The sequence below is a fragment of the Dermochelys coriacea genome, chromosome 6 (assembly GCF_009764565.3).
Source record: "Dermochelys coriacea isolate rDerCor1 chromosome 6, rDerCor1.pri.v4, whole genome shotgun sequence".
NCBI classification, from domain to species: Eukaryota; Metazoa; Chordata; order Testudines; family Dermochelyidae; genus Dermochelys; species Dermochelys coriacea.
Genome location: NC_050073.1, coordinates 44,301,130 through 44,373,218, shown reverse-complemented (window position 1 = coordinate 44,373,218; position 72,089 = coordinate 44,301,130). Strand labels below are relative to the sequence as shown.

Sequence of the window (72,089 nt, the reverse complement as noted above, 5' to 3'; positions counted from 1 at the left end):
TCCTGAGGATCAACAGTGATGGCAAGGTGGATGGCACCAGCATTCAGAGCCCCCGCAGTAAGTATAAGGGAAAGCTGCGGTCTTGCTCATTAACAGGATCTCGGCTAAAGGAATGGAGCCCCACGCCCTGGATTCCCTTAGTGAGCTTCTAAGGCTGCATTCTCCCATAGCACTGGAAACAGGCAAGCGTGCGCTTGGCTACCTGCCAGTAAGGGCTCCTTTGTGAAGGGAACAGGACGAGTTTCACCTCCGATTACCTGCGAAATGTAGCCCAGAGAGGCGGTGGGGTGAGGGGGTGTGTGGCTTGCAGATGGCGATCCTCTCCCCCCTCATCTGAACGCTGTTTTGGTTTTGGTGCATAGGTCTGCTGGAAATCAGGGCTGTGGCAGTTCGCACGGTGGCGATCAAGGGCGTCCACAGTTCCCGGTACCTCTGCATGGAAGAAGACGGGAAGCTGCATGGACTTGTAAGTTACAGGCAAGGGAGGTTGAACAGGTCGGGGGGCCGGCACTGAATCGGCATGGGAAAGGCCATAGCAAATAGGGGGATGGTTGCATCCGCTCGCAAGGCTTGTTATGGTTTTATCTGGAAGCGTCCAGATAAAACAACTTGAGCCGATCACATCTTTGCTCTACCACCAAGCAGCTCGTGAAGAGTCTGAGTTCCGCGAAGGAGCAAGGAAATCAAAATGTATAACGAGGCAGTTAGTGGATATGACAATGGGCAATAACACAAATAACACCGGGCAATAGATAAATAGTGCGCGTTTGCTGTAAGCTTTCATTTTAATAGGTCTCAGAGCCCCCTACCTAAAGTAATGTGTAAGATTCAATGGTTGAGTTCTCTTACTATAGAGAGTTGATAACATGTAGACAGAACTATGAGCTGTTTACTTTTTGTCATTACTCTCTAATTACTTTTGTCACTATTAGTGTCTAATGAAACTGTAATGTTTATTAGTAGAAATTTAAGTTTAGTGTCAAATGAGAAAGCAACTTTCCAGAATTTCTAATACAAATAAAAATAAGGAGGGCAATCAACCATTTTCATTCTTTGTTGCATTTCCCCTCTTACAATTTTCTATCCACTTTTAGTTAACATAGAAGAGAGGACCCAATAATGTCTACTATAAACAGCCTATTTGAGATGTGGCTATTTATCTGCAATCAAACTAAAACATGTTCATTGCATTGGAATGTAAATGATACAGGCATATTTGTAATTATCTTCTTACTGTTCAGCTTAGGTATTCTGCAGAAGATTGCTCCTTCGAAGAGGAGATACTCCCAGATGGCTACCATATGTATAGATCAAAGAAATATGGGGTTGCTATCTCTTTAAGTCATGCCAAACAGAAACAAGAATTCAAAGGAAAGGACTCTCTCCCACTGTCTCACTTCTTACTTGTGATCAACAATGCACCTGTAGGGTTATGGGAGCCTGAGGACTATAGTGATTCTCTGACATGGTGTTGTTAACTCATGCCTTTTTGAATAGGTTTTTCAGCATATCAGCTAGATACGTCAGAAATACAGTCCTGCTCTTGTGAGACTCCTGCAATACCTACTCAAAGGCATGAGTTAATGAGAAAGGTCCAAATTCATTGCCATGTAACTCCATTGTAGCTACCTGAGTTGCATGGGTGGGAGGTGCATTTTCCCCAGAATGCAAATGTAAGGCTTGATCCTACTTTCCTTAGCAAAACTCCCGCTGATTTCAACAGGAGAAGAAGTGGGCCCAATGGCAAAACATCCATGAGCTTTAATGAAAAAAGAATCAGGCCAAATAGGATTTTTACTTGAGTATCTAGGGCAGAATTTGCCTTTCAAGTCTGAATTTCCTTGCTTTTATTATCTAAAGTCAGACCTTCAATAAACTGAAAAGGTGAGGGAGGTGATCTGGTTTGGGGCTCAGACCACCATATATGGAAAATGTCAGTTTGAAGTTTTTATTGCATGTCCAAACTGAAATACTCAGTGACTGATAACTATAGATAGGATCCTCCTTCCACTGAAATCAGTGGGAGATTTTCCATTGATTTCCCTAGCAGCAGGCTCTTAGTAGTTGCACTGTGCATTATTGTAATAATCTTTGAGGAAAAAATGAACAGCCCTTAATTTGTAACTGTTTATTGAACTATAGCAATACTGCATTATATTAATTAATATTCTGAATAGGTACATGTTTGACAGTTAGTAGCATATAGCCATTCCAACTCCTGTATATGTACTGGGCCAAATCCTGTATGTCTTACTCTCATGAGAAGTCCCACTGACTTCACTAATAATACTCACATAAGTAAGGTGAGCAGAATTTGGCCCACATAGAAAATTTGTCTTCTGAGATGCACTATCCTTTCCCTGTTTCCACTCTGCTCCAAATGCCTTGTGTGTGTATGTGTATATTGAGAGATGGAAGAGGAAGTCATTTACTACTGGCCTATGCTAACAGCAAATTATGGACTCCCACACTGGTTAAAATGTGCTGGCCACTCCTAACCCACCTGCTTCAGAGTGATGCAGGGAAGGAATTGATGCATAATGTCTTCTGACTCCTCTGCACCTAGACCCACCATCCTAGTAGCCTGTGCAGGACCCAAGGGGATATTTGTACTCTTCCCCTTACTTATTTTGGTTAGTACCTTACTCTGAAAGTGAATGGGGAAATGTACTACTCAGCATGAGTTGGGAGGTGGTGTGCTGGGATGGACCGGAAGGTATAAAAGCAGGATCTACTGTGGGTTACAAGGTGATACCTTAATTCAGGCATTGACTAGTAGTACCTTACTCCATGAGTAGTTCCATTAACTTCAGTGAGACTACTTGTGTGACTAATTTGGTCACCTGTGGAAGTAAAGTGTTCACAATCTGGCCCTGATATACATTCATTCAAAATGTGTAATGTCCAGATTGATAAATATTGCAAGTCTTAATCTGAGAGAAAAGCAAGTTTTTTTTAAAAAAAATTATTCCTTCAACATTAAAAGTACTTTTAAAAGGTGACCATAGCACACACAACAGTCTATTCTACATTGTTGATGGTATTTGACAAAGTTTGATTTTTTTACAACTGAAAAAAAAAGAAGTCAAATGTGCTCTGGGTTATATTTTGACAGGTAGAGAGTTCATTCGGGAACACTGTGGTTTTTTTGTTTGTTTGTTTGTTTGTTTTTATCATCAAAGACCTAGACATAATCAGCAATTCTTCTTTATTGGCCCAGAGTTCAGTCACCTCGAATGACTGAGCCAGAAATAACACCAGAGTTGTAAGGAAAATAGTGATTACTTAAAGGATCTGGAAAAGTCTGAGATAACACAAAATCTCAACATACCATATCTACATTATAAACTATGTCTAAGATAAATTCTACAAATTGCTAGGCAGGTTATAAAATATATTATCCTATATAGAATCTTTATTGGTGTCACAGTAGAACTGTTTGATACATTTAATGCCTGATGAGAAAGAGATACTGTACTAATACATTTTTAGAAACTTTAATAAAATGACAAGCAAAAACTTGCAGTTTGCCCTTTTTTATTGTTGTTTTTATTTATTAATTTTCTTTATTTTAACACCAGTTTATTATAAAAATGCCTTTCTGCAGACCTGATCTTTGCAGTCCTTACACAGGCAAATCTCCTGTGGGATTCAAATTGAGGTTTGTATGCATTAGGACTGCTGGATTGGGCCCTTAGCTATCGTGGTTGTAATTAAAACATCAGCATTAATCAAAATTTATAAAACTGAGGTTTCTACCAGAGATTACCAACATTTCCCCCTAAAATCATAATAGGGCAATCTGTAGCAGCTGTGTGGTAATAGTTGGAATAAAGATCACTGAGGATAATGGAAAGACTCCCAGTGACTTCAAGGGAGTGTGGATCAGGCCTATGTTGATTTTTTAATGACCTCATAGATTGTTATGAATTCTGTGTATAATACGGAGGGCTTGAATCTCTCTCACATCAAGGAGAGTAGGGTCAAGCACATACAAGATTTATATCATATCTGATAAGTGTCATAGACATATCTGTAATTGTCTTCACTCCTTACTGTTCAGCTCAGGTATTCTACAGAAGATTGCTCCTTTGAAGAGGAGATACGCCCAGACGGCTACAATGTATATAAATCAAAGAAATATGGAGTTTCTGTGTCTTTAAGTAGTGCCAAACAAAGACAACAATTCAAAGGGAAAGACTTTCTTCCATTGTCTCACTTCTTACCTATGATCAACACCGTGCCTGTAGAGTCAATGGATTTTGTGGAATATGGTGATTACAGTCATACTTTTGAATCAGATCTATTCTCTTCACCTCTTGAAACTGACAGCATGGACCCCTTTGGAATCACCTCTAAAATATCTCCAGTGAAGAGCCCCAGCTTTCAGAAATAACTAATGCTCCTGACTTTAAATATGGCTTTTAAGAAACATTACCAGAACCAGGATATTATTTAGCTTTTCCAGTAGTAATATGTAGAATATGTAAACTTTTAAGGTATGGTGCTAGCATTGTTCTTGCAATGTACTAAACTTGTAAGGTAGTAGCACCATTCTAAGGCTACATTCTAAGAACCACCTATTCATGTTTTCACATCACATGGGGGGGGGGAATCTAAATAGCTACTTAACTGGTTCACCTCTGACAAAAATACACAACATGCAGAAATTCCTTCCGTCTGGTGATGGCTGGGGTGATAAGATCACTAACATTTTTCTCCACCACTTTATTACTACTTATGCTCACCTCGGATTCCTGCTGATAGGAGCAAATGCAGGAAAAGCTTTTCATTCACAGGGAGGTTAATGACCTCTTCAGTTCATAGCTTTTCAAAGACAAACATTTGTAATAAAACATGATTACAAAACCTAACAAACATTACCCTGTGAACTAGGGTTAAAACTATCTCTTAAAATACTGTTGCTGGTGCTCTGGGACAAATTTCCATTTTAAACATTGCATTGAGAAATAATTCTGCTTGTATATTATGCATTTTCTTCCCTTCTTTGATTATTGCTTATGGCTCATGCTGGAAAACTGGATCTTTGATTATTTATGGGCTCACCTATGTTTGCTGATGAATTCTCTGGGACCTGTATTAATATCCTTGGTCTGAGGTAGAATTCTCATTAATGTTAGTGGGAATTCTATGTATGGATTGAGGATTGTTCAGAATCCATAATTATGTTCATCAGGTAGGGAACAAGCAGTAGAAACAGATTAACTTTCAGGTCATAAAGGTCCTGTTATATGTAAATATCCATAGCAATTGAAGGAAAAGACAGAAAATAAACGTTGTATAGGTCAAATGGCTTCCAAGTATGTTTTTATATTTTTCCTTAAAGTATCAGCAGTTCTTTCGAGGCCATATAAGCCTGATCCTTCACCCATTGACTTCAATGTTGCAGAATTGGACAAATACTGCCTTTGATATGTGGTGGAGTGATTCTCGGTAGTATATGACCCATAATGTATATTCGATGCTTTCAGTCCTGTTCTCCTGTGCTAGCATTCGAGCAAGAGAATAAAAACAAAAGGAATGTGAGACAAGGGGTCCAGGAAAATTACCCATTTCCAAAGTTTCATTTACAATAGGTATTTCTATACAGAAAACTGTACTGGAAATGTTAGTATTTTCTTGACCTAGCACTTCACTACCAATGCAATATTTATAATTAATTTATTGAATACATACATCTGTTTATTTTGTTACTGTTATTTATACTCAAAATTATATTTATGTACTCATGAAGGTTTTTTTAGTTTTAACAAATTTTGTGAAGTTTTGTAATCATGAAATCGTAAGGAAAATATAACTTTTTTTTTTAAATTTTCTGTGATGTCAGTAATTTAGTGTGTAAATTTGTAATTAAAAAAATCATCTCCAACATAAAATCTACCTGACTCTGTTTCAATAATTATGTGGCATCTTTTACTCAAAGACTTCAAAGAGCTTTACAAATGTTATTGGATTAAGTTTCACTGCAGCCTTGTAAGGTAGGTAAATGTTATTATCCCCATTTTGTAGATGAAGAAACTGAGGGACAGAGAAACGAAGCAACTTGGCCAAACTCATGCAGTGAGTGACAGAGTTAGAAATGGCATCTGTTCAGGCAGGATTAGAGTGCTGCTTTCAGGATGTCAACAATGTCTCTGTTGCAAATTAAATGTAATCTGATTAACACAGTTTACAGAAGCAAGGCAAGCCAGATACAATTTTAAAACAAGGGTAAATTCTGTACTTTGTGGGAAAAGTCCAGGAGATTGTTCACTAAGTGGCTGACCCTGGGATACACTGAGCTCTCTCTATCCCCATAATTCCCGTTGACTTCAGTGGTCAGGCCCCAAGTTCTGGTTCTCTGGCATAACATCTTACTGAAGTTCTAATTTAAACTCTGTATCCCTTTTATGAGAAAAGAAAGAAAAATGCCCATGAGCATGGATTCAGGGGCATTTTATAAAGCTCTGTCTGCTTTAATTTTGTAATAGTGTCCTTAAATCCTTTCTAAACTGTTGAAAAGTGTGCAGTAGCTTTCCATAAATAATTTAGGGACCTGTGTACACTGATAATTTGCCTTTCTTCCAGCAGCCACATACTGGAGCAATTGCCATGCTGGAAATCCTTATTGTAGACAGTCAAAACTGGTATAAGTTGTGATTTGAATCACTTGGTTTCAAGCAGGGGTAAACTGCACAGGTTCAAATAGAAGATATGCACAAAGGAGTTGCACAGATGCAGCTGCTGTGGTTTCTGGCCACTGAGGGCTGTCATTTGACAAAACTCCCAGCATGGATAAAGGCTATTCTAGTCTGTGTGCACTATAGCATCTATGCCCTTAAAACAGACATGAAATGACAGTGAATAAAATGTATGTAGTGATATTCATCCAAAGACCCCCAAACCATTCTATAAACTTTACCAATAGATTTATGTATTAACATATAAAGAATACTTCATCCACCTGTGAAATGCAGTCACCTCTGGGGAGGAGTGTTCTGCCTTTTATAGGAAAACTACAACACTACCCAACAACAGAGCAAGGCAGAAAAGGGGTTATTTTTCTGGAGAAATTTTTAACTTTCCAGCAAGAAATTAAAAACTGAACATTTCAATTTGGAAAAGCTGTCCATGTGAATTGTAGTTCAGATTCCTCAGGTCCCCACTCTTCTCTGTGAACTGCATTTCTGGGGTGAACTACAACTCCATGATGCCCCATGGTCTCCTCTCTTACTGAGCCACTGTAGTTCATCCTGTGAGTCCCCTGGCCATAGTGCATCATGGAAGATATTATCCAGCTTTTCATGTTTAATTTAGCACAATTTGGGGGGGGGGGGATTTTGAGTGGTCAGTTTCTCAACAAAAATTCAAAATTTTCTGTGGAAAGCAGATACTTCACAAAAAATTGTTTAGTCAAAAACCAAAATTTTTATCAAAAAACAATTTTGATGGAAAATTTTTGACCAGCCCTACGCAACAGTTTAGGAGAGGTGTTACAGCTATTAGAAAGCTGACAATTGTCAAGAAATATAGTGACCCTTCAGAGAGGGGTTCAAAAAATGGATCCAAGAGCACATTTAATGTAAGGAAATATCTCATGGGCTACACCATGAATAAAAGGAGTTCTGATTAGGACTGTAACTTTGAGAATAAATGTGTGGGTGATGGGATCAGATAGGTGACTCCTTGGCTGCCAGAACTAAGGCTATAAACAACACTTGAGAGCTGACTGAATTGGATACATTATCTAATTAAAACTACACTTGGAATTTCAGGTAGACAGAATGTAACTACTCAGATGATATTTGGCTAGCGCACAGAGGTTAGCATCCTTACATTTGTGAAGAGTATTCTGAGATCTTACTGACTCCATGTGCTGACAGCTTTGGTTTTACATCTCAACACCGGCAGTACAACATCTCTTATCGTAACAGCATGGTCAGTATTTACTCATAGAGAAGAATGCCAGAAACTGAATCACCAACACCACTTTCTGTAGCACTTAATTTTTTGCTGGAGGTTTCCCATCCAAGCACTGACTAGGCCTGGCTGCTTCACTTATGAGAATATGACAATAAAATGACCTAAGGTGGAATGATGACAGGAAAATGTTTTTCTTACTATTAGACACCTGACTAGGTCAGGAACTTGGCATGCAAAACATTTAAACAACATTGTCTTGCACTGATGGTGAGAATATAAACAGCACAACCATCATGAATTGCACTGTATAAGCCAAAGGCTTACTATAGTTTGCTAAATACGGTAAATTGTTTGCACTCTCTTTAGATTTATAATTACATTTTACAGCCCTAAAATATTTTAAAGGATTGGTGTCCGATGTTTGAGTGTGAAATCCCAGCTAGAAGCTACAATCGTTGTTCAAACTATGAGTAAACTATTGAAAGGGAGACAGTAGACATTTCTGTCTGATGTCTTTGGAGAACATGAAGGATGAACAATGCCCTTCGAGCAAATACCATATTAGAGTGATGGATGTTTGAGATAACAGTACCAAGACCACATATTTGCAAAGTCTTTTGAGATACTGTATACTTTGCCACAAGTGTTCTGTGCATCTAGGGAGAAGGCATGGTGGGAAGGTCTAAATCCATTTTTTCATCAAAAATGCTTTCACTTTGGGCAAATTCAAGCCTGAAGAAAACAAATGCACTTCCCTTTTAAGTCAATGAGAGTCCAAAGTCAATAGGAAATGCAATTGTTTGCATTAGGGATAAATTTAATCCATTGTGTAGTTTTTTTCATAAATCCCATCAGATTGGGACCTCTTCTTTAAACTAAGGAATAATGTGCTAAAGCCAAAAATATTGCTAATATTTGGTAGTCTTGTACTGTAGAGAAACTATTCAGTAATTTTTGATGTATAGGATCAACCTAACTACCCTTGAGATCAGAGGAAGTTTTGTCGTTTACTTCCAGGGGAGAAGAACCAAGCCAAAAGACTAGATTTATTTGAATTAATTACATAGCCTGAGATTTTCAAAAATGCCTCAGGTTTCTGGACATCAAATTCCCATTTGGGAACTGAGCACCCAAATTCCTTAAGCAGCTTTGAAAATCTCAGCTATTTATTTATTTAGGACAATCAAAAAGAAAGCTGAGCCACTTGGTATCTTTTAGAGAGTCACTCACAAATGCTTAATTATACCCGCACACACACAAAAATTCCAGCATTAGATGCAGAAGAATCCTGTAAAAATAAAATACTGTAGGACTATAATTTTTGATTGGAGACTCTGAGAATTACCACAATATTTCCAGTCAGAAAAAAAAATGTAAGTCTTATAAAATTTCATAGGAGAGTAATATGTTGCTGATTTACCTATGGCAAGACTATTGACGAACATTTATTCAAACTGCTTTATTCCATTATATTGATTTTGACTATCCGGTGACTGTGCTGATAGTCTTAAAGAGGTGCAAATGTATCAAACTTCTTTTGTTCGCGTAAATATAAGAAAGATCTTAGATTTCTATGGATCTGCATAGATACTTTCGAATGTGCTATTAGCTTTTTTAGGATTAGTCAAGATTTTCCAACAATGCAGTGATATCCCCAATATTCATGTCTAAGTTGTTCTGACCTCTTTCAGCTATTGACCCATAATTATACAGGTTAGAACTTCATTAGTCAATCAAATCACTTACTCTTTTCTGCTCATTTCATAATTGTAGATGATGCTGGTAGCTACACCTCTCATTAAGCATACCAAACACTTTCTATTTTGTGACTCTGTTTTCTGCCTCTTATAATTTTGACAAACTTTAACTGTTGAGACTGAAATTTTTCATAACAGGTTTCTGCCTTGTAGCGAGGTGGTCTGGTTCCCTGCCGCCCCGGAGAGGGATGAGCCTCTCTGGATGCCAAAGTGGGCGGAGCCAGTGAACCCTGTGCCCGCCCCTCAGAGGTCAAGGCGCAGGACTGGAAGTATAAAAGCCTGACCCCAGAGCTTAGTTGAAAGACAGCTACCGGAGAGGCCAGATGCATGTGGCAGAGCTCCCAGTCAGGAGACCATGGTGATTGGCGGCCGACTCGAGGACTGGCCAGACCAGCCAATGCCTGATGCTAGTCCGAGCCCAGACATGCTGCCAAGCTTGCCGTTCGCCAGTTACCCCGAGGAGCCACCAAGCCAACCGAGTGCCAGTTACCCCGAGGAGCCCATGGTGTGTGACCCCTTAGAGGATGCCGGTTGGACCCAGGTACCTCTGGAGGGGGAGGTAGGAAGTAGCCCAGGGGCAGCCGAACCTAGTCAGGCTGCAACACTGCCAAAGCCAATGTCAGTTTACTGCGGCCAGGAACCCCACTGACACAGCAGCGGGTCTTGTGCCACTGCTAGGGCCCCAGGCTGGGACGCAGTGCCGTGGGTGGGCCTACGTCCCCCCGCCACCCATCTCGCGGGTGGCAGTCTCCCCCATCCCAGGCCACTCGGAGCCAGGAGTCTGAGTTTGCTATTGAACTCTGCTCAGCCCCTGCCTGAGGGCCCTGAGCTACTGACTGTTTGTTGCCCTGCGCTGACCCAGGGCCTGGACTTTGCTATTGAACTCTTTGCTCAGCCCCTGGCTGAGGGCCCTGAGCTACTGACTGTTGGTTGCCCCACCCTGACCCAGGGCCTGAGCCTTGCTATTGAACTCTTTGCTCAGGCAGGCTAATTCCCTTACACACCTGACAGAAGTAGCGAGGCGGTCTGGTTCCCTGCTGCCCCGGAGAGTGACGATCCCCAGCCAGATGCGCCTACACGCCTCAGTCTGGATTTTTTTGGAAACGTTCAGCTAAAACAGTTCAGCCTTTTCACTGAAAGCAATGAAGCTGCTCACAGTGAATCTGTGAATCAAGGTAAGCATATGTGCATATCTTTTCTGGAGCAGGGCCTGAGACTGTCACTTCCTGAATCTGATTCGGATCTCACTCATACCAGTGTAAATTCAAAGTAACCACATTAGGTGGTACACTGCACACTTCTTATGGCATTGTGTAGCATACATACACAGCTAGCCCTCCTAGTGTGGGTATAAATAGCAGTGTTGATGGTGAGGCACTGCTTAGATGAGTAAGCATAGACATGCCTGAAGCCTGTAAGTATGTATTCAGGCATATATCTAGGGTGACCAGATGTCCCGATTTTATAGGAACAGGCCTGATTTTTGGGTCTTTTTCTCACATAGGCACCTATTACCCCCCACCTCTTGTCTCGATTTTTGACACTTGCTATCTGGTCAGCCTACATATATCCCACATGGTTCTTTACACACCGGAGGAGAGTCTCCCCTGTCTATACTGCTGTTTTTAGCAATAGAGTGGCCCACTACCTCCCCCATTGCTGGAGCCTTTCCCTTATGCAGCGAAAGACTCTGGCAGTGGGAAGGCAAAAGGGAAATGTTCTTCCAGGTCCCTGCTTCTGGAGCTTTTTCCTGCCCTCCCCCTACCAGAGCCTTTTCTCACCTCAGGGAAAGACTTTGGCAGCAGAGAAAGGCTCTGGCGGCAGGAAAGGTCCAGCAACAGGGCGGAAGCTTTTCCATGCTGCCTCCCCCACCAGAACTTTTCACTATGGATGTAGAAGCCCTCTACACCAAAATTCCACACAAAGATGGACTACAAGCCATCAGGAACAGTATCCCCGATAATGTCACGGCTAACCTGGTGGCTGAACTTTGTGACTTTGTCCTCACCCATAACTAATTCACATTTGGGGACAATGTATACCTTCAAATCAGCGGCACTGCGATGGGTACCTGCATGGCCCCAGAGTATGCCAACATTATTATGGCTGACTTAGAACAACGCTTCCTCGGCTCTCGTCCCCTAATGCCCCTACTCTACTTGCGCTACATTGATGACATCTTCATCCTCTGGACCCATGGAAAAGAAGCCCTTGAGGAATTCCACCAGGATTTCAACAATTTCCATCCCACTATCAACCTCAGCCTGGACCAGTCCACACAACAGATCCACTTCCTGGACATTACAGTGCTAATAAGTGATGGTCACATAAACACCACCCTATATCGGAAGCCTATTGACCGCTATTCCTACCTACATGCCTCTAGCTTTCATCCAGATCACACCAAACGATCCATTGTCTACAGCCAAGCTCTACGATATAACCGCATTTGCTCCAACCCCTCAGACAGAGACAAACACCTACAAGATCTCTATCATGCATTCTTACAACTACAATACCCACCTGCTGAAGTGAAGAAACAGACTGACAGAGCCAGAAGAGTACCCAGAAGTCACCTACTACAGGACAGGCCCAACAAAGAAAATAACAGAATGCCACTAGCCGTCACCTTCAGCTCCCAACTAAAACCTCTCCAACGCATCATCAAGGATCTACAACCTATCCTGAAGGACGACCCATCACTCTCACAGATCTTGGGAGACAGGCCAGTCCTTGCTTAAAGACAGCCCCCCAACCTGAAGCAAATCCGCACCAGCAACCACACACCACACAACAGAACCACTAACCCAGGAACCTATCCTTGCAACAAAGCCCGTTGCCAACTGTGTCCACATATCTATTTTCTCTATACAAAGAATAACCCTAAGATTTCAGTTTAAATTACTTTATTTTAGATTTAAGGTAAACTACAGAACAAAAAAGAACCAAAAAAATGTCTATATGAGAGAGTGCAGTGTGTCTCAGATGATGCCAAAAGACAGTGCTGCCTTAGGACAATTAATGTTGCAGGCTCAAGAAAACAAAATCATAATCCATACTGACATAGCTACAAACACCAACCCCTCCCCCGCCCACATTAAAAAAAAAAATAGGCCAGAACCTTAGCTGAGGATGTGAATCAATGCCTTAGGGAAAGCCTGTTACTTATTTTGATCTTAAGGGAGGTGAGCAGACAACATCTGGGAAACTGTCTCTGGCCTACATGTGACCTATATCAAAAAGTTTCATGACCTCTACATAAAGCAGTAGTTCATAATTCAGTTGTAAATGATTAAATTAATTACTTTCATCTAAGTGTGCTGAAGTCTGTTTCATTTATAATCAATACAGGGACAACCAACTATGACTCAGATAGTCACCTAGAAATATAGATATCATCACATTGGAACAGACTCGTCCATCTCGTCCAGCATCATGTGGTTTAAGCTGGATACTTCAAAGGAAGGTGCAACGCTGCACCATGGATCTTGACAATCATGCAATACTATAGCATGGGAAAAATATCTTCCTGACTTTATGAAATACTGTCCCAACGGGAAAATTTCTTTCTGACCTTATGCAATACTGGAGCACGGGAGACATTTCTTCTGAACTTTGTGCAATACTAAGGAAGGTTTGCCTTCCTTTGATATGTGCAGCATAGGCCACATGAAATTAAACTAGATGGACCAGTCTGCTCCAGAGCAGAGATCCTAAATTCCTACATGTTTGAGTTATGAGTGCTATTTTTTCTTTACCCTAGTTTATTCTGTTGAGCATGAAGATTGACAGACCTTCCAATTTTCATACTGGGTAGAGTAACAAAGCTGATTTTCTACTCTTTAAATATCTAACACTGCTGTGAATCAAAACCATTGAGGAGGTTCAACTGTTGCCTCTGACAGTGAATTGTACAATTTTTGTTGTGTAAAAAATCATTACCTTTTATCCATATTAAATGTATTATCTTAACTTCCTTGAGTGGCCTCTTGTCATATAGGAAACGGTAAACAGCAGCACCTGACTGAGCTCCTTTACTCGTAATTGTGTACACCTGTATAATGTCACTGCTCTGATTCTCTTTTAATGACCAGGAGCCAGACTGGCTGATTTACACAAAGGCCTGTACTGGAGGAGGAACCGGGGTGCTTCACCCCTTGCAGAGCTGAGAGAGAGATTGTGGTCCAGAGGTTGTACATCCTTTCCTTTGAGGGGTGCAATGTACTTGTCCAGGGGACCTGTTCAGCTGACTGGTTGGGTGGTGCCATTGTCTCACTTCTTCCCTGCCCATTTTGGGATGCTATGCACACTTGGGAACGTACAAAGAGAGCAGATTCTGAGCTTCAGAGTGAAGTGACAGCAATTGTCCCTAGTCTTTGAACAGGGGAGCGTGGTAAGATGAGGCTTATTTAAACTTCTCCCCTTTCCTAACCTCAAAGATTTGCTTACGGGCTGAGTGTTATTTAGCCCTAAAGAAATCTAATCTTTTAAATTTCAGAATGTACAGGACTCTTCTGAATGCTTTCATGTTTTTAATTATATCTGATGCTACCTCCAAGAGATTCTTCTGATCCTTTTTAATACAACCACAAGATCTCACCAGAGCCAACAGATCAGCTCTCACTTTTTCAGTAGCTTTACATTAAATATGTTTTAGATAAAGATTAATTTTCAGTGTTCCTTGCTCAATATTTATTGTTTATCACCTAGCTTGAGATGGGAACTGCTAGATGTTTGATTAGTCTTTTTGTATTATTTATTGCTTGATCATCAAAAGGACCATCACAAAAGTCTGGGTTGGAAGAGACGTGATAGGCTATCAAGTTCAACTATTATCATATTCTGTTTACAAGAATTATGAGCAGGGAATTATTTTCACTGTGTAGGGCAACCAACAAATAAAATTCTACTGCCATAGTAGCTCTGCTGAAGGGGTGATATTAATACGGCTCTCTGCATCCCAGCTAGCTAATGGACAGGGAAAATAGAGCCTTAGTAATGGAAACTTAATAATACCACATGGAGCCTGTAGGAAGAAATCTTGTGTTTGCAAAGTATTAGGGAACAGGTTGCAGAACAGAAATAGCTGAAATCAGAGAGATATGAAATGGAAGACAGTAATTCCATGGTAGATAGAGAAGATGGAAATGTTATTTTGGACTCCAATATGGGCAGCCTGCCAATGAAGATTTCTGATAATGGATGTGAGGTTCTACCAACTTCATGCAAGGAGATGGATTGCAGCTTCCATTTTCTGACAAACCAAACTTGAGAGAGTCATAAAGGAGGAGTTACAGTAGTCAAGCTGAAAGAAGATGAAAGCAGTACTCTGTGAGTTTGTTATAAAGAATATTACATTCCTGATACATCTTGGTCTAGGTTTACACATTAAAAATAAAAAATTTATAGAATTTTTAGTGTCAAAAATGAGATATATCATAAGCCTATATATGGTCATTAAAAGAACACTAGTGGCATGATTCAACACAGCATTACATCAGTGTAAAAAGCCAAAAATGCAAGATCAATTGTGAAACTGTCCAGTTAACTCACAGATATAATTACGCAAAACTAAGCTATTTTTTTTCTGGGGGAGGGCTGTGGGAGGGCTGTCATGGGGTGACCAGCCCCATTAAGGGGCCAGCCCACCTATGGAATAACTAATTAGCTGCCTCCCAGATTGAGGGGGCGGGATTAAGGCGAGTCAGATGATAGTTTAATGGACATTTGGGCCTTGCACAGGGGCTGAGAAAACTCAGTCTGAGAATAGAACCACAGGGAGTGGATAGTTTTTGATGGAAGACCCTGAGAATGGTATGCCAAGGGAACCAGCTTGTGCTCTGTCCCAAAGTAGCTCAGGAAGGGGCTGGGAACAGGGCCTAGAGAATGGGTTGAAGACAAGCCCCTCAAGGGCAGAAGAACTTTGTTTATTGGGACTTTTTAGTTGGTCTTTTGCTACCCTGGAAAGGGTTAAGTCATTTCCAGCACAGAGCAGTGTGTGGAGAGCTAAGGAATTCCACCCTGGGAAAGGAAACTGAGGCAAGGAGTGGTGGCAATGTAATACCTGACTAGCAGAGCCAGGCGCCACTAATCAGGTCCAATCCTGCAAATTGATCTACATGGGAAGATCCTTAAACCAAGGCGGTGTCACATTCAGCTGTCTTCATGTAGGCACAAAGATCTGCCCACGTGAATCTGACTACAGGGATGAAGACTTGGTTTGTAGGGGTTCTTCAGGTAAATCTTTTATTCAGTGTTGGTTTCTGCAAGTCTTGTATGTATTCAACTGGCAACTATAAATAAACTCACGTTCACTCAGAAATACTGTCAACTTCGCTTTAGAACACAAAATTTAGATGACCTCTCATGTAACCATATATCCGTAACTCATCTCCTTCCTAGCTGAAAAACAAGAAAACAGCGTTCATGACCATTTTTATCTGATTTTTTTATTGTGACGGTAATTTTTCAAACAGTTCAAAATTGTAATAAAACTATTACCTATTGATGCAAGATATCAGAGTTTTGGTTAAAAACATGCAACAAAACACCAAATGTTAATCTAAACCCATCTGGACTAAATTTCAGATTTGTAATGACTGGTTTGTGGTTTCATTACAAAAATTTCTCACAACTGGAAATCTGAATATTCTTGGTTGATTTTTAATATCTGGCAGGTTTCAGAGTAGCAGCCATGTTAGTCTGTATTCGCAAAAAGAAAAGGAGTACTTGTGGCACCTTAGCGACTAACAAATTTATTAGAGCATAAGCTTTCGTGAGCTACAGCTCACTTCATCGGATGCATGAAGTGAGCTGTAGCTCACGAAAGCTTATGCTCTAATAAATTTGTTAGTCTCTAAGGTGCCACAAGTACTCCTTTTCTTTTTTTAATATCTGGATGCAGTTTACACAAAACAAAAAATAGATAAAATATAAAGAAAACAGCCTAGGGTTAACTAACACCCTGAATATATGGCCCCTTTTTATAATCTAAACATGAAAAGCTATTGTTGTGTTTATTGTTTTTGTCTTTTTAATCTTTTCTTCATTAATTTGTGCTATTGCTTTATATTTTTATTGATATAAATGGAAAGCACTCGAGCACCCTCTGGTGGTTAGTCACAAAACTGACAACAAAGAACAGAAAAGAAATGTGCAGATAGATATTTCTGTGTTTATTGTGCCACCCAGTGTCCACTGATTGCTGTACCAGGTGAACTTCTTCAATTACTATTCATTCACTTTTCCCCATCTTTTATCTCCTGGCAGCTAAGCTACATTTTCCTGCCTTTACAGCAATTGGCGTTCTATTTGTCAAAGTAGAGGTCTTGTTAATTTCTTAAAATTAAAAAATAAACTGAGTAACAATAGTCAGTGGAGTAATAATAGTTAAATGCAAATACTGCAGTGACAACAGCCAAATTCAAACAAACTCACTTCCAGTATACAGGAAAGATAAAATGTATCTTTTGCTTAGGCATGCAATAGGACATTTAACACAATAGACAAGATGATTATGTACTCTGTTAACGTAAAATTAATATTAGTGATGATGTGTTCTGACTCGCAAGGATAATTGCATTTGCCATTAGTTTAAAATTTAAACTAACGGCAAATGCAATTCAATGTAATCAAGCACCCCGATTAGTTGGCCATTTCTGCACTGGGCACTGGGGAGGCTGCTCTAAGGTATGCCACTTGATAATGGTCCCTAAGAGGCATCTAATCAAATGTGAATTGCCAGAACAGTGTTTTCTGGCCACATCGCTTTTCCCTTTAAGCCAAGGCTGGGCAGTACAGGAGGGGCGGCGGGGGGGGGGGGGGGAGCAGGCAAAGAAGCTGGATGCGTCACACAGCAGAATAATCCTCGGAATACGAAGGTGTTTCTGTTCTCTTTGTGCAGGCACAGAGGCAACGCAGGGAGCTCCAGCAGCTGGGATAAGCTGTACTCGTATGTATGCAGTATGACAGCGGTGCCGAGGGGCCCCGAGTAGCCCCAGGGTACTACACATGCACAGAGGCAGACGCTCCCGGCTAGCACGGCCCTACCAACCAGGCCGAGGGCTCGGGCTGAAACGTCCAGGCAGCAGACATGGGAAGGGAAGCTCGAGGCGATCAGGCGGCTCGCCCGCGATCACGGCGGGAGCCTGCCCCAGAGCAAAGACTGAGCAACTCGGATCTCCTGGCTCCCAGCCCGGGGCCCGAACCGCGGGAGCTGCCGCGCCAGGGACAGGCGGAGCGGCCAATCACCGGGCCGAGGGGTGGGGCTGCGCTGCCCCGGCGGCGCGGGGATCTGGAAAGGCTTGGGGGCCCCTACAGGGGAAGAAGCAGGGCGGCGGGCAGCGCGAGCGACGGAGGGGGCCGTTTCCATGGGAGGCGGCCGGCGGGGGCTCCCCGGGGCGGGGCGGCGGGGCGGGGCACAGCGAGAGGAAGCCACGCCCCCTCGCCTCGGCGGGACGGATGGGGACAGGCCAGCGCGGGACGCTCCTTCCTTCTCCCCCCCCCGTTCGAGCCTGCGCACTAGAAGCTCCTCGGCGCTGACTCCTCCGGCTCGCCATCCCTTCCCAGCATGCCCTGAGCGGAGCCTGCGCGCCCGGCTGGGCGTTCGGGGAGATTTGTCGCGCGATGGAGACGGCTGCCAGCGCTTCGGATATGTTCGACGCTATCGTCATGGCGGAGGAGAGGTGGGGCTGGCAGAGGGGAGCCCTGCCCGGGGCCGGGCCTCCGCCCGGTGTTTCGCCTCTAACGGGACCGAGGGGGGGAGAGAGAGGGAGAAACGAACTACCCCGGAGAGGAACGAACTTATCCCGCTGCGGCTACAGGCCCCCGTTCGGGAGCCTCCGCGTGCCGGGAAGCTGGCCGGAAGTCGTGTGTCGTTACGGTAACGTTCGGCCTCGGCCTCAGCCCGCGGCTCCGCCAGCCCGGCACGCACGCGCCGGCTCCCCCTCCCCTCCCGCTGCTGAGGTCGGGCTGCGGGCGGGTCTGTGGCAAGGCGGACAAATACCACAGGCCGGGACGGCTGCGGAGCCCGGGGCTGGGGAGGTGCGTGGGAGCCGCCAGCCCGTGGCGTTTAAAGCTGGAGGCGGCCCCGAGCCGGAAGCCTGCCTGCCGCGGGGCTCTGACAAACCGTCTTCAGCACAGCTGAGAAGAGCGGGGCCCTGCGTGCCGGGGGACTGCCCCCGGTTGTGCCGAGATTTCCCAGCGCTCCCCCCGTTGGGAAGGAAGATACTTGTCTTACTGTGTCGCCCTCTCCCCTGAAGGCCCGGTAGAGGGGAAATGTTCTAAATACCTAAAGTAGCAAAATCTCCCCCTCTCCTGCCTTACCAAAGCAGGGGAGTCGTTTAATACATTAGGCTAAAGAATCATAGAAATTAAGATTCTCTGTTAGTTTCTTTGCAAATGCAGGCTGGAAGGAGAGCGTGCTGCACCGATTGGGATTTAAACTTTGGCCTCCGTCATTGCAGACAGGATATCTACTGTCATCTGTGTTACATATCTGAATTCTTTCGTTTAACACTAATTTCTGAGAGTTTCCCCTTTAGAATTCCCTTTCCCTTCCCCAGCCTTTCTACCTTACCCAGACATCATATATTGCAGAATACTCCTGTATGCTGTGTAGTGGTAGCTGTGTCAATCCCAGGATATGAGAGAGACAAGGTGGGTGAGATAATATATTTTATTGGACCAACTTCTGTTGGTGAGAGAAACAAGCATTTGAGCCAGAGCTGGATGATCTAACAGAAATTTTGTCATCTTTAAATTTTATATTAATCTTTAATCTAATATATTAAACAATAACTCGGTCCAATAAATATTACCTCACCCACATTGTCTCTCTAATACCACTATATAGCACACAGAGTGGTGTAATTGTTACTCTACTTTGTCTCATGAATAAGCTGTCTGAAATTACTTTGAAATCTGTTGGAATTACAAAGGCAATATTTCAGTAAAAATAATAAAATATTCCGTATTTTTATGGGCTAGTATTTCTGCATTATGCCTTTGCTGATATGATTTTTTTAGGATTAATTTTTTTATATCTATTTCTCTTTACAGATTTCATGGTGAAGGGTATCAAGAAGGTTATGCTGAAGGAAGTCATGTTGGCGTTATTGAGGGAAGGAGGTATGGAGCACTACATGGTGCCAAGATTGGGTCTGAGGTAAATGTCAAAACTTCCTAAAAATCAATGTGTTGCTGAGATTAGATGATGATGTACTGAAGTAGTGCCTGAGCAAAGCATGATGGGTGACCTAAGCCTTGCATTGTTTTTATTGCTCCATGGCCTTCATTCCAGGAACACACAAAAAACTGATTTGTAAACTGTTCTGAATCCTCCATTTAATCCCTTTTAAAAAGCTATATTAAGAACTTGAAATTCATGAGATGCCACAGTTGAGGTTATACGTATATGTGTGTTGTGCAGTCTTTAATTACATAATCACATCCTGTTTCTCAAATAAGACAAATTTCACATTTTTTCCTTCAACCCTAGATACTCATGTGTTGTGTCTTGTACCACTATGCACCACTCTGTATTTTAGGCAATGTCAGTGAAACTTATTTAAAGGAGGTATTTTGTCACATGAATGTTGAAACTTCATGTTTAGGCATTCTCAATATATTTTTGTATTGATTTTTTGTTTTTGTTTTTTACGAGAAAAAAAACATAAAAAGAAGCTTTATTCTCAATATTAAAGCTCTTCTGGCTTGTACATATTGGCAATAAGAGGATGTAACTTCCATAATCTGGAGCAGTTTGGCTAGATGCCATATTCTGTGCATTTTAATAGAGAAGAGATGAGAAACCCACTCCTGTGTGTCCCAGGAGCTGTTCAGGATCTAGGTTCCCACCTGCATACCTTAAAAAAAGTGAACAGCAGCCCTTTCTACTTCTTTTCACTTTTAGCACACTTTTTACTGTAATGCTAATTTAAGCAGACTACTGTACAGTCTACCTTGTCTCTGCAGTTTAAGATCCCAATCTGCTTACACAGTCTCATTGAGATCAGGTGGATTTCTGTGCAAGATTGGGACATGTGGGACAGTAATTATTTTATAATGTGAGTTATATTTTTTCCCCCTTTTTCATAATTAAAAGAAAACCTTAAGCATTTTTGCTCAAATTCACTTTCAGGAATAATTCAGCTCCAAAGATCAGGATTTCAGAAAATTGATTGACAAAACTGGGCATTAGAATGAAGACTGTTATGAAACTGAAATTGGCAGTCACCTCTTTTCAATGTAACAAACAGTTAATTATGCTAAGAATCTGATCTTTCAGTGTTGGCTGGAGAACTTTCTGATTTCATGTTATGGGTTTGCCTCAGAGGATCACAAAGGACTGAAAAGGACTACCAAAGGAGTGGTAGCCAAGACAATTATGGACATGTGAAAGCTCTCGGAGCTTGCTCAACCATTTTAAAAGATGCTAGATACAAATATCCTACCAAATTTCTCTCTCAGGTATTTATAGGGAGTAAAATTTTCAAAAACACCTAAGTGGCTTAGGCACTTAAGATCCTAGGTTTCATTGAAAGTCAGTGGGACTTAGGCTCCTAAGCACCTAAATCATGTTTGAAAATGCGTGCATCTCCTAGCTGTCTTAAATTCAGTGCCATTCCCTGCCCCCTCTGCCCTCCCCCACCCATGCAGCTGGATTTGTAATTATGAATCAGAAGTGTGGTAATAGAGGCACAAATTTCTGAGGGATCAAAGCAGATGAAATATGGTGGGGTGTTTTGCAAAACTGCACTTTCCATCGCAGTTTAAATTGAAGAGGTTCAGCATACTCTGATGCGAAACAGATTTTAGAAGTAGCAAACAAAATGTTTTGATTTTAGTTTGTCATGTACTAGTTATCAACTAGAATGTATATTTTTGAAATTATTGTTTAAATGAATACAGATAAGGGATAATTTTTTTTTTAATTGAATTCTTATAAATTCACAGATTGGATACTATCTTGGATTTGCATTGACATGGCAGCGTTTGCTTCACAGATCTGCAGAGGAAAAGCCCAGGTATGGTTTAAAAAAATAGTATTATGTATTGTTAATATTGCTCTGAATTTCATAGTTTCTTTTCACTAAGGAAAGGCTAAAATATTTTTATAGGAGCCCTGGTAATGCCCATTATTTCTTTAAGAAATATACAGGAGGAACAACCGATAGTTTGGCTTTTTTCCTTTGCATTACAAGAATCAAACTGGCCAATCACAGGCAGAGTGTGTTTGAAATGAAGTAAAGTAGAAACTATGGCAGTAACATACATGCAAGGATGCCCTCTTCACAGCTATGGTGCTGAGAAAAATATAAATTAATGATATAAATGTAGATATTATCCTATGAGTAGAACTACTAGTTGAGAGCGTACCGAGTTCTTACTGCTAAAGATTGAGGGTCAGAGTCTATGCAGCATCTCTTAGGTCCATTTCCTTCAGCCATAGCACACTTCCTACACTGAAGTTGTGATGGGGGTCCAAGTAGGATATCTTACTGCCCTCCTACACCATGCCACTGCCATCATCTGTGTGGGGCTAAAGAGGAATGGCAGAATGCCTTCCTGCCTGTGTTTACTATTGCCTGTTCTTCTGCAGCATTCATAATTTCAGTGACAGGAGGAATACAGAGCTGAAATCTTGGTTCTAAGGAAAGGAGTCTGTTGTGTTGGCCCACCCAGGGTGTCCTTTTAGTTTAAGTAAAGGGGTGGGCAAACTTTTTGGTCCGAGGGCCACATCGGGGTGTGAAACTGTATGGAGGGCTGGGTAGGGAAGGCTGTGCCTCCCCAAACAGGGGCCCCTCCCCTGGCCCCTGCACTCTATCTGCCCCCACCCCCTGACTGGCCCCTCAGAACTCCCCATCCAACCCCCCCCACTCCTTGTCCCTTGACCGCCCCCTCCCAGGACTCCCTGCTCCCCCCCACGCCCGAACCTCTGCCCTATCCAATCACTCCCTGTCCCCTGACTGCCCCCCAGGATCCCCTGCCCCATATGCAACCCCCCAGCCCCCTTACCATGCCGCTCAGAGCAGCATGTCTGGAGCTGCACAGCTCGGCCAAAGCCAGACACGCTGACCTGCACAAGCGCACAGCCCCGATGAGAAGAGCGCTGCCCATGCGGCAGCATAGCTGCGGGGGAGGGGGAACAGCAGGGGAGGGGCTGGGGATTAGCCTTCCCGGCGGGGAGCTCAGGGGCCAGGAAGGACGGTCCCGTGGGCCGTAGTTTGCCCACTTCTGTTTTAGTACATGATGAATGTGATGAGATCCGTGATTTGGATCTGCTAATTGTGCCATCCATGAACCATGTAAGTTCTATACATCTAGGTATATTTAGCCAGCAGTCTTAGATATTCAGGTCCTCTTAATATGACAGGATTGACAGGCCTGCTAGATTTTTATAAATTTCCATTTATATAGTGTCTATCATCCTAAATCTTGTATATAATTTTATTCACATAATGCCTGTTTAACAATGTATCACAAACACTTTGCAATATAACAACTAAAAACAAATAAAGTATTACAAATATACAAGATATAAACAATTAAAACCTATGTAAAATCATAAATAAAATCAGTGTTGCTTCAAAAGCTTTCTTAAATGTAAATGTTTTTAAACTTGCTTTAAAAGAAGCCACTTCTGTTGTCATCTTGTCATAAAGTATGTGTGGTGGGGAAAGAGTATTTCAGTCCTGGAGCAACAGGTGCCAAAATACAGACAATTTACATATTCCAGAAAACATATACTTTAGACCTAAGAGAGAGGGATGGTGTAAAGGGATATTTAGGAATCCCTCAATGAAGAGCCTTGGGCTATGTTTGCAGCGACTGGAGAGGTTCTCCATTTCCCTGAGAGGCAGTAGGCAGTTCTTTTGATCTAGCATAGTCCACACCTGGGGTTAAGTTGGCGTAGCTACATTGTAATAAGTTTTTGGTGTAGACCAGCTCTTAGAGAGAATTTTAAATTATTCACATTCCTGTAGTATTATTTTAATAAAATTTATAAAAAGATACTGAGTAATATTTCTTTCAATACCAGAATATTTGAAGACCTGGGTGGATACAAACCCAGTCAACCTAAAACCCTGACCAGCTTCTCCTAATTAGTTTTGGTTTGCACAGATGTCCAACTGCAGCTGTCTTGTTCACCTGACATACGCAGTGCATGTTAGTCTAATGTATTACTAACTGTATTGCACTTTGTGTGTTTTAGAACTCACAGTCAGTAATAACTGTGACTATAGGTTCCCATTTCCATTTTAGATGTGAGCTTTAGCTGTCAGGAATCATTTTCTCAAGCCAGTGAGATGTAAAGGCAGCAGTACTGTTTCATGAATGATCCAGAATTAGTGCCACAATGCCTGCAATCTCTGCTTACCCTACCTGGAGAATGGCTTAATTACTTTTATTTTTTCCTTAAGGCAACACAAGTATGTCCTGCAAAATCTTTTTGATGCCAAGAGTCTGAATTTCTTAGTGCCTGTTCTGCCAAGTGGGAAGTAGACTTTTAAAAAAAAAAAAAAAACAAAAAAACTCTACCATGTGTATATCCATAGTTTACTATAAATTTTCTGTGTCAGGTTGTAGTAAAGATACCTTAAAGAGCCACCTCCACACGTACACAACTTTGAAATATATTTTGGCAATCTGTCTTACATATATAAGCATTTATCAGCATTATTACTATTCTTGGTTACCAATATGTTTAATAATATGTTGAATTTTCATAGTTCCCTCCAGCCACTGGTCTGAAAACATATTATAAATATTTCCTAATACAATATTTTCTAATGAGTCTAAGGAAAAATAACTTTGTCAAGATATTTACAAGGCGTTTAACACAAAGTACACACAGTATGTGTATTGAAAAACTAAATAATGCATATGATTGACATCGGTAGTCTCATTGACCGAAATGGGGGGCATTGTGTGAGAAAATGGTGGCAGGATTGGGTCATTTATTTTGAAGTGTAACACTAATATTAAATACTCAGTGTCGTCTTCATGTGGCAACTGAAAAAAATCTTACTGCTGCTGAACAGAACCACCGTAAGAAAATCTGTATTTTCATTTTTTTGCAGTAAAAAAAAAATAAAGGCTCTGGAATCATTAATAGGAATGATTCAGAAATACCCTTTTGAAGACCCCATTTATGACAAACTTCACGAAGATCTGGAAAAAATCAGAGGAAAATTTAAACAGGTTTGTAGTAGTTAGTTGTCATTTTAGAAGATAATAGCAATTTCTGAAAAGACTGCAGTCTAAATTGGCAGTAATATAAAGCTGCAATTATGCAGTTCAGAGTAATTATTTTTATGTAATCTTTTTGGGCTACTTGTACCAGTTACAATTGTAATGTTTATTTAACTTAGCGTGGGGGGTCTAAATAAGGTGCAATTCTCCAGTCTACAGAAAATGCAGTAAACTCATTCTAAAGGAAAAAGCCATTTAATACTGACTTGAGAGAGAGCTGTGAAAGGGAGAGGAGAAAAGAGTAAAAATGGGAAGGGTATCTTGTTACAAATTTACCTGAAATACACACATTTTAAAATACCTGTATGTGTTCTTCTTCTTTTTTTTTTTTAGGTTTGCTCATTGCTAAATATTCAGTCTGATTTTAGAATCAATCCTGAAAGATCTGCACTTGCTTTTTGAGCATAACAGATGAAGATAAACAAAGAAGAAATGTTAAGGAATAGCTATCTGGGGGAGTGATTAACTATAATAAAGGCAGATAAAGTCAGAATATAAACAGGTTTTTATTTTTCAAAAGAGAGGGTAGAAGAGCTAAACAGCAGTGGAAAGGCACCCCTTTAATGTTTGCTGTGTCCCAGTTTTATTTGTTCATTGCAACACCAGTGCATGTCCTAGTTAAAAAACAAAAATACACAACCTCCATATTCATTTAACACTAATCCCATATTGATAGTCTGTCTTTAATTTCTACAGGAAAAGTCAGTTGCTTCTATGATGGTTTGTTTTATGATGTTTCTCCCTTATTTATTATCCAAAGGATGGATATTTCAAAACATGCATAGATCACTATGAATTTACATAATATGCATACATTTACACAAATAGGTAGTAAGATACTTTCCTTGTCCTGAGAAGCTTACAATAAAGAGCTATGTTATTTTTGAGGGTGAAAGGGTGAAGCAGAGGATGGGATAACAGTGAAGAGGAGATGTATTACAGACATGGTTCTGAAAGCAGCTACAGCTCAAAACAGAATATTGCTGCTCTGTTGTTGGTTTTTCTGTATTGTTTCCATGAGCTGAGACACTTAATGTCTGATCCAGTGCTGAAAAAATATATTGGCAGCTGAAAGTGCTGAAAATATTTAAAAAAAAAGAAAAAAAAGATTGAGATCTACCAGTGCCACTTAGAATAACTAATTAATTGTGAGGTAATATCTTTTATTGGATGTCTTCACCTACTTTTGTCTCTCACATTATGGGACCAAAAATGCTGCAATAATTGAGTGATAAATTGTTTCCAAGATGGGAAATGTATTTTTCAATTTAATTTAGAAAATGGATGCTATCAGAATATGTAAGTGAATATTCAACTACGTTGGTTTAAGAGAAACAAATTATTTTGTTCAAAAGATATTTTGTATTTTGGTGCTAGAATATTTATGTAACTTTTTAAAAGTAGAATGTAAGGTGGTCATTTCTAGAAGGCATTACACTACACTGTAGTGCATGTATATCTGTGGAGCTGCTTCACTTTTATGTCATTGAGCAACATTCCTTTGTTAATTTTTTAATTTTTTCTAAATACAACTATACCAAAATTCATCATAATACACAAAGTAAATAAAGAGGATTACAACATTCCTTTTAACGTGTGTGTTCATCCTGCTTTCACATTTGAGATATGAAGAGGGGAAATTACAATTTTTGACAGTGAATTCTAAAAAGTGATGTATACCAGATCTTTAAATTTTTGTTTGACACACATGCCACTAACCAGAGGCTTTGTGTAATAACTATCACATTTTGACATTTTTGAATATCTGTTTACATGGCAAAGCATAAAAGTAACTGCTTTAGAGCCACTGACTGGAAGAAGCTATTACATCAACTCAAAAATAAGATCCTCTTCTAAATGTATACATGTGACTCATCTTTAAATACTTTTGATTATGGTGTAAAAATGTATATTCTTTTGAAATAGTTTTCTTAAAGTATTAGTTTATACTGCTACAGTTTGCATTGATTTAATTAATGCCATAAAGAAAATGGAAAACATTTTAAAATAGATAACTATAACACATCAGAAAGAATTGTATGTCTAATCTTGTTTATGAATGTAAGTAAATGTTTCAAAACAAATCTTTCTTCAGATAAATGGAAAACATTGCAAGAGGTATCCTACAATACATTGAGGGGCAGTTAATATCAATAAAAAGCGTCTGCATGTTAAACATGATCAGCAATTAACATTATTTAAAAGCTTTTTCCATGGGTATTTGGATGGTTGCCTTGCAGCATCTTCCATTGAAAAATTTTGGAAGCAAGATACCATCCTAAAATGGTCTGTTCCTATAAAACAGCGTCCTGGGAGACCACCCCACATGAGCTCTGAGTAGGTAAAAAGGGTCAATTTAGCTTGTGACAAGCTGCTGGAAGAGAGCCAGGAACTGATAGACTAATTGATGATGAATCCCAGCTGGGTAGGGGCAGGCTAAGCTTGTATTGAGCTAGCAAGGTGAGAGCAGAAGTGGCTGGTAGAAAGGAACTCTGCAGTCACTCCCTAGAGGAGGAGATTTGGCAAGAGACAGAGTGGTTCTAGGGGGGTAAACCCTGGGATTTGGCCTGGGAATACAAATTCTGGCAAGAACTTCTTTTGTGGTGCAGGTGGGGGGATAGTCACAGGGAGCAGAGGAAGCTCCACTGGTAAGGGCAGGGAGGGGGGCGGCAGAGTTAGAGAAGAAAGAAAAGAGCCCAGGGAAGCAGACAGGGTGTGAGTGTGTGTAGAGAGTGGTTGTTGGGGCATAGGGACTCTGCGCTGGAACCTGGAGTAGAGAGTGGGCTTGTGTTCCCCTACTAGCCACTGTGGAAATGGCATAGTCAGGACGGTGGATTGGAAGACTGCCTGAGACTATTCATCCAGAGGAACTTCGATGTACCAGAAGGGGAAAACTGTAGTGAGAGGGCCATGCCACAAGGAGGGAGCAGCTTGGGTCCTGGAGAGGATGTAACTTCACTCAAAAAAGACCGAGGGAGACCAGGGGCTAGAGGCAAAAGAAGGGGGTGTCAGACTGGTTGAGAGCAAATCCCTAAATAAGCTACAAGGAGGTGTGTCAGCAATGAGTAGTAAACCGCAATTTGAGGGTATCCCTCTGTTATTTAGTTTCTAACAGCCTTTTATCAACCACATTCAACCTTGGCATGCAAATTCATGAAAAGTGCTTAATTTTAATCATATTTATTCAGCTTTAGAGCAGGGGTTCTGAAACTTCATTGCACCATGATCCCCTTCTGACAACAAAAATTACCACACAACCCCAGGAGGGGGGACTGAAGCCTGAGTCCACCTGAGTCCACTGCCCTGGGTTGGAGGGGCCAAAGCCTGATCCCCACCACCCCAGACGGGGAAGGGGTCAAATCCCAAGTTAAAGGGCTTCAAGCCAAAGGGCTTCAGCCCAAGACAGGGGACCTATAACCTGAGCCCTGCTGCCCAGGACTGTGGGGCTCGGGATGAAACCCGAGCTGCAGCAAGTCTAAACCAGCCCTGTTGACCCCATTAAAATGGGGTCACAACCCACTTTGGGGTCCTGACCCACAGTTTGAGAAGCGCTGCATTAGAAACAAATTGAATTAGCAAAAATAGCTGTGGAAACACTATCAAGAAAGGAAAATATCACTCTTGAGAAAATAAAATCTTGGAATATCCATTCCAATGAGATCTGCAAAATCAGTTAAAAAAAAAATCTTAAACTGCATCTGAGAATCAGTTTTCTTTCAGGAATCAAATCAAAGGGTTTGTTACATGTTGACTTCAAGAATGAAAGGATGCAGACCATTTGCTGTGTGACTAATTTTGACTGCTATAAAATGTGGTTGGTTGCAATCCCTGTATTATGTTCACAATGAAAAATCCAGAAACCAGTTCTTTTTTGGTGGTATGAAGAAAAAAATGGAAAAGTCAACTTACTGTTCCTGTGCACCATGGTATTGGCTGAGATAAATAGCAAGGGATGCGGGACACCTGGAACTCATGTTTTTCAAGATTTGTCTCTCTGTTTTGGGATCTTTGCCCTGGATCCACAAAGGGGATTTAGGTTAGAAAATCACAGGAACAATACTGTGATCCACAAAGCCTGAGTTAGGTACCTAGGCTCCCTATATAACAAATGGGAGAGAAAGGTGCCTTAGAATGGGATCTACAAATCCAGCATCTCAAGTGAGGAGCTGCCTAAGCTAGCCAATAGCAGCTGTTTCTGAGAAGGGTACTAAGCCCCACCCCTCTGTCAGTCTGGCATCTAAGTCCAGGCTGCTTGAGATTCACAAACCAGGGGAAGATGGGCACTGACCACCTAAGTTGTATATGGGGCCCAATCAGATGCCACCTCATTCTACGCAAAACAGCCAGGGGGAAGGAGGAGCTCCCTTAAAACCTTTTGTGTCGTGGTTAGGGTACTCACTTGGGATATGGGAGACCCTCCTAGTTGAAGTCCCCCTCTGCCTAATGAGGAGAAGGGATCTAAACAGGGATGTCCCACCTCTCTGGCAAATGCCCTAACCATTAGGATATAGATTTCTAACCCTCTGGCTCTATTATTTAAAGTGGAACAGCTTCAGAAGGAGAGCTTGTGGAAGCCCCTATCAGAATACTTTGTAGGCTAGTGGTTAAATCACTCATCTGAGAGGGGGTAGATCTCTGTTCAGATCTCTTCTCTGCAGAGGGAGACTTGAGCTAAGGGTCTCCTGCTTCCCAGGTATGCGCCTTAACCACTAGGCTGAAGATTAGAAAGGTGGTTCTCCTTTTCCTCCCCTCCCATTGGATCAGACCCTACATGTGACTTAGAGAGCTGAACATCTTTTCACTGGTCTGTAAGTCACACTGGCACTTAGGTGGGGTATAGGCATTGGTGTGCCTGGAGTGAGGCATTAGTGTGTGTGCTCAGAGGCTGAAACATAGTTGCCTAGGGAACTATTACTGCGAAAACTACAGCACTCAGCGATTTTAGGCACCTACAAGGTTAAGCAGCAGTGAAGCAGAAGTTTTGTGGATCACAGTGGTGTCTAAAAATGGGACCTAGGCACCTAAGTATCTTTGTGTATCCCACCCTTCATGCCTGGTTTACAAACTTCAGTATAAATGAGGTAAGAACATGAAGTTGCAAGACATCTGTAAATGATTTTATTACTATAACTTTATATACTGTAAGGTGAATGTAAAGTATCACGTCCAGATACAGCAGTAAAGAAAGTAAATTAAAATATTTTAATCAGTCCTTCTGAACTGGTAGGGCCTCCACAAGTCAAAGCAGAGAGTTACTATGCAGTTGACTAACTTTAAATAGACATCAGTGGCTGTAAAACATGCAAATTCTTGCACACTAAATTGTCAGTTTCCTCAGACAAATAATTATATATCAAAAAAACTATACAAACAATGTTAAGGATGCAAAGTCAAGAACTCAAAAATTAGCAAATGCCAATCTTAAGCTTGCCCTGCAACCTTAATTCAGCTCCCTTGTGCATATGCATTGTGATAGTTTTTATTACATGATTACTAAACATCTTCCAAAATCTGCAACAGTGAGGCACTGGGTTCAGTACACTACCTTGATTCATCTCCTGAGCATTCCTTATTGGCATCCTGTGTACTGAATGAGCCAAGGGTCCTATGGAAAAATTGCGCTAATGTAAATTAATACTTTATTACAATGCATGTGCACAAGGAGGCCGAATGTTCTTTTAATGAAGGTTTGTTGTGTATAACTTCCCAGGATTTTAAAACAGCAAACTGAAAAAAACCAGAAAATTCCATCGTATGGAACCATATTGATTCCAACAGAGGTTAGCAGTAGCATTGGAACCTGTAGAGCCAGAGTAACTAACTGAATGTAGGTGTGTGTTATCCAACTTTTAGAGGGGGATGAGGGAGATATTTTGCCACTGGGTTTCCTTATTGGCAGAATTCAGAGAAATGGTGAGACTCAGGAATCCTGGGTTCCAATCCATGTTCTGAGAGTAGTGTATTCTAATGGTTACAGAACCTCCTGTCCCTTCTGGCCTGTCTTTGATCCACTCTTTTGCCCCCAACTCCTGGCTTCTCATTTAAGCTCCCTTCCTCCACCACCTCAGCATCTGCCAGTCTTCTCTACCCTACCCTTGGCTTCATGTCCCAAACTCTTCCAACATTCTCCAAAAGCCCACTGCCCAGCTCCTCAACCTCTGTATTCCAGTCAAGCTGCTTCCTCCTTCCTGGGCACCACAGTAGTGTAGTCAGGCTGGTCCAAATCCAGTCAGTCTTATCTGAAACAAGCTAACAACTCTTGGCATTATCATGCTAACTTACTTTTGGGTTTATAAGTAAAATTTAGAATGCCAGTTCAATCATACTGCATTTTATCTCATGGTCTTTTGAAATTAAATTACTACTAATGTCAGGATCTAATACTGGCCTTGTGACACAAGAAATAATTAAATCTACATCTTTTATTATATACAGTATTTCAAAATTGTGATTTAATAGTAGTTATTTTGACAGGTTCTTTCCCAAAATACAATATAGTACTGTAATGCAGTGATTCTAGATGCCCTGTTGAAATTTTTGACTAGTTTAATTCTTACATACTGAAGTGTTCTTAAAAGGGAATGTGAAGATGTGAATGAACAGCATTTTCTGGAGATGAAGATGATGGTTGTCATTACTGGATTGGGACTCCTTATCATGACTACTTCCAAAACACTGTCCACCATGATTACATTGATAATTTTGGTGTAATGCTGATGTTTGTTCTATAAATACTATTTAGAATTATAGTTAAAAATACAGGGGCACACAGGAATTGTCATATGGAGCAGACTAGTCCATATAGTCTATATGTTGTCTCTGACAGTGGCCAGTACCATACATTCCAGATGAAAGTGTAAGAACCTTGTGGTACACAGATGTGGAGTAATCTGCTCCCAACATTCAATCTCATCCTGATCTCTAGTAGTTGGAGATTGGTTTAAACCTTGAAGCGTGAGGTTCAATCAATTGTTCAATCAATCAACAGTGTGGGAAAGGGAGAGAACTCACCCAGCTCCTCTGAGACATAACTAAAAAAGTGTGAACTAAAGACACAGATTTTGCAAGTTTTTCATTAACAGGTAGTACTTGGAATTGCATTCTTAGCTGAAATGTGTGAAAGGTGAAAATTAGGCCATACTAATTATATACTGATTCTAAAACTGCATGATACAAAGTTTGTTTTAAAGTGTAGCTTTCATGTACTCATGTAATTAACAAATATGGATGCTAGCATTTTGTACACACACTTTGGCATCTCAAAATTAAGTTGACAAGATTTCTGGGTACTTTATAGAAGCAGCATGTAGCTTTTGTTTTGAAAAGGTAGAAAGCACCACTTCATTCACAGAGAATTTGCTCGGCAACTAAGACAGTGGCTTACTGTACAGTTTGACACTAGAGATAATCAAAGTGACAATTATTGTTTGTAACATAATTTCAAATTAGGTTGCACATGTTTAGCAAAATGTTAGGTAGAAAAAGATTAAATTATGCCTATACATGCTTCCCATCTAGGCTTTGTACGAAATAGGATCAATACCAGCATATCTTACTGCTTTATTTAAATACTATATATAACAAAAAATTAATCTTCAGGATCACAGGGAATAATCAACATTGCACAGAATCTTCCTTGAATGTAGGAACTGTGAGTCAGCAGCCCTTTAATTTTTTTAGTTGCAGCTATTGTTCTAGCAACAAGCTTTACTGCTATTGTCCAGTGTTTGTCCAGCTCACGTTTACTGGACTGTGGGAACGGATTAGGTTTTCATGGTTTTTTTTTTCCCCCTTCTTGCATAAACTCTTGATCAAAGACATTCCTTAGATGACAAAACACTGTATACTGTGTCACACAGTCCTGACCAGACTGCACGAATGGTAGTTTAAAAACACATGCCTACATTGTTCTCTAACTGGCATTTTTTACAATATATGTGTGGACACACTGAATATTTTGAGACCCATTTTACCTGCTTTACAAGAAACCAAACAAACCACAACTCATTCATGGTAAACAGTTGCCAGTTTTTTAAAACTAAAAAAATAATGGAAAACTGGATTCTTCATTATTCAATGCAAATAACAGATCTATGTGACTAGACAATGGTGCCACTTTTAAAGTAATTTGAAGTTATATCTGCTGTGTATTTGCTACCTGAAGGAAACCTCCAGTGTGATGTGGTCTGTGAGACTTCAATTTGGGTCAAACTCATCATGAATCTGTATTGTCTTGATACATCTTTCAGGTATTACCTATCTAGAACAGCTGAATAGCATGGAGAATAGACCATAAGTGGAATTCAGGATTTGGTGTGAGGGCAGAAATGGGTGGGGGGAGTGGGGATGAAAGACACCAGGTTATATAAATTGAAGTTCTGGGCCAGATCCTCCGTAGTTATAGTTGATGGAGATATGACAATTTTTATCAGCTGAGGATCTGGCCCATGATATCTGTATAATACATTTTTATTTTGTATAAGGTCTTTTGTACAAACTATATCACAACAACAAGCTTTACAAGAATCAAATAATATTGTTAACGAAATAGTAACTGAGAGAGAGAAATTAAGAGTTAAAAGTTAAAGAATAAAGAGTGTTTTTTTGAGTGAGATTTGAACACATAATCAATAAGAAAGGGAAGCTTTTTCAACTATCATGAGCTTCAGAGGAAAATTGCACCTACCATAAAAAGGCTGGTTCTTACTGGGCAAAAGTGGGAGGGAAGCAGAACGAGTTCAATGAAGTAGCCTACATATTGCTAGGGAAGTTTGCAACGTTGTTGTCTATGGTAAAGCAGTTCTGTGAATAAATTGGGGACATCATTTTGTATTGCATTAATTCTGGGATCTTTAACAATGAAATGTACTTAACCTAACTTACCTAGGTCCTTAAGGTTAATCTACAAATGAGTTCCATGCACTATGCATTTAATGTTCTGATTCTGTAAGGAGATTTAGATAAATATAAAGAATAAAAAACTCACTACAATACTCTGCTTTTAGGAAAAAGCAAAATTCTGTCTTTTGACAGAGACTTTCACATGAAAACACACTTCTTGAGCTTGGCTAGAGACCATGTAGCCTCTCCAGACAATTTGGATATAAATGGTATGCCCGTCAGGGTTGTCTGAAAAGACCAATGTATTCTCCATATAGATCACCACATATCGATCCAATATGTCTCATAACACAAAGTAAATAAAATGTTTGAAGATTGCCAAGGCATTTGTCAGCCCAAAAGGCATGACTAAATATTCAAAGTGACCATAGCAGGTATGGAAGGTGGTCGTCCATTCATCCCCAGCTTTGCTGTGCATGAGGTTGTAGGCTTTGCTGCTCACAAACCGGGAAGAATTAGTAGGGGAAGCAAAAGTGGATGGGAACTTGGGAGGCAGTGACCATAACATGGTCGAGTTCAGGATTCTGACACAGAGAAGAAAGGAGGGCGGCAGAATATGGACCCTGGACTTCAGAAAAGCAGACTTTGACAACTTCAGGGAACTGCTGGGCAGGATCCCCTGGGAGAATAACATGAGGGGGAAAGGAATCCAGAAGAGCTGGCTGTATTTTAAAGAATCCTTATTGAGGTTACAGGGACAAAACATCCCGATGTGTAGAAAGAATAGTAAATATGGCAGGCGACCAGCTTGACTTAATAGTGAAATCCTGCTGATCTTAAACACAAAAAAGAAGCTTACAAGAAGTGGAAGATTGGACAAATGACCAGGGAAGAGTATAAAAATATTGCTCAGGCATGCAGGAGTGAAATCAGGAAGGCCAAATCACATCTGGAGTTGCTGCTAGCAAGAGATGTTAAGAGTAACAAGAAGGGTTTCTTCAGGTATGTTAGCAACAAGAAGAAAGTCAAGGAAAGTGTGGGCCCCTTACTGAACGAGGGAGGCAACCTAGTGACAGAGGATGTGGAAAAAGCTAATGTACTCAATGCTTTTTTTGCCTCTGTCTTCACGAACAAGGTGAGCCCCCAGACTGCTGCACTGGGCAGCACAGCATGGGGAGGAGGTGACCAGCCCTCTCTGAAGAAAAAAGTGGTTCGGGACTATTTAGAAAAGCTGGATGAGCACAAGTCCATGGGGCCGGATGCGCTGCATCCGAGAGTGCTAAAGGAATTGGCGGATGTGATTGCAGAGCCATTGGCCATTATCTTTGAAAACTCATGGTGATCGGGGGAGGTCCCAGACGACTGGAAAAAGGCTAATGTAGTGCCCATCTTTAAAAAAGGGAAGAAGGAGGATCCTGGGAACTACAGGCCAGTCAGCCTCACCTCAGTCCCTGGAAAAATCATGGAGCAGGCCCTCAAGGAATCAATTTTGAAGCACTTAGAGGAGAGGAAAGTGATCAGGAACAGTCAGCATGGATTTACCAAGGGCAAGTCATACCTGACTAATCTAATTGCCTTCTATGACGAGATAACTGGCTCTGTGAATGAGGGGAAAGCAGTGGACATGTTGTTCCTTGACTTTAGCAAAGCTTTTGACACGGTCTCCCACAGTATTCTTGCCAGTAAGTTAAAGAAGTATGGGCTGGATGAATGGACTATAAGGTGGATAGAAAGCTGACTAGATTGTCTGGCTCAACGGGTAGTGATCAATGGCTCCAGGTCTAGTTGGCAGCCAGTATCAAGTGGAGTGCCCCAAGGGTCGGTTCTCGGGCTGGTTTTGTTCAATATCTTCATTAATGATCTGGAGGATGGTGTGGAGTGCACCCTCAGCAAGTTTGCAGATGAGACTAAACTGGGAGGAGAGGTAGATATGCTGGAGGGTAGGTATAGGATACAGAAGGCCCTAGACAAATTAGAGGATTGGGCCAAAAGAAATCTGATGAGGTTCAACAAGGACAAGTGCAGAGTCCTGCACTTAGGACGGAAGAATCCCATGCACTGCTACAGACTAGGGACTGAATGGCTAGGCAGCAGTCCTGCAGAAAAGGACCTAGGGGTTACAGTGGACGAGAAGCTGGATATAAGTCAACCGTGTGCTGTTGTTGCCAAGAAGGCCAATGGCATTTTGGGATGTATAAGTAGGGGCATTGCCAGCAGATCGAGGGACGTGATCGTTCCCCTCTATTGGACATTGGTGAGGCCTCATCTGGAATACTGTGTCCAGTTTTGGGCCCCACACTACAAGAAGGATGTGGAAAAACTGGAAAATGTCCAGCGGAGGACAACGAAAATGATTAGGGGACTGGAACACTTGAGTTATGAGGAGAGGCTGGGGGAACTGGGATTGTTTAGTCTGCTGAAGAGAATAATGAGGGGGGATTTGATAGCTGCTTTCAACTACCTGAAAGGGGGTTCCAAAGAGGATGGATCTAGGCTGTTCTCAGTGGTAGCAGATGACAGAAAAAGGAGAAATGGTCTCAAGTTGCAGTGGGAGAGGTTTAGGTTGGATATTAGGAAAAACCTTTTCACTAGGAGGGTGGTGAAACACTGGAATGTGTTACCTAGGGAGGTTGTGGAATCTCCTTCCTTAGAAGTTTTTAAGGTCAGGCTTGACAAAGCCCTGGCTGGGATGATTTAGTTGGGGATTGGTCCTGCTTTGAGCAGGGGGTTGGACTAGATGACCTCCTGAGGTCCCTTCCAATCCTGATATTCTATGATTCTATGATTCCCAGAGGTCCAGCTTAATAAATATACGTGTGGCTCCTATTTGGTCCAATAATTCCAGAATCAGGGATAGTGGATACCAATTCCTGATCATTACCTGGTTTAATGCTCAGTAGGTGACACAGTCAGAGACTGTGTCTTTTCTTGATGAAGAGGAAGCTCCAGTTGGTGAGGTTGACTTGTAGATGAACCCTCTGGCCAGGTTCTGCTAGAGGCATTCATGTAGTACAGCCAGCTTGAGTTTCAACATGGCATAAATCCACCCCAGTGCATTCCCAGCTGCAAATTCTATGGGACAGTTGTGGTATCAGCACAGAGGGAGGCTTTCTGTGTTCTTCTTTTCTAATAATTAGCATAGATGAAATATTTAAGGGAGAGTCCTGATGAAGGTTCAACAGGTGTCCTTGCCTGAGTGATCATCTCTTCCTGAGCTCTCTGCAGCCAGGTCCTGGGGTAGTGTTGGTTTGATCCTGACAATACTGCTGACAGAATTCTGAAGGGAAACTGACCTCCTGTTCTTTCCGGTGAATGAGGAGATTATGAAGGGTCAGCCAGGAGATTCCGAGAATCAGAGGGAAGTGCTGTGCAGGGATTGAATCATACCGAATCACAATGTTTCTTGGTGCCCATGGATAACAGCTTCCAGGAGAACTGTATCCTTGATTACTGGAGATGAAGACAGAGAGGCCTCATCAATAGTTTCTGTTAGTTCTGGAGTGGCCTTGCATTGCAAAGAAATCTGCAGGCCCCAAGCTGCCACTGCATCTATGAAATTGTTGGCCACTCCTGAATCGATGAAGGCCCATTGAATGGGAATCTGTTCAGGCTCCCTGGGGATGCATAGCTGGATAGGCACCTGCAAGTGGGAAGCCCCCAAATGCAGCTTGTTCCATATCCCAGGCCAGACTGAGGTGCAAGGGAATTCTTTTCTCACAGAGCCCAACCCAGTTCCCCTTACTGACCTGGAGACAACTCATTTCCAGGTTCCTTGGGGCTCATGTAGGAAAGACAGAAATAGTGTATCCAGGTTCACCACAATGGAAGCATAGCTGGTGCCGAAGGCATTGTTCCTTTTCTTAAAGAGTGATCTGTCAATCAGCCAGATCCAGCTGTACTGATTCAGTGAATGTAACCTGTGTCAAGGAAACAGTATGTGGACAGGGAGGTTTTAGGGACCCTCTCCCTCCCTCCATCCCCCTAATTATCTATGTGGCTGGTGAGATCAATGAAGGTGTCCTGATCCTTGATTGTCTCCATGTGGGCCAGTTCATCTGTGATCTCTTCCCACACACCCCACCAGAATTGGTACTGCTGCATTATTCCACTCTGTGTTCACAGTGAGATGACGGAAACATGTGGCATAGGAAGCAACAGTACCCTGCCGCTGCCAGAGTTTGCTTAGAGCAGCCTCAGCCAAACATGCATGATACACGTCTTCAGAGATTGCTGATATAGGTTGGAGGAAGGCATTCTAATTTAACACCACTGGACTGTTACTTTCCAGCAAGGGGGAGGCCCAGTCCAATGCCTGCCCTGTCAGCTGATTACCAAGCCTGCCTTGGCTGGATCAGAGGCATGGGTCTGAGGATGCAAGAAGAACTGAACGTGGAATTGGTTCATGAAGCCCCAGAACTGCTGGTGCCTCCCATTGAATTGTTCTGGAAGAGGTATCACAGGCCCCTGTTCAGGAATAGGCACAGTAGGCTGGGTCCAAAGCAGTGTTGGCTTACTTGATCCCTCAACAGCCGACTCTCAGAGGTCTGCTTCATGACTTGGTTATCTGCTTGGAGGTGGGCGGCAGTAGTTGGGATGCTGGTTCCATCCTTCTCACTCTGTGTCCACTCTCTTGGGGATTACTATATGGTCCATACAAACTGTCAGGACTGGGACATATATGGCCAGGTCTAGTGGTTAGTGCAAGGTTCCTAAGCCAGTCAGAATTCAGAACCGGAGGATCTAGAGCTGAGATTAGGAACCAAAAGACAGATACCAGGAATTAGGCCAGGTCAAGAAACCAGGACGGTCAGGATTAGGAGATGAGCAAGAGATCAGGAACCATGAGTCTGATCCCAGGAATCAGGAGATCAGAACCAAGAGACAAGAGCAAGTTGCACTGGTTTAGCAGCCCAAAACATGGGGAGTCCAGTTTTACGGAGTTCATGTTCCACCTTCTGGCTTAAGTAGGGAGAGCAGGCCAGTCATGCACATTGGTGTTCCACCAATCAGGGCCCCAGGGTGGAGTCTCCAATCTAAGATGGGCTTCAAGGAGTCCCAGTTCTAGCTGATGCCAGCAAGGAGAGTTGGAGTATGATGACTGACGCGTAGGAACTCTGCAGACCTGGGTATAAAATGCATGAGTCATGACAGTGGGACATGATCCTGCTCCCATGCATCCGATGAAGTGAGCTGTAGCTCACGAAAGCTTATGCTCTAATAAATTTGTTAGTCTCTAAGGTGCCACAAGTACTCCTTTTCTTTTTGCGAATACAGACTAACACGGCTGCTACTCTGAAACCTGTCAAAATTCCCATTGAGTTTGATGGTGCAGAATTGGGTATAATGCACATTGAGCTCTAAGGTTGGGGAAAAAATTAAGGGTATAATCTTCAGGTGAACCTGAGGATTGAACTGGCTTTTGACACAACTTAGAGCACTCACTGTGCTGCTCTGACTTGTGCTGGCTGGAACAGTCCCCTGGGGTAATTTCTTGACCATGGATCATCCCATTCTGACACACCCCAGCACCACATCTTAACAATTAGTACAGTTTTACAGTCAGTTTGTGCCACTGTCAATGTAAAATGACCTTAATAGGGCCAACGATTTGGGCCTATGTTTTCAGTGGGAGAGTTCATAGATTCAGTAGATTTTTAAAGCCTGAAGGGATCATTATGATCATCTTATCTGACCTCCCATACAGAACAGGCCAAAGAACCTCACCCAGTAATTCCTGCATCAAGCCCATTTGTTTTTTAATCCTTTAATATGTGTTACATTGATTTTGGATAGCACTATTTATTTTTATCAAAAATATCATTGGTGACTAGGTCAAATGCGTTACAAGAATCTAAGTATATTATGTCAATACGATCAGCTTTATCAACCAGCCTTGTGATCTAACCAAAGAAATGATATCACGTTTGTCTGACAAAACCTACTTTGCATAAACCAGTGTTTGGCATTAATTATGCTGCAGTTCTTTCATTTTTTACTCATTGTATACCTTCCTTCATGATTTTGCCAGGGTTTGATGTCAGCCTAATCAGCCTGTAGTTATTCATTTACTCCTTTTACTCCCATTTATTTATTTACTCCCATTTACTCCTTTTGTGGCATGAGTTTTTTTCCTGTCCTCTGGAACTGCCCTGGTGTTCCAAGATCTGTTAAAAACTAACATTAATGGTTCAGAGAGTTCCTTGGCCAATTCTTTTAATACTCTTGGGTGCAAGTTATCTGGTCCTGCAGTTTTAAAAATGTTTAACTTTGATAGTTGCTGTTTGACAATAGGTGCTTTTATTAGTGTCTGTGCATTTAAGTGTAGATTGACAGTCAGATATTAAACCAAATTCAGATTCAATATAGAAGGTGCTCTAAATTAACTCCTTCCCACTCAGCTAGACACCTAGATCCATTTACACCCATGCTGATGTGTGTAAGGGAGTCTAAGGTATACTTAGTATCTTACTTCCTAGGTAGTGAGAATGTAAGTGGTGTACATTAAGTTAGGATAAAACAAAATCCTGTGAAAAATAATAGGTACAGTTTTACCACCATTAGTTCAGACTCCTTCTCGGCATGTTTAAACTCAGTCTGAATTTAGCTTAGGTCTTCTCTTCTTCCATCATGGAAATATCCCCCCATCAACATGCCTTAATCCTTTTAAGGAGGGACCATTTCTAGAGGAAAGTACTAGTGTATACCACATAATTCAGACTCTCCTCTGTAAGGGGAGCCAGTAAGGGAACAAACTAGTGCCACTTGTAACAATTTTTGTGATGAGGATACTTGTGCATTGGGTAACTGCAGTGAGACCAAATCATTTTGCAGCAGGCTACCAGCTTAGATGATGACAACTTTCTTACAACTCTTAAAAGTTTTGGTGTAGTTATTGCTTGAAAACTGTAGTGTGCTGTGAAGTTTAAGTGGCAGGTGTTACACTGGCCACATGCCAGTTGCCCAGGAAACTTCTGAGTCAGGCTCTAGAAGTTTTCATGATGGGATGGGGGGGAAATATATGTCTGCTTTTAGTCTGGATCCTTTGACTGATGTACCTAGTGAGAAATAACTTCCCCAATTTTCAAAACAGAGATTTGGGATAAAAAGAACTCTCCTTTAGGACTTAAGATTGGGACATGATCATTTATAATTCAACCTAACTTTAGTTTGGTATTCATATATATAAACAATACATTGGATGTATACACACACACACACTTAACTTGCTAAATGATCCAGCACATACTTACCACTGTTATTTTTTCAAGCCTAGTTCAATTCTTTTCCTATTTTGTATATTGCCCTTTACTAGTGCTAAGCTCTGTAAACAAAAATAAGTATTTTTACCTTTTATGCCCTACTACTTTATTTGAACTAACTGTAGTAATATACAATGCAGGCAGATAGGAAATAAAAATCTAACACTACTGTCTTTGAAATACACTAGTCATTATCTAAAGGGGACATTTCCATTACTCTGGTAAACTTAAAAGCTAGAAATAATTTTGTAGCATCAAAATCCTAATTTATTTTACTTATTATTGAAAATATCTACCAATCAGCTGGTTAGTCGAGATAGAGGCATAAAAGAAAATCTTAAACAAAAAGAAAAACTTTGACATTTAATATATATCTCTCTATGAATTTGTGCTGACTGACCGATTGCCAAAAGACCTGTTACTTCCTAGAAATGTTGAAGAATGAATTATTTAAACACTGCAAACTTTAAAGCATGGAGTGTCAACACAAGAAAATGCCATGTGGTTTGCCCACTACATCAGGATCCAGTTGTTTAAAAACTGCTGTGTGCTGTTAAACTGCAAATTTTACATTCATGAAGCTAATAAAAAACACAGCACACAGGCATTGGGTTTTACAAATTTTATTTCTAGACTTTAGTTCTTTTGCTGGAAACTTGTCTGTTACAGGTCTGTTGGTGAAAATGTGCATTTCAGACCAGTGATGCCAATAAGTACAATATAAAAAAAATGTACAAATCTGAATTGCTTGCTTACTATAGATTGTTATAATAATGTGACAAATAAAACATCTCTGTTGGCACATGAACCTGCTTATCAGGATTTGGCCTTTTAGTACATACATATTTAAAGAAATTTGCAGTATGTACTGCCACTCAGTGTAACACACATAACCAACAACCACTAATGCAATAATCATGTTTGGTTCAGAGACACAGAGATGCCACAAACAGAAGTGTTCATGAGGTAAGCAGTAAGAAATGTTCCTGAAATTTGGACAGAATGTATCCAGTCCTCCTGGGTCCTGCGACTGCTAGTAGCATTGCAATGCTTTATTTATACACTATGTAGGATCTTAACTGCATTTGCCCTCAAAATGAGTTCTAATTCTGTTTTGGTTTAGCAGCATACAGGCAACAGCTAGATTATTCTTCAGCATACAACTCTGTTAGCTGGCTTATTTATGAGATTTACAGGCTTTTTTAAATTAGCATTACGCTATAATTAACAAAAAACAAAACAAAAAACCCTAGTATATTATAACAGATTAAACACACAAAATACTTAGAGTTCCAGAAGATAACCTATCATACCAAATGATGAGTTCCAGCTGATGGGAAACAACACCAAGTGGCATATAAGAGTTATATTATAATGCACCTTTCATATATCAATGTGGCTAATAACACATCTTAAAACTACTATGATAATAAACCCCAGATCAGACAAAGAATCCAGCTTTATAAAACGCATAACAAAAAACTGACATTACTTGATCTTCTGAAATGTCTATCGTTTTTAAATTAATGCAACCTAGTTGCGAATCGCGAGACCCATTCAGAATAACGTTCAATGCATTTCAGTTTGCAGTAGAACTATGAGGCACTGTGTACGAACATTAAAACCTGGTCTAAACATGGTTAACTGAAGTATGAGGTATTGTGAAACAGGAACCTTTTTGGAATAGAGCAGTAATAATCACATTAAGTAAAAATTGATCACATAAAAAATCTACAAAAAATGATGTCAATAATATAATTTTCTATGAGAAAATTAAAACCTATAACATGGCAGTATATGACATTGTATAACAACAAAAAACAAAAACAAAAAAAAAACTGATCCATAAAATAGCAGCAAAACACAATGACAAAGATACAGAAAGCAATGTTAATTTTTTTTCAAACCATGCTGGGAATTTATCCATAGCAGCTCAATAAAAATGGAGCATCCACTCCTTTTTTTTTCTTTTTTTTTCCTTTCTTTTCTTTTTTAAATTTTTTTTACAATCAACACCTTAGCGGCAGTTTTCTCACATACATTTCACCATCACATTCTCCTCGAGCATCAACTTCAACAGCTATGTCCACGTCCCTTCAGCTACTTTCTAAAATAATAATAAAAAGATACATAGCCAAGATGTGCAAATTTTCTATTTGTAGCTAAATAAAAAAAAAACAACTTGGGGATATATTGGAATAAGAACTCCTTTCAAGTACACCAAATCTATTCTTTTTTAACTATGGCGTTTCTCATGGTTAGATAGTTTTTGGAAATGTCTAAGAAGGGGCCAAATACACTGTTTTTGAAAAGAGTGTCTTTTTTTTTTCCTTAATAAGCTGTGTTAAAACTGCAACATCAAGGGTAGAAAGATTTTTTTTTTTAAATCAAGGGGCGATTGCGTTATTTTACAAATCATACTGGCCTTATGAACATCCTCTGCAATAAATATTCTTTTTGCCTTAACTATAAATTATATATTTTAGTGTTTAAAAACCTTCAGTTGTAAAACATCTAGAGACAATCCTTAAACTATGTGTCCTATACGTGAACCTTTAAGGCCCCTAATTTACAAACGTGAGTTGGCACCAAAGGATTTCTAAACTTCAACTTTTCTATAGAAAAGGATAGGAAGATATCCTGGCAATTTGTGAATGCAATTTCTCTCACTGGAACACAACCTTCGAAAAAAAATCACCTTTCCTCTAACACCATAGTTAAATGCACTTGCTTTGCAATTCAAAGTTTGCGCACAAGCACTTATATATTTCCAAACCATTCCATTTAAAAAAAAAATTCCCACAATAAAAGAACGTATTTCCTATATCTAATGGACTGAAAGTGCTTTGAATGGAATGGTTTTAGAATATTTAAAAAAAAAAAAAAAAAAAAAAAAGAGAGAGACTAGGCTGTGGATTGAACCTGACCATAATGAGGCTGAATATCTGTTGGGTCAGACCAGCATTTTATACACAGGTAACTACAAAAATATGAAGATTACAAAAATATAATATATTATGTCAATATTTCGGTTTCTCTTTATAATAGAGTATCGTATGAGTAGTACATTGGCCCTTCCCCGACAATGCTAAGCTGGAACCCTACAAAAGCCTTATGCACAGGCAATCCACAGGTACAAAAGATTAACATATAATAATGCTGTATACTAAAATACACTAACTTATGGGTTACGTTAACCATTTATAAGGTGAAGAGGATAAAAACCTAAGAAAATAAAATAAACATTTACAGATGAATTATAAAGTGACTAAATGCATAAGCAAGCAAGATACAGAAAAGCCTAGAACTGCGTTAAAGCTATGCTTTTTATAGGAAAAAAACAAAAAGAATATGTCATTTTCTATTAAAAAAAAACCCTCTTCTACTTTAAAAATGGTTCGTTGGTTGATTTTGTTTGTTTTATATGTAAGAAACCAAATTTAATACCTCCCCTGGAGACATTGTGTGTGTTAATGTCTATTTTTACAACATACAGACAAGAACACTTTAACATAAAACTAGTTGATTATTATTGTATAAAATCCTCTATTTTTTGTAGCACAAACCCCTTGGGGTCATGCAAATATTATTTTTCTTTTTTTTTAAGACAGTTTTGGGGTATTTTTTGTTTGTTTGAAGTCACAGATGGAAGGGAGAAAGAGCAAGGAAAAAAATAACAAGAGTGAAGCTTTCCCTTCTGGTATAAAAATGTCCTGGAGAAAAGGGTTTCTGGGGGAGAGATCCTGATGCTGATTCCTTCTCAGATGCCCTTTCTTTGTCTGCTGTCATTGCCAAACAAACCGATTTGCAGAAGTCCTCTTAAATGTTCACGTCTCGCACATCGGTGGGTGTGCAGGAAAGGTCTGCTTCATCCTCAACAGTCTTTGTTTCTGAAGATATGTTGTGTTGCTGTGCCTGGCGTAGACTGGATTCGAGGAGGGATTCAATCTGTTCTTGGCAAGCTCGTAAACAATCCTAGAGAAGATTAAAGGGGAGGGGGAACACAAACCTTTAGAAAATATATGAAACCATGTGCCAAATACTATTTTTGCAGAAGGCAAATCAAAATGTAACATTTATATAAGGGGGGAAGGCGGGCGGAAGAGAGAGAGAGATAAAGACTGGATAGCTCAAGGGGCTGGGTTACAGGTTTTTGCCATCTGGTATTTAGAGGATTAGTCAAATGAGAGTGTAGTCTCAGTTCATCTCCCAGTGGGATAAGTGTGCATCTCAACAAACTGCTACCACAGTTAATCTTAACTAGCCCAATGTTAGTCTCAGCAGAGAAGCCAATGACTGAATGGGGCATGGAGACTAAACTATAGTGTCACCACAGGTAATGCTACCTCCATCCCTAAAGGCACATTGGTGGGACAATGTGTTGAAGCTTATGATACTTCTGCCTGTACTGTAAGTGTTCTGTAGATGAACAGAAGGCTCTGTCTCCAAGGCTGTCAATCTTGCATCTTTCATGAGTACGCGAGTTTCATGGATCATGCTTTTCGAAAAATTCTAATAGCCTCATTCTGATCTCATCGCAGTGTGAATCAGGAGTTACTATCTTGCAGTCAGTGCAATTACTGGACATAAAACTGGAGTGAGATCAAGAATTAGGCCCAAGACTGTAGCGCTATATAATTTCTACTTCTACAACAGAAATGCCTTGGCACTATACAATCCAGTAGGAGTGATATGGGCCATTTCATAAACAATGGCTTTTCAGTTAAGAAATGGCTACATTTTTTTGAGACGAGCTTTTCAGATGAAAGGTGCTATATAAATATAAAGTATTAGTAACTAATATTCTGATTATATTCAGCAATGGCCTGATCATGTTAGCTAATTGATTACTAACTCTGAAAACATCTAAACAAAAAATGTAGCATTCCAAAAGACCAAAATGGATGTCTTTCTGCTGAATGCAGGTCTTTCACAACATACCATCAAACAGCCAGTAACCTCATGGCAATGATTTAGAAAGTGTTGCCAACCTTTTAGCTTGCCACTGCACTCACCATCACAGAGAGAGAGACCAACTAGGAATGAGACAATTCTCTCTGTGACTCATGGCTCAATATGAGCTTGATCCTGCTAAGTGCTGAGTGTCTCATGTTTCCAGGAAGGTGCTGAGCACTCTCCACTCCCATTGACTTCAACGGGAATTAAGACGACTAAGCACCTCACAGGTTCAAAGTTCATATGGGTAAAAGAAAACGCTCCAGGCATCTAAGTGTACAGTTAGGAATTGGCACATCAAGCATCCAAAATCTATTTATTCACAAAATCACAGAAATCAGAGATGGAAAAGAGCTGTTAGTCATCCAGTCTGTCTTCCTGCAAATGCAGGATTAGATATTCTTTAGTGCCATGCACGCCCATTGCATGGGCACAGACTTGGAGTGCCTTAAACAAGCAAAACAATCACACCATATATTGCCAAAATATCTCAGGCACATTGTTTACTCACATCCTTATAAAAAACATTGTGAGCTTTTCTCAACATATTTAACTTTGTGTAGTAAGGACTTTGAAGTTTTCTTTTAGTATTGCCTTTTCTGATTTAACCTATGACATGCGTTAGCCCTTGCAGTGAACCCAGTCTTCCATGATAAATTGCCGTCAAAAGTGTTAGGATGTGCATGACTGAGAATGAATGTTGTTTTCCTGAGAGGGTGACCTGCCTGCTGTTTTCTTTATCTCCCAGTTTCAATTCTGCCTTCATTCAGAAGCTTCTTGTGTGATCTACCAGCTTTTCACTGATTCCGCTACCACAAGAACCTTCTCTGCCACCAATAAGGGCACATGGCATTTGGGGTAAAATAAGATTAGAAACCCAAGCAAACAATTCTCTGCAAGTCCTTTCTGAGAGAGAGGGAGGTTAATCCTACCTCTAAGCAGATCAGACCATCAGTTACAGCTCACTGAAAACACATAACCTATGACCTTTTCTGGTTTAAACCCTAGTGTAATATTTCCTCTTGACAGAGACACACAATATTTTAAATGACAAAAAGAAATGCCTAATATCCTAAAGTCATCATGCCTTTGACTCCTACGTACCTCTGGCCTTCCCAGTGAGATCTCTAACAAGACTCCCCAAGATATGACAGATCATTTCTGACTTCAGATCCCACAGGACACCCATTTTAACTCCTGATAGCACACATACCATGACACACGTAAATAGATATACAGAAATAATAAGTAAACACAATTTATTTTTTGCTTCCAAAAAGCTCAATCACTTTCAGGTTGACTCAGCCATAACTTGGTGGCAAGTTTCTCAGTGAAAGCCAATGCATAGTTGTTTCAGAGCAATTCCAATGCTGGCTCTGGTTTTTGGAAACACTCTCACATACATGTTTGACTCTGAAATCTGAAATGTGAACTAGTTTTACTCATAATATTGAACAAGCAATGAATACATTTTGTAAACAGCTCGGGAGGGGTTTCTATAAATGATTATTCTTTTCCTTTTGGCACTGAAAAAAATCTTCTCTCTGAAACTGCAGGAGTGGATTGAGTTCTGATTGTATGTTGTTAAATAACATACAATCTTTACAGCTTACTGTAAACAGGCTGTCTGCTAAATTGCAATTTAATGAACAATATGATGTTTGAAATGTTTTTTGTTTTTGTTCAAATTATTTTTTCATGTAGATATTAAATGAACAGCTTCTCTGCAAGAATATTAAATTTCTCAAAAATGCTACATACAAAAAAACTTACTGTGTACATTTTCATCACTAGCATAACATTATTGATGCCCAGTGTTAAACTTAAATTTTGTTTTTCCGTTCTACTCACAGCTTCTGAATACTGGGAGAAAATACAAAACTTGTGTGTTAGTCTGATAACTTCTCCCAACAACTTTTCTGCTTCACTACCCAAATTTTCAATGCCCACAGTTTGTTCAAGGTCATAAGCCCTTCCCGGATTAATTAAGCTTCTCAGTGAAAAAAAAAAGGCCTACTAGATTACTGATGTGGTCAAATACCTTTATTTAACATACACAGTAGACATGATCAGATTGAAATTCAGTCCAGAATAAGACTTAAGGGCAAATCTAAAGGAAACAAACAACAACAAAATCTAATTGGAAATCCTTTGTTATTGCATGGCTCATTAAGAATAAAAGACGGATGTTTGAAGGTGTCTCTGGTGTGGGCAGGGAGGAGAAGCAAATTCCAGTGTATTAACAGACAGCATGGAAACCCAATCTAATCTAGTTTAGCAAATTTCTGGCCTGGAAATGAATGTCAGGCAAAATTCAATCCATTTGGATGATTGGGTCAGGAACAGAATGATGGAAGACAGCCCAAGACTTCTAATTGTGATTATCTGACTTCTAATTACCACTGATCAAAGGCAAAATGGGAAACTGGATTCCTACCAACATAAACATGAACTATAAAAGAATTTCAATCAGGTGATATTCATTTTACTTTAGACTGAACTTTCTTGAGACTAAGGTAAAAACTATCAGTATGAAAACTGAAATCCAACAGACCATCTTCTCTGGCTAGCAAACAATCAGGAAAAGTGTTAACCATTTTGTCAAAATGCATCAGTCTAATAAATACTTTGAAACAATCGAATCCACATGATATTAAATGTATGGCAATATGTGCCATCACTTGTGGATCAACAACCCAAACAATGTTATTAAGAAAACTTTCAAGATCAGGATTAGTGTTTGATCCATCAGTTAAGATAATTTGTTTCATAAGAAACGTGTGGTAAGCTCTAAGGCCAGAGATTTATAGAAAATCCAGTAATTATCAAATTCACAGAATAATTATGGCATAGGATATTGCACCTTTATTATAAACATAGGGACAGAAATCATGTTAATACAGAAGACCAAGAAAGAAATCAACAAAGATTTAGGTGATCTTTCCTTTTTTGAGGTTCCTTTAAAAAATTTACATATAACTTTATGATATTTCTTATTTTATCTAGCAACCTATGTAAAAATCTTAATTCTAGTTATTGTTATTTTAAGACATAAATATAATTATCACAAAAGTTTTCCTCCCACTCACCTTAAAGATCTTCCTTTTAAGTTCAGTTCATACAGACTGTGGCCTTGCATACTATTTATGAATAATAAAACTCAGTGCCCAAAGTGCTATTACTTCTAATTAAAACTACTTTCCTTTTTCAAAGAGCTCTGACACTGACCAAGTCAAGTCATGTAAAGACATGTTGCAGTTCTACATGATACAGAGTTCTGCGATGTGACAGAATCTAATTCACGGTTATATATGAAAAAAATGTTCATAATATTTTCTTTTAAAGACATACACTATAGGTGCTGAAGACACTATAGACATACACTATAGGTGCTGAAAGCAGATTGCTTGCTTCTTCCTAAGTTCCTGATTCAGATGTCTTGAATTGGATAGAGTTCAAGCATACACTTAAGCACATGCATGGTCCTAACAAATAAGCCAGAGTATTACAGATACATACCACTTCAGCAGTGGGATACTTAAAGCATCTGTAGTACTGAAGAGTATATAACATTTCAGCACTGAATCAGTACTACTAAATTCTGCTCCTAGTAATACTAAGAGCAAAAATAATTTGCTGAATTGTGTGGTATAGTATCTTGAAATAGTTAGGATGGGCCGATAATAAGCAGCAGTGAAGTATTTGTCTGTATTGGCATCATCTAAATTCTATCAAAATATTACAAAAATATTCCCTTTTTTGGGAACTAATCATTACAATGCTTTCACAATTTGCTAACAATCATTAAAATTCCTCATATCACAGCCCTTTATATTAACTTGGGTGTGAGTTGTTTGGTTGTTAGAATAATTATATCTTATATCTTATAATATTATATATTATATCTTCAGTTTATGAATACATAAAATGAAGAGTTTTACAGCATCTCAAAGATTCTATTGCAAACCACAGGGTTGTCTTTATTTGAGTCATTGTCCAGAGCTTGGAGACCTCACAAGAACCTTTTTAAAGCATCTATTTATTGGTCTTCCACATTGTTACAAAACAAAGCTAAACTCTGCCCCAACTTCACACACCATTATGACATGGATCATTGACTTTAGGTCTTCCTTGTAGGCTCCCTTCCTGGCCCATTCACTCATGAAAGGTTTATTGCTCACTAGTTACTGATGTGCATCTCCTGGAAGCTGCAGGGCAAAATGAGAGTCCTATGAGGACCATCTACCTTGTCAGAAAGTCGTGGGACAAACATTTGTTCCAAAAAGGAATTCAATACCAGCTACTGTGCAGGTCTAGCACGTAATAAACCAAATTAGATAATTAGAACCCCCTTAAAAAAGGCATTTCACACCACTAGGCACAATAAAGGGTCTCAGGAGTGGTCAAAGATAAGCTCAGAGATACCATGAAGTCTATTTATTGCAATCTTAGTAACTATTTCCTTTTCTTATTCTATAGGTTTTTGTTCTACATAGGCTGCTGGTTTCATAACCTACAAACTGAATACAGCCTCAGCAATTGTCGTATACCAATTTAAGAGTTTCCTTTGCTTTGTTGATATGTCTGTCTTAACAACATTAGGACTGGTCATGGTATTCATATCAATGAACTGCAGTAGTGTAATCTCTGATTTTTAGTGTATATAACGATGACTAATAGTCACTGGGAAGAACAAAAGAGAATCCACTTGAAAAACCATATCCAAGTTGTACTTTGATCAGTGTTTACTGTCCAATCATATACTACAGTGAGGCACTCAAAAAACTCTAAAATAGAGAGACTGAAAGAATCACTTACCGGGTCACATTTGATAACTTGTGATAGGAAATGTGTGAGACTTTGATAGGAGAGGAAAGTGTTAGTGTCTCCCAGGTGAAGGCCTTGCACGGCTGCTACCACACTCCCAGCTGCGATCATGGAAGGTGGGTTTGAAATAAACTTAACATCTGTTTAAAGAGAGAAGAGGGAAAAAAAGAGATTTTTTGATTTTTTTAGGATGAGCTTGCTTGTGTCACTCCTAAGAGTTAGATCTGACTGCCAGATAATAAGTCTTAAGAGGCTGTAGGAATGCAAACATTAAGATTCCTCCTAATGTAATTTAACAATATCGGCAATTAAAGGGCCCAATCCCACAAGCACTTATGCACATGAATAACTTTACCTGAGTGAGAAACCCTTTTTTAGAGAAAGGCCTGAAAGGCTAATCATTCCTTTGAAGGATTTTTAGGATATTAGGACCCTAATCCTGCAAACGCTTCTAAATATACTTTACTCCTGTGAGTAGTCCCATTTAAATCAATGTGATTACTCACATGAGTAAAGCTATTCACATTTGAAAGCATTTGCAAGATCAGGTGCATTATGTGATATACACAGTCTCTGAATCATATACCCTTTAAAACATAAACCTTTACAATTATGTTAGAAAGAGAGAAATGTATAACTTTAATATAAAACAAAAGCAAAAACAAAAGAGATTAAGACCACTTAAACCTGATAGTAGGTGAATATTCCATATTTAAATTAAGGTTTCATCTTAAAAATGCTTTGTCTCAACCTTGTCTCTTGTCAGTGGCTGCCATCCATCCTGGCAACAGGGATTTAATGTAAATGTGGCATAACTAAGTGACGGGGGTCCCAAGAATTGGCGGACAATCAGTTACATTCTGATGTGACACCATGCTGACAAGAGGCTGGGCCCCCTTCCAGACTGCATTGCTGTAGGTCTCTCTACAAAGCCACTCCCATGATTCCTTGAGGGGCCTATCTCTGCCATTAGAATGTTATTCCCCCCCCCTTTCTTTTTAATAAGGGCAAATAATGTGGAATAATCCACATTTTAATGCTAAGGCTCTTTCTGCTATAGAGGAATGTGTTTGATTTTTGATTCATGGCAAAGTGAACCCTGGAACAAGTATTAGGAGGAAAAGAAATAAGTGGTACTAGTAAATGTCTAACTTTTTAGGAGAGAAAAGGGAAATGATATCTTATATACAATAACTTGAGATACATTCCTTCCCCTATTATCAAATATACAACTTCTCCTTTGCTGCATAAACATAAACCACCTGTCACACCCTTGAATTAAATCAAAGACATGAAAAACTTAAGCGGGAGGGAAGGGGGGCTCTATGAAACAGTTTAAATATTAAATCATTTATCTCTTTATGATTTAATATCTTTTGTATAAAGGCTTTAACAGTATAAGCATCAGGACTCTCTCTCTGTATATACTAAACACCTATTGTTATAGGTATTATAGGTACAGTTTGGGGTTTATATCTCTGCCACTCCATCTGTACCCTGACCCGTCCCATACCCACCTTCCAAAGGGAAATTTACTCAGAGCTCTATGAAATTGAAAGTGCCTTCAAAATTAAATTGATGTGATTAAGTATGGAAGGGTTTTTATGTGCTATGTGCTAAACTCATGTCACATCTTGACATATATGAAATAGGTCTAACTTGCACCTTCCCTCCCCAACCTCTCCCCAACTCTTTCCCAAAAGATTTCTAAATAGATTCAGTTTGACCATTGCCAATAAATGCACCCCAGAGATAGTATCTGATCTGTTCACTCAAACAAATCACTGGTGTGTTTTCTTAGGTACACTTAAAATGAGAGGCTTCTGTTGGTTTAAACAGGTCTGAAGATTTGATTCACCAAACTTTAGTTGTATACACATACACAGTCACAGTGAATTATCTCCAGTATTTATTAGTTTCTGCATAATTATCATCCCAAAAAATGGCCAAAATTGAGTAAGTTTAATGAGTCCATTCAGACAGTAGTAAGTTTGGGATTCCTATTTGTTTTTTTCTTTTAAAGGGGGCAATACACAAGAACATGAATTCACAGTCACATCCTTATATGTCCAAGGTGGAAAAGTAATAATGCAGTTTAAATGACCAGTTTATGTCTGTCCCCATAACCACTCCAGACAGGCAGCATGGACTGTCTTTTTGTTGCAACTCAACAAGGAATTATTTGTGGCAGAGGCCACTAATTTCAGCATATTAATCAGGGGGCCCCTCTGGCCTGTAATTGGATGCCCCCAAGTGAAGAGTGTGGCATCATTGTCAGCCTCCATCGCCTCATCTTGCGCTATTGAGCGCTCAGGAACAAGGGGGCTTCGGTGAGATGAATTGGACCTGACACAGCCACAATGGGGAAGGGGGCCCCATCAATTGAAGCACACATCCCCAGTAGCCTATCTGAGACTTCATCCAAAAAGAATAAACAACTTCAGCGTTGTTAAAAAGAGAGAGAGGGAGAATGAGAGAGAGAGAGAGAAAGAGAGAGAGAGAGAGAGAGGGGGGAGGGGGAGGAGAGAGAAGAATGCCAGCCACCCTGAAGGGAGGACAAAGCAGGCATCTAGGCGCTGCAGCGCTTTAAAAAAAATTCCTAACAAGGCGAGTCACCCCTTTTCCTTTTTAAATGGAGCAGCAATTCCATCCGTCTGGAGAGCTGGGGGCTATGAATGAAAATCTTTTCATTGAGGCAAATCAAAACTGTGAACATAAATCACTTGCTGCAAGATGCAACAGGTTCCAACTGGTCACATACCTTGAGTCTCCCAATTTTATAAAGGCCAGAGAATAGAAGAATTGTAGCAAAGTTGTTTCAAAGGGAAGTCTTTTTTCTCTCTCTCTCTCCACCAGGGAGGAGGAAAGAGAGGAGAGAAGAACAATAATAATAACATAAAGGGGCCTGGTATGTTTAGATAACCAGAGGGCCACAATGAAACGCTGAAGCGCCCAATATTTGTTCCTTTTCATTGTTTTGCTTGTATAGAGCCTGAGTTTTTCCTTAACTCCAGTCTTAACTGGAGCCAAAAAACGGCCTGTTTCCTTTTGAGTTATCCCTGCCTTGCTTGGCCACACCAAAGCCCCATTTATTAAGATCAATTATGTGTTAACTTCAAACAACCCCTGGTAATTTTTTCTTTCCTTCTCTAACCTACCACAGCAAAAAGGCATCCTTTGGTGAAAATATATTTAAAAAACAAAACAAATCCCCTTCTATTAGGCAAACAACTGAGGATGGAGCATAAAGGGAATTCCACTCAACATCACCTTTCTATGTAATCTTTTCTATCAGGGGCAAATACACATACACATCTTCAAACTCTCCCCTGCCTTCACCTTGTATTTCAAGTAGTGCTCACACAAGGCCACTGGAGTCAATTTCCCAGCGGCTTCCATGGGCTCTGGATCAGGCCCACAAGGTATTCAGGGAAGTACAACAGGTTTGCAATCCACCTAGATTGGCCAGAAAAAAATATAACACACCAAAAAGTGAAGGTCAGATGCTGCTGACGCCACGTGTTCTTTATCTTGTCTGGGCATCACTAGCCAACAAGGGAGTCATCCGAAGAGAGACAAAAAAATCTTGGCATCCAAAAACAAAATAAAAATCCAAAGCTGATCAAACAGCTCTGTTCAACACTCCTTACTCAGGTAATATTCCCAGTGACTTCAATGGAGTGCTGATTAAATCCCATAATCTTGATGACCTCCATGCTATTTTTAAAAGCTAAATAAAATTCTCTGAACATGGGTCACATTCACTGATCCATTTTCCAGCTACCCATGTGGTGAGGAGCATAGTGTTAAATATAGACTCTGGATATGCTTTCTAAAAGAACCATAACAACACTGACAGTAGATCAAAGTACTGGGCTCCTAGCAAGGCTTCAACCTTTGAACTACTCTTGTTTTCATCACTATCACTGCCAGCACAACCACCTAGATTAAACATCCCCATATCCAAAGGGGAGACTGGACAGCTATAAAGAAACACCAGATACAACTAACCTTTTAGGTGGCTTCAGACCAGGCAATCACACATTCGAATTCACTGCAATCTCATTGTTCTGCTTGAATCTCTGTCTAGGAAAACACATTTGATCCTCCACAAATGTTTCAAATCCTTTAAAAGCTGTTTGGAGAGGTTCTATTACTCACATATTAGGAGCAATGCACTGAGTCAGTCAAACTTGTGAGCTGCCTGCCATTCTGTACTTAGGCCTACGATAAAGGCAAGTCTGAAACCTACCAATAATGTATATATTTATCTTCAGAGATTCTGTGGCTATATCTCCAGGCCAGACACTTCAGTGGGAGTGACTATGTGAGACCAATAAATTATTTTTATTTTTTTAATGCTTATTATTTTTCTTGGATCTTTTGACCAAATCCATTCCTGGTGTAACACTACTGAACACTAATGCACATCAGAGATTAATTTGCCTTTTGGCTTTAAATACACCCTAAACTTTCAAGTAGAGAGAGATGGGGGGGGGTAGCTGCATTAGTCTGTATCCACAAAAACAACGAGGAGTCCAGCTACAACTAATAGAGACCTTTTCTTCAGACTGAACGACTCAATGTCATGCAGGCATGACCTCTCCTTTCACTTAACTATTATTGGATATGAATATTCATATTCATAAAGGTATATTACTAATTTCCAGTGAGTTTTTTATTAGTGTCAACATGATCCTTGACATTCATCTTTATGTGACGCTACAGGCTTCCCTTCAAAGGAGCATTTGCTTTGGCTGCCTTTGTTTCCTTATTCTTATGCCACATTTGGGTTTCTCATGCCACATTGAAAGGAATCACGTGAAGTGGATTTTAAGAAAAACTGATCAATCCTTTGAAAACCACCTTTGTCCTGCCAGCTCCTCCACTCTTTCCCATGAGAACAGTGGTATCTGGAGGAGATCATAAAGGCAGTGTTGCTCTTCTGATCTCTTGCTCCCCATCTTATTCTTGTTATGATTCAATAGATAAAATGCATGACCGCCTGCACATCATTTGTGCACGTGGAGTTTCCGGGAATTAGCGCACACGCACACACACACACACACACACAGTGCCCTTGAAACCAAAGATCAAGCCTCTGCAAACCTGGCCCAGGGAACAGTCAGTGTCTCTGGCTCCTCTGCAGTCTGCCCCTGCACATGCCTCCAGCAAAGCACGTGGCCAGCTGGGTGTGGACGGCAGATTTAGCCCCGTGCCAGAAAAATGTCTGCGCCATGTGCCCCTTCTGCAATCCACCATCTACTAGCATGGGAAAAGGGGAAACTTGAATGAGGGAGATTTTAAACATGCCAGTGAAACGCACCCATATACAGAACTATATGCAAATTCTTCCTCCTAACTCTTTCAAAACTGCCTTAAAATGAATCCACAATGAGGGAGTCTGCCTCCAGGCCAGAGATTCTTTGGCAGGCCTGCATAGGCCTAGATATACACTGGAGAAGGATCTAGCGATTCTTTGAGATAGGTTTATTTAATCACTTTCCATGAAGAGTTCTATATATTTACTTCATGTTAAACTCAGAAGAGAGGCATCTTCTCAGAAACTTACCTTCTGCAAAGTAATCCACCTTCTGCAAACAACAGGGGACAACACTCAGAGCTTAAATTATCTGCACTGGTTCTGCAAACTTGAGTATGGTAACTCTACGGAAAGTCTTAGGAATTGGGGATAAGGGTGGGTGTGCATGTTGGGTTAGGGGAACAACACGCCATTTTAGTGTGCAGGGCATACCTGTAGCGCACAGAGCCACAAAAGTCTGGGCATGTTTACGGATGATTTGCTTGGTGTCCTCAGCCACAGGCATTTTAGTAAGGAAATGTTCAATGAAATCATGAGGGGTCATTGCGGCCAGATTCCATTTCAGCTTATTCACCAGGAACAGCTCCATTTGCTACAAAAACAAAAAGGAGGAAAGGGGAAAAAGAAGGAAAACAGTTAGAAGCTCTGCTTATAAACAGCTTTGAAATGTAGCAATTGCTTCTGAAGTAGTTAAGGTGAATTTCATCTGTTTTTATTGTATTCTGGAATCTTAATGCTCTGGCTTCTTTTTGATGCACTGACTTCTGCATGATTGGAGACCGATGACTAAAATACTACACTTCCTCACCAGTGAGGCTGTGAAGGAGGATTACTAGCAGAGGCGTACCAAGGTGAGGGTGCCTTTATGCATGAAACTACTGCAAGACTACCCCTCGCCCAGAGGCCTGAAATGCAGCTCTCCGTCAAATCAGTCAAGTTGCTGAACTGCACACTAGGAACGCAAGAGGGCGCCAGCCACCCACTTTTTACCCCTTGCACTGTACTTTCTCTTAGGGTGAGGTAATAAGGAGTATTTTAGGGATTTTTTCATTCGAATAATCTACTGCATCATGTAGTCTGCAATCGCTGAGAGTCTGCCCAAGCCCAGCTTGGAACCCCTTCATGCCAGCTTACTGGAGCGGAGGGGGTGGGGGGCAGAGACAGCCGTGTAAGTTGCATCTGTTGCTCCCATGTGCCATAATGGAGTGAGCCTGGGAGCTGGAGGTGAACGGCCAATAATTCTAGGGGGTGAATTGCACATAATTATTCAGTGTGAAGTAGAGGGTCACACGGGGCAGATCAGAAGAAGGAGCCTCGCGATTTTCTCTGTCGGGGTTGATTTTTATTTATTTTCCTCTCTCCTGATCGTGCTTTTCCAGATGAAGCGAACACGAAATTACCAGCAATTCGTCGGGTCTAATGGAGTTGTCGGTGTAAATGCTCAGTTTTTCTGCGGTTAGCGGAATCGTTTCCTTCATTTTTGAAGCCACAAACATGCAGGTAGCTCCCAGGAGTTGCAGTCGGTTTTTCTTGAGGGGTTCAAACGACAAAAATCTGTCCAAATAATTCATAGCCAAGGGGAAAACTTCCTCTTCACATTTCTGCTCCTCGCAAACCTGGAAAAGGGGAGAGCTCGTTGAAACGAATAATAATGATAGCAACTGTTACATCTAGTCATGCCTCCTCCCCCAACCGAAGCTTGAAGAGCAAGGCAGAGTAGAGGGGTGGCGGGGGGAGAAATACATTTCCCCCAAAAGAGTGGGGAGAAGACTTAAAAGAAACTGAAAGAGAAAGTCGCAAACGGAGAAAGTAGGGAAATGTGGCGTTAGAAATCCGCAGCCGAGCTCTGGCCAAAAGGGGAAATCTGGGTTCTCACAGGTCGGCAGCCGCTTTGAAAAAGCCCAATAAATTGCAAAATGATGCGGGGACAGAGCTGGGATCCCAGGGTTTTTGTTCTTATTTGCCTGGGTGCTGCCGATTCTCTGCTTTGCTCGAGACACAAAGGTGGCGTCCGGAGCAGCGGCAGCACCAGCCCCATTTCCCCAGACGTCATCTTTTCAAAAAATATTTAAAAATATTTAAAAAATCAGCCGAAGCTCCAAAAAGGGCTGAAAACGACCCGGCGGGGGTCCTTTACCGATCCCCGGGCTGATGGGACACCTGGGGGCGTCCAGGGAGATACCCCGAAATCAAACTCACCAGGTCCCCCTCACCCTCTTCGGAAAAGCAACGTGCGACATTTCGAGGAGCAAGGGCAACGTGCTGCGCTTTCAAAAATTAATTAAAAATAGATCGCAGGCGCCCAGGGCTTCGGAAAAGGCATGAAAATGTAGCCCCGGCTCCCTAGCTCCAGCTGGGAATGCCCTGACACATGTCCTGCCAGGGGAGTGGGGCATTTGAACTAGATTTTGCCATGCGACCTTGCCGAAAGTTTCTGCAGCACAAGCATGTCTTTGAGGGGTGACCACAGCTCGCTCTCTGCTCTGAACAAAGAAACTTTCACCCTGCATTTCCCCAAGAAATGACAGAGCCCAACAGCCGATCCTCCTGTCCACAGCCCCAGCAGGAACCCCCGTTTCTGGAGCACCCTCGGCCCCCTTTGGCTTGCTCCTGGGGACTTGCTAATTTTCTAATTATTAATAAACACTTTTGCTTTGCAATAAAAGAACAAAGATGGCGCATAATACTGGCACGGGCAGCACTTGCATACGTGTACATGGATATTAATTTAAAATAAAATCCCAATAAAATAACTGGCGAGCTTTAACTGCAGCCCTAAGACAAGAGTGGGGCGTCGGGGTGCCTGGAAAGTGGCTGTGCTCATCTGGGAGCCCAGAGAAGGACTCTTAAGGGGGCTTTTTCCAAGTGGGGCTTTCAAACTTTGTTTTCTCTGGCACTGAGTTCATTCTGAAAGGTTCAAGGGAGACCCCCAGAATGTATTTTCTTTAGAGATGGGGGTGTGGGATTTGCTTTCCCTCTATCGAAGACACCTCATTGTTAACAAGTAAATAAAAGATAAGGGGATAAAAGGCATCACACTCGTGACTGTCAATATATATCTGTAGCAATATGTCCTATGCTGAAGGAGGGGGTGTTTTTGGGGGGGGAGAGGTGGGGCTGGAATGGGGGAGTCATTCAGGGTTTATTCGGGGTTTATTCATTAATGCAGAAGCTTGCAAAGAAAACTCTGAAACATACAAACCTCCAGCATCCAAGTGGCAACTATTTTCCTCATATATGGCAAGATTTCCTTCTGCACGCACTTGAAGTAGGACACAGAGGGCGAGCAGGTCTCCTCTGCCTTCAGCATTGTCTGCAGGACCCTGTCATTTAGTAGGTTGGCATCTAGATAGGCTCTTCTGATGGTTTCCACTTCACAACACAGCAGCTGATGTTCCATGTCTGTCTCCTTCTTCTAAAGTCAGTTTTCTAAAGGACTGAGTCAGTCTCTCTCTCGCTCGCTCTCTCTCTCTCTCTCTCTCTCTCTCTCTCTCTTCCCCTTCCAGGAGTCCCTTGGATGCTGCTTGCTGCTACTGCCGCTACAGCCCTCTGGAGGCTGCAAAACTTTCTAACTTCCAACAAAACTCTCCTGTATAGTCCCTGTGACGTTACTGTTGTTAAGCAGAGATCAAAGCACAAGAGAGAATGAGAAAGAGAGTGAGAGAGAAGCCAAAAGCAAGGGGCAGAGCCCTAAAGCCATCCCATAAGCTTTAAGTCCTTCCCCTTATACAGAAGCAGGGGTTTAATGCAAATGAGACAAGGGCTTGCTTTCTTCAAGGGAAGCAGAGAGGTGGGGGAAACCCAAATTGTCTCTTCAGTGTATGATGCATAATTTTTAAAATGGAGAGAGTTCTGCAGTGGGAGCTAAATGATGAATGGGACTAGGCCACACACAGTCAGGGCATGGATATAAATACAGGGAAACTTATTTATTATTATTTTAGTGGGGGAGGGCAGCAGGATCATATTAATTATTATTATTGCCCAGCTCTAAATGAAACTAGTATGATTTAAAAATATGCTTCCAACTTGGAGTGCTGGAGCATGTACAGGACCATGTCCTTTCCCCTTTCCATTCCTTGTAGCCCCCCGCCCCCGATTTCAGCATAGATTTTGGCTACATCCCTGAATTTGAACAGAATTAAGTTGCCCCTACAATATTTGGGGTTTTTTTAAACTTTAAGCTTTTACTCTGCAAACGGGGTGGGGAGGAACATGGTGATTGCTCATCCAAGCTGCACTAAGAAAGCAGTTAACCCTAAACAGGCAATAGATCAAATATCAACACCCCACCCCCACTACACACACAACCACCCAGAAAAATCCCAGCAGTGCAGCAAAATGGTGGCCAGCACAGTTTCTTCCAGCACAGTTAATACCTGAAGGAAGGTGCTGATAGTCCCTGGGGTTACCAAGGGCCTGAGCCAAAGCCCCTTTAAGTTAGTGGCAGCCTTTCCACTGCTGTAATATTTTCTAATGTCCTCCCAGCATGGGTGACTTTAGTTTCCCAACAAAGTTAGCCTATTTTATACCCAAGAAACCTTTTCAGTTTTTTTTTAAATTAAACACTTGTTAAAGTTCTTCCCTTTAACTTGAAACATTTTCAGAAAAGAAAGCTGAGCAGGCATTCGGGACTGAAGGGATTTGGCTGCTTCTTGCATATGGGTGAATGCTATGAGTGAAATCCTAGCCCCATCCAAGTCAATGGTAAAACTCTCATTGACTTCAGTGGAGCCAGGATTTCATTGTGTCTCTTGACTGTTTTGGGGGGTTTGTAGACATGGGGGTCCACTTTTGTCTCCTGTTTGCTGAAATGGTTCTCCACCTGCCTAGTGTGGGCACATCTTAATAAATAATGCATAATAAATAATAATAATACCTAGCTCTTCTACAGTGCTTAGCAAAGCATCGCCAATTGGGTTAAATTGCATGGGTACCACTAATACGTATGGGGCATGGTATAATGCTGTGTAGCCACATCCTTGTCCCTCTCCCACAGAGATAAGATATATTGGACATATTGCTACAGATCACAAGACATACGGCTATAGTTTTATTTATGTATAGTATATATATATATATGATAGGCGATCTTCACATCTGACATATTTTTTGTCTTATCTATATTATGATGACACATAAAGGCCCCAATCAGGATCTTAGCCCCTATTGTACTAGGCGCTGTCTACCTATGTGAACGTATAAAGTCCTGCCCAGAAAAATGTATGGGATTTTTTTTTAATGTGGGAAGAAATATCCACTGATATAAATTACATTTCTTTTTTGTCATTGAAAAGAAGCAAATATGTTTCAATTTTTATTAAACAAACAAGCAATACACTCACCCCTTTCAATTAAATAAACTAGTAGTCCAGCCACCATGGCCAAGTTTAGGATTATATTTTGTTTCACAAATACTTAAATCCCTCCTCCACCTCAAAGGTTTTTTTTTTTCTAATGCCTGATTTGTTCCTTTCAAGCATTAGTGCCATTTTCTAAGGCATTACAATTTGGGGAGGGACTGGGCATCTTCTCTTCCCCACCCCCTCCCAGATCATGGTCACATTAGTATTTGTCTGTTTGTTTCTTGGTCGCTTTTGCTAATAAATCTTCATCAGTGATCAGCTCCACTTATTCTCCTTCCCCCTCCCCCACACTATATTTGCTTTATGGAATCCTCGCTCTCCTGATGCATTTGCTCCCCCCCCCCTTTTTTTTTTTCCTTGCACGATGCGAGCAAAGTTGTTTTTTCATTCATAAAAATCCGCGTCGGTGTGGCAAGAGCCCTTGATTTATGAGGCGGAGTGGTATCAGCTACAGCTTTTCCGGAGCCCCCCTTCCACCACCTTCCAGCTGAGACTGCTGCAGAGACTGGCTTCTGCTGCGTGTGGCAAATTATTGCATGAACGAAATCGCCCACTTAAAACAAAATTGGCTCTAATTCCTGGAGGGAACCCCCGCCCCCTAAAATGGGCTGAAATACAAGAGGAAACTGGAATTAGCATAAGCCAATAGGGGAATAGATCTGTTACCAGGCGGATCAGGCAGATCTGAACTAGGAACTTGGTTGATTGCTCTCTGACAAGACAAAGGGGACTGCTCAAAAGTGCAAGAGCTACAGAAAACCGTGAAAAACTTGGATTGACTGAGGGAGGAAAAGTTTTATGACACTTTACATGCAGAGGTTCACACCACTACTGCTGTTACTGATAGCCAGTGACTACTGCTCTTTTGCAGACATAATTCTCAAACATCAAGGCAGAGTCATGACAGGAATTAAAATATTTACTTGTGCACTTTAAAAATCGCATCCTAACGCCGAGCAGAGAGAATTCTCAGCTCATTGTGGAGCTTCAAGACCGATGTTTAAAAGCTCAATTTGTTCTATCATGGGTGATCGGCAGCAGATTTAGCGCTGTGGCAAAGAAGCATTCAGAATAGTTTAATTCCCTTCAGAAAGAAAGAAAAGCGTTGCAACATTTCCAGAACAGATTGCATATTCGTGCCTGTCCCTTTATTATTCAGATGCAGGCAGGACTTAGACTTGTTCAGATGGGGGTAGTTTTATACCTCTACTAAAACATCCATTTGGGTTGAGTTACCCACATGTACATGACTAATCTGGTTCACTGCTGTCTCTCCTGAGTGTGCACTTTTCACTCGATCCCAGACGGAGGGAACCAGCCTTCTTTTGTTTGTAAGAATGCCATAAATTAAACAAACCACTTCCCACATGTGTAGGTGGAATCTCACCTTGAGCCAGATACCTGATCGGCAACTTTAAAGGTTTTTTTTTTTTCCCTCCTCAGTCAATGTTTTCCATTGTTAAACTTTTTCAATCTCTCATTGAAGGGGACGAGGAAGGAAAAAAAAAAAAGCTTCTTCCTTCACGCTCAGTCTCCCTTTTCACATCGCGGCTCTCTGAAGTTTGCCTAACACATGCTGCGAGTCCCAACCACCCCTAATTCTGTCTCGCATTTTGCCTCCCGCAGCACGTGTTGGTCCAAGGCTTATATTCTGCAGGCAGTTTCCACCAATGCCCAAAGCAATCAGCCCTCTGGAGCCGAGCACACATCCCACGGCTTGCAAGGCAGAGCCAGAGTGCGTGGAGAGGTGGTGTGGGAAGGTCGTTAGCGTGTTCAAAAGCAAAGCTGCCTGTTTCTTTGGGATCAAAGTCACACGAGGTCTTGGGCAGGAAAGGCTTTAGCAAGGGCCTGGTACAAATAGATAGGATACATCCCAGGAAGGACCGGGATTGGGGGTAGAGGTGCAAGGTGGGAGTCCCCACAGTGACCCAGGTCCACCAGGCCCGGGCTAGAGCAGCACTAATGGGTCGAACGGGCCATTTCTAGAATCACACGTTTGCCTTTGGAGGCGACCGTTCTCTTGTGCAGTAAAAGTCCCACGGGCGGTCAGTCCCACCACGCTTCTCACAGCCGGGGGCAGCAGCAAACAGGGATCCCGCGAACTCCTCTGTGGGCTACTCGCCCGAACGGAATGAGCACAAGCCGTCTCACGCAGCAGCAATGTGCTGGCGTTTGCTCCGCAGCCAGTCACTGTCCTGGGTTGAGGCACAACCTCAGATTAGTTCTACTTTCCGCCCCCTACCCCCACTTATATCTATATAATGATTAACAGGAAGCAGGCTTTGGGGAAGGGGCGCTGGGCACTTTTTAGATCAGATCAGTAACCAATAAACCATATAGTGCGAGAGATTTCTGTGTCCTAGCATTGCTCAGACACTGGGTTATTGTTGCTGTTTAGATAATTATATTTTCCAAGATCCGACTTCGTCTCTCAAAGGCCTTTTTTTTTAAGACAAAGGTATCTTAAAAAGCTCATGAAGGCAAGAGATTTTTGTCTTAGACATCTAAGCTCCAGACTGCCTGGTGTAGCAGGATATGCACCCCTGATCTCGCCTCTCTTTCTCCAGCACACACATGCATGTTTTCTAATGGCTTGCTGTGTCTTGCCCTTGATGTTGAATTGCATTGTGTTCCTAGCGATGAGCATTTCTATCACTTATCTAAGGATTTTGAAGAGATTTGGAAGTTTAATGTGCGAAATATTCGCCTTCTTCGTCTGGTGCCTTTTTTCCTACAGTAAGAGGCTCACTTATTTAACTATCCTGCAGAATCAAAGAGGGTTGGGGTTTTTGGCGGGGGGGGGGATGTCTCTGCTAGCCAGTTTCTAATGATATAAAGATCATTCCCTCCTCCTGGGCAATGGGATAACTGCAGAATATAAAAACTCTGGGGGCTAGCAGTTCTCTGAACTGTGTTCCTGTTACACAACGTGGTCAAAGTGGTTGCACACGCTTACATATTCTGGAGGTCTCAAGTAATAAATACTGGATTATGCCTTGCCTCAAAAACACTTTTCCCCTTACATGTGGGCCATTGGTTACATAGTATTCTCATGGAAGAGGGTGCATCCAAATAGGACAGGATAATGCAAATAATTGCTATTGCTATTGTATGAAAATCTGTAACCTTACATATTGTAATGACAAATAAAAAGTGACAGTTTGTAACTGCATATTTAATAGATTCTGCATGTTTGTGTAGTGTGGCTGAATATTTTGATATAAACTAAGTAACCTTTTACTTTCTTCGTTTAGTTTTTAAGAAGCCCCTTTAAAAGAAAATAAAAAATGGTAGTAATGATCAATCTCTACTATCCCATGATACTGTTTAAAATATGTTCCCCCCCCAAAAAAAACAACAACAACCCCAAAGCTCACTAGCAAAGATATATATATTTGGTGAGTTCTGCATTGAAGCCAAGGCTGGGGAAATATAGTATGCTATCGCTTTAATTGAGGCTTCTGTCTTCTGATCATTAAATGGAAGCGCTGCACATTCCTCACATTCCTGCCTGTGCCTAAGTTAACAAGCCCACATGGTTTCTCTTATCACCACCGTATGTCGTAATCTTTCTAAGAGGCGGACACATTAAACGTGAAAAGTATACAGCATCTTCTTAGCCACATGATTTACTGTTTGCAGGTTTTATTTATTTTGGAAACTTTGTTAACGCTGAACAAAGTTTTATATAAACTAGCAAGTTTGCTTTTTGCAGCACAATTGATGTAGCAGTGTCAATGCTTTTACACATGAAAAACATACACATTTATTGAAAGTTGCATTGTTAGAGGTGAGAAATTCAACTCACAAATGAAGAGTTAACTAAATCTATATAAATATTATAGAAATTAACTGTGAAATAACAGACCTATGCACTGATGTCAGACTCAGGAATAAGAAGGTTACATCACAGACAAGGTATCATTTTAGAAAACCGGACAATATATCTTCACATTTTTCAGAATTACAGTATTTAACCAACATGAGTATTTTCTTTAAATTAACTTGAGAGCTTAGTCTTGTTCTATTATACTTTTCCACTATTTTCCTTTTTTAAACTCAGTGCTATTTCTAATTATATTATATTATTTTATAGTAGCACATAAAGACCCTTCTCAGTGTTGAGGTCCCATTGTGTTATGTGCTGTACAAACACATAGTAAGAGACAGTCCCTGCCCTGAAGATCGTACAATCAATGGCCCAAGTCCTGGAAACTAATCCGTGCAAGAAGACCCTTGAAGTCAATGGGGCTCTGCATCAGCTCATGCAGCTCAGTTTGCAGGATCAGAACCTATATGAAATAAAACATAGAAAAAGGAGGAAGGACAGAGGGAAGAAACAGGTAATACAAACAAAATTAAGCAAGTATATGGGCAAGGATCATGTGATTACATGGACTAAGATCACATAGTTGCATCTTGACAAACCAGAGAAAAGGTCTGAATAAATAGGATTAAATTCAGTAAGGACAAATGCAAAGTGCTTAATTTAGGAAAGAATAATCAATTGCACAAATACAAAATGGGAAATGACTGCCTAGAAAGGAGTACTGCAGAAAAAGATCTGGAGGTCATAGCGGATCACAAACTAAATCAGAGTTAAACAATATTATACTGTTGCAAAAAAAAAAAAGTGAACATCATTCTGGGATATATTAGCAGGAGTGTTGTAAGCAAGAGAGGAGAAGTCATTCTTCCATTCTACTCAACACTGATGATGCCTCAGCTGAAATTCTGCATCCAGTTCTGGGCACCACGCTTCAGTAAAGATGTGGACAAATTGGAGAAAGTCCAGAGGAGAGCAACAAAAATGATTAAAGCTCTACAAAACATACCCTATGAGGAAAGATTGAAAAAATTGGATTTGTTTAGTCTGGAGAAGAAAAGACTGAAGGGTACATGATAACAGGCTTCAAGTACATTAAAAGTTTGTATAAAGAGGAGGGGGATAAATTGTCCTGCTTAACCACAGAGGACAGGACTAGAAGTAATGGTCTTAAATTATAGCAAGGAAGATTTAAGTTAGACATTAGCAAAAACTAATTGTAAGGGTAGTTAAACACTGGCACAAGTTACTTCAGAAGGTTGTGGAATCTCCATCACTGAGGTTATAAGAACAGGTTACACAAACACCTGTCAGGGTGGTCTAGATAATAGGATGAATGCTTGTTTTTTTCCCACTTCATGAATATGCATATCTAGTTTCATAGTTCCAAGGCCCGAAGGGACCACAGTAATCATCAAGTCTGTTTGACCTCCTGTGTAACAAAGGCCACAGAGCTTCCTCAAAATAATTCCTAGATCATGTATTTTAGAAGAACACCCAATATTGATTCCAAAATTGTCAGTGATGGAGAATGCATCACGGTCTTTGGTAAATTGTTCGAATGGTTAATTACAATTAATTACTCACTGTTAAAAATTTATACTGTGTTTCCAGTCTGAATTTGTCTTGCTTCAGCTTCCAGTCATTGGATCATGTTATACTTTTCTCTGCGACTGAAGAGCCCATTATTAAATATTTGTACCATGCATACTTAGTCCGGCCTCAGTGCAGGGGAGTGGACTAGATGACCTATCAAGGTCCCTTCCAGTCCTACATTACTATGATTTCTATGTCAAGATCATGTGATTACATAGATTAGGATTATGTGGTTACCTGGGTTATTTTACATGGGCTAGCATTATGCTACTACATAGGTTAGATGTTGTATAATAACATAATGGTTCCTAATGTCTCCAAAGAGTCTTTAAAATAAAATTAGCTACCTTGAACTATTGCACAGTCAAATCATTATTAGTTGGATGACTTCTTGTAGGTGTCACAACAGAAGTGAATCTTGAGGAAGTTCTGAAGGAAGAGACAGAAATCACAAGGTGCACTGGGTCAGGGATGCTAGTCCATGTACAGTGAATAGCATGGGGAAAGAGTGGAGTGCTTGTAGCAGTAAAAAGTCAGCATGTAAAGGATCTGGGTTTACATAGTAGAGTTTCAGATCCAGTACTGAGGAAAATGAGAGCTGAGGCTCTAGCAGAGCTGTATAGGGCCTTTAGGGGGAGGATGAGTAGTTTGAAGAAATTGCAAACTTAGGAAAGGGATTTTAGCAGGGAAATTACATAGTAAGGTCAGCAAAAAAGGAAGGTAATTTTTAGTAACAGCATTTTAAACAACTCAAGGGAGTGAGAGTAGGTCAGAGAATAGGTAATTAAAATACTCTAGGTTTTTATCGCCAGATTGTGGAGAAGAGCTTTGGTAGTAGGAATCAAGAGGAAGGGAAACATTTTGACGATGTTGCAGAGGAACAATTGATAGACTTTATCAAAAGCCTGAAAACTGGAGGTAAGTAGAGAAAGAAGACAAGTGTGATACCAAAGTTGTGAGCTCAGGAGATTGGTAGACAGTGCATTTTCTGTCATGGTGGAGAAGGGAGTGCTTAGGGATGGTCTTGTGCTTTTGTGATGCCAAAACTGAGTGGTGGTAATGACATCCAGGAAAGAAAGCCAGAGAGACAGAGGCAGATGTGAAACTGAGCAGATATAAAGATGTAAGGTAGATCTGAACTCATCGGCATACTAGACACGGGATAGCTGCAGAAGAGTAGGGAGGCCAAGAACAGAACCATGAGAAACACCAATGGAGATGGGAAAAGCAACAGCCAAGGGAGACACATCAGGAGAAGGAGGGACTTTCTTTCACTGTGTACAGAGTAGGAGCCATGTTAGTCTGTATTCGCAAAAAAATTTGTTAGTCTCTAAGGTGCCACAAGTACTCCTTTTCTTTTTCACTGTGTAGTGTTTGCACAGTGTCTAACTCAACTAAGATGGTGGCCTCTGGGCCTCGTATAATAATAATTAATAATATATAAACAACCCTCTTTAAAGTTTATAGTTAAGATATGATTTTTTGTGAGATATTTCCTAAAAATCTGTGAGCAACAGAAAAGTAGAAAACTTTTTATTTCATTGAAATTTCTTTTAAAATATAGACTACAATTCTAGCTTGTGCTTTGCAATGTGTGGGTTACTGAAAATCCTTTCTTACCAGTCTATTTCGATAACACATGCATGGCAATAGCAAATTTAGATGCCATCGATTTGTGAGCTATGTAAAAACACACACATTAGCCATGCTAATACATTTAAACACTGTTACACAGCACAATTTAGAGATAACACATTTTCCACCTCAGAAATGTAAAATTTTTTTCTGTGTAAAGTTACAGGATGATTTAAAAACCATATAGTATAGGCAAATTTGATTTTTTTGTTGAACTAGATATTGATTATTTTTAGCCCATGCTCTTTAATTGTTTTTATAACAAAGAAATTGAAGGGAGATGCTTCATTTTTCATGTTTAGGGTCTGATTCTACTCCCATCAAAGTCAGTAAGAGTTTTGCCATTGACTTCACTCTGAACAGAATTGAGCCCTAGCTGTATGCAGAATACATGACGGAGTGGTAGGGAATCAAGCTGTTATTGGAATTAAGTTAGGTTGGCTGTGTGACTCATAATGTCAAAGCCAGGAGTGAATGATGTAGGTCATCCCAATTGTGTGCCGGTAAATTCTTTATCCCATAGCATATCATCATATATTGAGTATATGTCACATATGTTACAGAAAAGCTGTCTTAGCAACATCTTAGAGATTTTAAAAATATTTTACTGGAATTATTTATTGTATCCTATTGCTTGTAAAGCCAACTGCATTAGTAATCATGGGCCAGATCCTCAGCTGGAGTAAATTGACATATCTCCATTGACTTTAATGATGGATCTGCCCCTGTGAAGATGTCCAAGATTCAGATGGAGTTAGCTGTACAGACATCAACAGGTGACCAAAAACACTTTTCTGTACATAACAATGGCATGACTTTAAAGACTTTTATCTCCGTACTTTCTGGGACTAAAAGCAAATGAGACATGGCATATTTTTGTTAGCAACTCAACCACACATTCTCTACTTCTTTGACAGAACCTTTGGGTATATAGCATCTGGGCTTGGGATTTGTTACCTGTTATTTCAGTACCTGCTCTTCTGACACCTGAGTCTCTGACAATATCTCATCTTTATTACCTGAAAATGGCAGATCTGCAGTAGGTATCTCCTCAGCATTCTTTGTGGTGAAGAGTGATGCAAGGAATTAATTTAGGGCCAGATTTTCAGAGGTGCTCAGCACCTACAACTCCAGTCCAGTCAGTGGCAGCTGAGAGGGCTCGTACTTCTGAAAATCAGGCCCTTGACTTCTCTGCAATGTCCTTACATTCTTTAATCACACCATCTGCCCTTGGTAGTCTTGTGGACCCACTAATTCTCCGGCAGGCTTCCTGAACCCTATGTGTTTAAAGAATTTCTTGTTTGTTTTTATGTCTTTGACTATTTGCTCTTCAGATTCCCTCTCAGTCGCACTGAGTTTCATCTTGCATTTTACCTTCCACATTTAATGATCCTTTCTATTGACTTCAGTAGGGTTGGTGTTCCATTATTTGAAACCTACTTGATTGGTTTGAGTAACCTCTTGAACACTGCCATTTAAACATACTAATTTGAAAGAATATGATAGATGACCAAAACAGGAGCAAGAATTAATCTTCTCTTATCGTGTACTATTCTGTTCATATATCATGTAACACTCTATTACAACTTTACCATATAAAACCATAGAAAGAAAGAAAGAAAGAAAGAAAGAAAGAAAGAAAGAAAGAAAGAAAGAAAGAAAGAAAAGCTGGTAAATACAGAATTCATTTGTGGCTTTATACCAACACAGCCCCATTACAAGCAGTGAGGTTGGATATTGTAAATGACAGAAGATAATATTTCTCAGGGTGTTTTATTTAAAGGGTTGTGGCTAAATACTCATATCCAAGGACATTGGAAAATCATACCATTTTCACCTGACCTCTGAAGTACCTGTCAAAAAACCCTCCAGCTTTCTTCTTTCTAAATAGTCATTTTAGGGCTCTCAATAAAGTCAATGAAAATTTTGCTATTGGTAAAGCAGAAATGCATTAAGTTAATGGTAGTTTTACCATCATCATTAAAAGGAGCAGAACTGGATCCATAACTTACAACACCAATGACTAATGTCAAACAAAAATTTATATTGGGGTGATTCTCCATGGCTTTGCACCTTCTCTGTGGGGGCACCTTTATGTGCATGCCAAAGTGAGTGTAAAGTAGATCTAAAACACTAACATTTTGATTTGGTATCATTTTATATCCAGTTTACAGGTGTAAACAACTATACAATGTGCAAAGCAGTGGAGAATCTGGTCCATAGGTTTCTGTAGATCAGTAATGGAATTGAAGGCTGAAAACCTTGAAAGATGAGGTATAGTCTCCAGGCAGACTTTAGAAATATTTAAACTTTCCTTTTGTTAACTGGTGGCTTCTTCCTTGGTTCTGTGTCTACATATTTAATTAAAAGTACGTTCAAAGTATCACATCCTAGAGATACTGTCTATTATTTTAGCTCCATCTTCAGGATTAAATTGTTTACTTTTGCTTTGTTTGGGGGATACCTGCAGTTTTCCAGCACTGGGTTAGCAGATGGGTTGTTTTCCCTGTATAAGGAGTTCTTACTTGATCAATTGCCCGTGAGCTCTAGTTGCTAGAGAAGAGAATGCAAGGTATGATAATAGCTTCCTATTTAACTTGATTAAATTTCTTTTGTTGAGTAATTTTCATGTGCATTCACATTGTGTACTAAATTGCTCAGATTTACAACCTTAAACTGAGAAAATATCTTGTTGAAAAAAGGAGAGTCTGCCTTCAGCATGTTTCCTATTTTTCACTGGGACTAATGATAGACACAGCAAGTGAGAGTATTTCTACAAGTTGAAATAAAGTTAGACTGTCAATGTTGATTAACAGCTGCATCAAAGAATACTTTAGTTCCAAAGCACAAAATATATGTGCATGGAGCTCACAGATGGAATTCTGATCAGATAAAATAAAAAGTACCTGCCATTATATCCGCATTGAACTCCTGACTTTACAAAAGCAAGTAAATTCAGAAATAGGGATGCTCCACAAATGGGATTCCTAACTTCTCCTGTCCATTTACATTCTTTGATTGCCAGCTTAGGGCTTACAGAGATCTTAAATAAATGCTGCATCTTTCTCTGCCCCCATGATGGGATTTCTCTTTTTTCACAAAATTGTAGGGCTCAGTCAGGTTGTTTAAATACATTCCTAATGCAAATATTTCATTTGATGGGCATAGGAAGTGTTTTTAATACTAGACAACAAATTCAGAGTGGAAACCGAGCTGGACTGATCTGAATTTTTCAATCATGAGTGCATCAGCCTGCTTAGAGGCTAACCATGGATGGACCTAGTGGAGTTAGATGGGAGCAACTGACACAGATTCTCAGCTGGAAAATGGTACCATTGCCAAACCCACGAGTTTAAAAATCTGAAAACAAACCAAGATAAACCCATAATATTTATTTCAAACCAGAAATAGATATAAAGTCCATGCCAATGCACAAGTCTGGATCCCTTGCATGCATGCTGTGGCTTCACTGCAAATAATACCATGTCTTGAAAAGACCAGGAGACTTACAGAAAAATATCTGAT

At 40.5% G+C, this 72,089-nt stretch overlaps 3 protein-coding genes across 3 annotated transcripts in view; 2 read left to right on the top strand and 1 right to left on the bottom strand.

Annotated features, from left to right (window-relative positions):
* The window catches only part of FGF19 (fibroblast growth factor 19), a 5,001-nt gene extending 390 nt beyond the window's left edge, over nucleotides 1-4,611 (top strand). Inside the window, exons 1-3 of the mRNA XM_038406689.2 lie at nucleotides 1-57; nucleotides 363-466; nucleotides 4,064-4,611. The exon at nucleotides 1-57 is cut by the window's left edge and continues 390 nt beyond it. Of these exons, the coding sequence (XP_038262617.1) occupies nucleotides 1-57; nucleotides 363-466; nucleotides 4,064-4,396 (494 nt within the window). The 3' untranslated portion in view covers nucleotides 4,397-4,611. The remainder of the gene's footprint in view (nucleotides 58-362; nucleotides 467-4,063) is intronic.
* Nucleotides 4,612-18,104: 13,493 nt separating this feature from the next.
* On the top strand, nucleotides 18,105-26,518 carry LTO1 (LTO1 maturation factor of ABCE1). Its single transcript, XM_038407407.2, has 5 exons — nucleotides 18,105-18,364; nucleotides 19,740-19,845; nucleotides 21,636-21,706; nucleotides 24,764-24,884; nucleotides 25,269-26,518. The coding sequence occupies exons 1-5, from the start codon at nucleotides 18,306-18,308 to the stop codon at nucleotides 25,335-25,337; spliced, it is 426 nt and encodes a 141-aa protein (XP_038263335.1). The 5' UTR covers nucleotides 18,105-18,305; the 3' UTR covers nucleotides 25,338-26,518.
* Nucleotides 26,519-41,642: 15,124 nt separating this feature from the next.
* Nucleotides 41,643-59,888, bottom strand: CCND1 (cyclin D1). The gene is made up of 5 exons (XM_038408074.2): nucleotides 59,344-59,888; nucleotides 57,542-57,757; nucleotides 56,574-56,733; nucleotides 50,810-50,958; nucleotides 41,643-45,010 (listed from the first exon to the last, which is right to left on the bottom strand). The coding sequence occupies exons 1-5, from the start codon at nucleotides 59,539-59,541 to the stop codon at nucleotides 44,855-44,857; spliced, it is 879 nt and encodes a 292-aa protein (XP_038264002.1). The 5' UTR covers nucleotides 59,542-59,888; the 3' UTR covers nucleotides 41,643-44,854.
* Between the last annotated feature and the right edge of the window lie 12,201 nt (nucleotides 59,889-72,089).

What these genes read in the sequence shown, in the direction of transcription:
- CCND1 (XM_038408074.2), bottom strand. Translation starts at nt 59,541, where the DNA reads ATGGAACATCAGCTGCTGTGTTGTGAAGTGGAAACCATCAGAAGAGCC. An exon ending in TTGCCACTTGGATGCTGGAG is followed by an intron (nt 57,758 to 59,343) that starts GTTTGTATGTTT and finishes CCCCTTTTCCAG; the next exon opens with GTTTGCGAGGAGCAGAAATG. An exon ending in AAGTTATCAAATGTGACCCG is followed by an intron (nt 45,011 to 50,809) that starts GTAAGTGATTCT and finishes AATCTTCTCTAG; the next exon opens with GATTGTTTACGAGCTTGCCA.
- LTO1 (XM_038407407.2), top strand. Translation starts at nt 18,306, where the DNA reads ATGGAGACGGCTGCCAGCGCTTCGGATATGTTCGACGCTATCGTCATG. An exon ending in GTGCCAAGATTGGGTCTGAG is followed by an intron (nt 19,846 to 21,635) that starts GTAAATGTCAAA and finishes ATAAATTCACAG; the next exon opens with ATTGGATACTATCTTGGATT. An exon ending in TCTGCAGAGGAAAAGCCCAG is followed by an intron (nt 21,707 to 24,763) that starts GTATGGTTTAAA and finishes ATTTTTTTGCAG; the next exon opens with TAAAAAAAAAATAAAGGCTC.